General features: G+C 48.5%; 1 protein-coding gene across 1 annotated transcript; it reads right to left on the bottom strand.

Moving 5' to 3' along the window:
- Positions 1-29,752: 29,752 nt before the first annotated feature.
- KCNK5 (potassium two pore domain channel subfamily K member 5) lies at positions 29,753-58,719 on the bottom strand. The gene is made up of 5 exons (XM_040430769.1): positions 58,235-58,719; positions 38,348-38,459; positions 37,909-38,075; positions 34,201-34,369; positions 29,753-33,963 (listed from the first exon to the last, which is right to left on the bottom strand). Exons 1-5 carry the CDS (start codon positions 58,418-58,420, stop codon positions 33,155-33,157), a joined length of 1,443 nt encoding a protein of 480 aa, XP_040286703.1. The 5' UTR covers positions 58,421-58,719; the 3' UTR covers positions 29,753-33,154.
- Between the last annotated feature and the right edge of the window lie 13,370 nt (positions 58,720-72,089).

Raw genomic sequence — 72,089 nt, 5'->3', positions numbered from 1 at the left:
CCCTGTTATCAGCCATTTCAGGGGAGAGGACGACTGTAGGACAGGAGAATACAGTCTATTGCTCATTGTTATCAGCCATTTCAGGGGAGAGGACGACAGTAGGACAGGAGAATACAGTCTATTGCCCCCTGTTATGCGCCATTTCAGGGGAGAGGATGACTGTAGGACAGGAGAATACAATCTATTGCCCCCTGTTATCAGCCATTTCAGGGGAGAGGATGACTGTAGGACAGGAGAATACAGTATATTGCCCCCTGTTATCAGCCATTTCAGAGGAGAGGATGACTGTAGGACAGGAGAATACAGTCTATTGCCCCCTGTTATCAGCCATTTCAGGAGAGAGGATGACTGTAGGACAGGAGAATACAGTCTATTGCCCCCTGTTATCAGCCATTTCAGGGGAGAGGATGACTGTAGGACAGGAGAATACAGTCTATTGCCCCCTGTTATGCGCCATTTCAGGGGAGAGGATGACTGTAGGACACGAGAATACAGTCTATTGCTCCCTGTTATCAGTCATTTCAGGGGAGAGGATGACTGTAGGACAGGAGAATACATTCTATTGCCCCTGTTATCAGACATTTCAGAGGAGAGGATGACTGTAGGGCAGGAGAATACAGTCTATTGCTCCCTGTTATCAGCCATTTCAGGGGAGAGGATGACTGTAGGACAGGAGAATACAGTCTATTGCCCCCTGTTATCAGCCATTTCAGGGGGAGGATGACTGTATGACAGGAGAATACAATCTATTGCCCCCTGTTATCAGCCATTTCAGGGGAGAGGATGACTGTAGGACAGGAGTATACAGTCTATTGCCCCCTGTTATCAGCCATTTCAGGAGAGAGCATGACTGTAGGACAGGAGAATACAGTCTATTGCCCCCTGTTAACCGCCATTTCATGGGAGAGGATGACTGTAGGACAGGAGAATACAGTCTATTGCCCCCTGTTATGCGCCATTTCAGGGGAGAGGATGACTGTAGGACACGAGAATACAGTCTATTGCTCCCTGTTATCAGCCATTTCAGGGGAGAGGATGACTGTAGGACAGGAGAATACAGTCTATTGCCCCTGTTATCAGATATTTCAGAGGAGAGGATGACTGTAGGGCAGGAGAATACAGTCTATTGCTCCCTGTTATCAGCCATTTCAGGGGAGAGGATGACTGTAGGACAGGAGAATACAGTCTATTGCTCCCTGTTATCAGTAATTTCAGGGGAGAGGATGACTGTAGGACAGGAGAATACAGTCTATTGCCCCTGTTATCAGACATTTCAGAGGAGAGGATGACTGTAGGGCAGGAGAATACAGTCTATTGCTCCCTGTTATCAGCCATTTCAGGGGAGAGGATGACTGTAGGACAGGAGAATACAGTCTATTGCCCCCTGTTATCAGCCATTTCAGGGGGGAGGATGACTGTAGGACAGGAGAATACAGTCTATTGCACCCTGTTATGCGCCATTTCAGGGGAGAGGATGACTGTAGGACAGGAGAATACAATCTATTGCCCCCTGTTATCAGCCATTTCAGGGGAGAGGATGACTGTAGGACAGGAGAATACAGTCTATTGCTCCCTGTTATCAGCCATTTCAGGGGAGAGGATGACTGTAGGACAGGAGAATACAGTCTATTGCCCCCTGTTATCAGCCATTTCAGGGGAGAGGATGACTGTAGGACAGGAGAAGACAGTCTATTGCCCCCTGTTATCAGCCATTTCAGGAGAGAGGATGACTGTAGGACAGGAGAATACAGTCTATTGCCTCCTGTTATCAGCCATTTCGGGGGAGGATGACTGTAGGACAGGAGAATACAGTCTATTTCTCCCTGTTATCAGACATTTCAGGGGGAGAGGATGATTGTAGGACAGGAGAATACAATCTATTGCCCCCTGTTATCAGCCATTTCAGGGGAGAGGACGACTGTAGGACAGGAGAATACAATCTATTACCCTCTGTTATCAGCCATTTCAGGGGAGAGGATGACTGTAGGACAGGAGAATACAGTCTATTGCTCCCTGTTATCAGCCATTTCAGGGGAGAGGATGACTGTAGGACAGGAGAATACAGTCTATTGCCCCCTGTTATCAGCCATTTCAGGGGAGAGGATGACTGTAGGACAGGAGAATACAATCTATTGCCCCCTGTTATCAGCCATTTCAGGGGAGAGGATGACTGTAGGACAGGAGAATACAGTCTATTGCCCCCTGTTATCAGCCATTTCAGGGGAGAGGATGACTGTAGGACAGGAGAATACAATCTATTGCCCCCTGTTATCAGCCATTTCAGGGGAGAGGATGACTGTAGGGCAGGAGAATACAGTCTATTGCTCCCTGTTATCAGCCATTTCAGGGGAGAGGATGACTGTAGGACAGGAGAATACAGTCTATTGCCCCCTGTTATCAGCCATTTCAGGGGAGAGGATGACTGTAGGACAGGAGAATACAGTCTATTGCTCCCTGTTATCAGCCATTTCAGGGGGAATGATGACTGTAGGGCAGGAGAATACAGTATATTGCCCCCTGTTATCTGCCATTTCAGGGGGAGGATGACTGTAGGACAGGAGAATACAGTCTATTGCCCCCTGTTATCAGCCATTTCAGGGGAGAGGATGACTGTAGGACAGGAGAATACAGTCTGTTGCCCCCTGTTATCAGCCATTTCAGGGGAGAGGATGACTGTAGGACAGGAGAATACAGTCTATTGCTCCCTGTTATCAGCTATTTCAGGGGAGAGGATGACTGTAGGACAGGAGAATACAGTCTATTGCCCCCTGTTATCAGCCATTTCAGGGGAGAGGATGACTGTAGGACAGGAGAATACAGTCTATTGCTTCCTGTTATCAGCCATTTCAGGGGAGAGGATGACTGTAGGACAGGAGAATACAGTCTATTGCCCCCTGTTATCAGCCATTTCAGGGGAGAGGATGACTGTAGGACAGGAGAATACAGTCTATTGCCCCCTGTTATCAGCCATTTCAGGGGAGACGATGACTGTAGGACAGGAGAATACAGTCTATTGCCCCCTGTTATCAGCCATTTCAGGGGAGAGGATGACTGTAGGACAGGAGAATACAGTCTATTGCCCCCTGTTATCAGCCATTTCAGGGGAGAGGATGACTGTAGGACAGGAGAATACAGTCTATTGCTCTCTGTTATCAGACATTTCAGGGGAGAGGATGACTGTAGGACAGGAGAATACAGTCTATTGCTCCCTGTTATCAGCCATTTCAGGGGAGAGGATGACTGTAGGACAGGAGAATACAGTCTATTGCCCCCTGTTATCAGCCATTTCAGGGGAGAGGATGACTGTAGGACAGGAGAATACAGTCTATTGCCCCCTGTTATCAGCCATTTCAGGGGAGAGGATGACTGTAGGACAGGAGAATACAGTCTATTGCCCCCTGTTATCAGCCATTTCAGGGGAGAGGATGACTGTAGGACAGGAGAATACAGTCTATTGCCCCCTGTTATCAGCCATTTCAGGGGAGAGGATGACTGTAGGACAGGAGAATACAGTCTATTGCTCCCTGTTATCAGCCATTTCAGGGGGAAGGATGACTGTAGGGCAGGAGAATACAGTCTATTGCCCCCTGTTATCTGCCATTTCAGGGGGAGGATGACTGTAGGACAGGAGAATACAGTCTATTGCCCCCTGTTATCAGCCATTTCAGGGGAGAGGATGACTGTAGGACAGGAGAATACAGTCTGTTGCCCCCTGTTATCAGCCATTTCAGGGGAGAGGATGACTGTAGGACAGGAGAATACAGTCTATTGCTCCCTGTTATCAGCTATTTCAGGGGAGAGGATGACTGTAGGACAGGAGAATACAGTCTATTGCCCCCTGTTATCAGCCATTTCAGGGGAGAGGATGACTGTAGGACAGGAGAATACAGTCTATTGCTCCCTGTTATCAGCCATTTCAGGGGAGAGGATGACTGTAGGACAGGAGAATACAGTCTATTGCCCCCTGTTATCAGCCATTTCAGGGGAGAGGATGACTGTAGGACAGGAGAATACAGTCTATTGCCCCCTGTTATCAGCCATTTCAGGGGAGACGATGACTGTAGGACAGGAGAATACAGTCTATTGCCCCCTGTTATCAGCCATTTCAGGGGAGAGGATGACTGTAGGACAGGAGAATACAGTCTATTGCCCCCTGTCATCAGCCATTTCAGGGGAGAGGATGACTGTAGGACAGGAGAATACAGTCTATTGCTCTCTGTTATCAGACATTTCAGGGGAGAGGATGACTGTAGGACAGGAGAATACAGTCTATTGCTCCCTGTTATCAGCCATTTCAGGGGAGAGGATGACTGTAGGACAGGAGAATACAGTCTATTGCCCCCTGTTATCAGCCATTTCAGGGGAGAGGATGACTGTAGGACAGGAGAATACAGTCTATTGTCCTCTGTTATCAGCCATTTCAGGGGAGAGGATGACTGTAGGACAGGAGAATACAGTCTATTGCCTCCTGTTATCAGCCATTTCAGGGGAGAGGATGACTGTAGGACAGGAGAATACAGTCTATTGCTCCCTGTTATCAGCCATTTCAGGGGGGAGGATGACTGTAGGACAGGAGAATACAGTCTATTGCCCCCTGTTATCAGCCATTTCAGGGGGGGGGAGGATGATTGTAGGACAGGAGAATACAGTCTATTGCCCTCTGTTATCAGCCATTTCAGGGGAAAGGACGACTGTAGGACAGGAGAATACAGTCTATTGCCCCCTGTTATCAGCCATTTCAGGAGAGAGGATGACTGTAGGACAGGAGAATACAGTCTATTGCCCCCTGTTATCAGCCATTTCAGGGGAGAGGATGACTGTAGGACAGGAGAATACAGTCTATTGCTCCCTGTTATCAGCCATTTCAGGGGGGGGAGGATGACTGTAGGACAGGAGAATACAGTCTATTGCTCCCTGTTATCAGCCATTTCAGGGGGGGGAGGATGACTGTAGGACAGGAGAATACAGTCTATTGCTCCCTGTTATCAGCCATTTCAGAGGAGAGGATGACTGTAGGACAGGAGAATACAGTCTATTGCTCCCTGTTATCAGCCATTTCAGGGGAGAGGATGACTGTAGGACAGGAGAATACAATCTATTGCTCCCTGTTATCAGCCATTTCAGGGGAGAGGACGACTGTAGGACAGGAGAATACAGTCTATTGCTCATTGTTATCAGCCATTTCAGGGGAGAGGACGACAGTAGGACAGGAGAATACAGTCTGTTGCCCCCTGTTATGCGCCATTTCAGGGGAGAGGATGACTGTAGGACAGGAGAATACAATCTATTGCCCCCTGTTATCAGCCATTTCAGGGGAGAGGATGACTGTAGGACAGGAGAATACAGTATATTGCCCCCTGTTATCAGCCATTTCAGAGGAGAGGATGACTGTAGGACAGGAGAATACAGTCTATTGCCCCCTGTTATCAGCCATTTCAGGAGAGAGGATGACTGTAGGACAGGAGAATACAGTCTATTGCCCCCTGTTATCAGCCATTTCAGGGGAGAGGATGACTGTAGGACAGGAGAATACAGTCTATTGCCCCCTGTTATGCGCCATTTCAGGGGAGAGGATGACTGTAGGACACGAGAATACAGTCTATTGCTCCCTGTTATCAGTCATTTCAGGGGAGAGGATGACTGTAGGACAGGAGAATACAGTCTATTGCCCCTGTTATCAGACATTTCAGAGGAGAGGATGACTGTAGGGCAGGAGAATACAGTCTATTGCTCCCTGTTATCAGCCATTTCAGGGGAGAGGATGACTGTAGGACAGGAGAATACAGTCTATTGCCCCCTGTTATCAGCCATTTCAGGGGGGAGGATGACTGTATGACAGGAGAATACAATCTATTGCCCCCTGTTATCAGCCATTTCAGGGGAGAGGATGACTGTAGGACAGGAGTATACAGTCTATTGCCCCCTGTTATCAGCCATTTCAGGAGAGAGCATGACTGTAGGACAGGAGAATACAGTCTATTGCCCCCTGTTAACCGCCATTTCATGGGAGAGGATGACTGTAGGACAGGAGAATACAGTCTATTGCCCCCTGTTATGCGCCATTTCAGGGGAGAGGATGACTGTAGGACACGAGAATACAGTCTATTGCTCCCTGTTATCAGCCATTTCAGGGGAGAGGATGACTGTAGGACAGGAGAATACAGTCTATTGCCCCTGTTATCAGATATTTCAGAGGAGAGGATGACTGTAGGGCAGGAGAATACAGTCTATTGCTCCCTGTTATCAGCCATTTCAGGGGAGAGGATGACTGTAGGACAGGAGAATACAGTCTATTGCTCCCTGTTATCAGTAATTTCAGGGGAGAGGATGACTGTAGGACAGGAGAATACAGTCTATTGCCCCTGTTATCAGACATTTCAGAGGAGAGGATGACTGTAGGGCAGGAGAATACAGTCTATTGCTCCCTGTTATCAGCCATTTCAGGGGAGAGGATGACTGTAGGACAGGAGAATACAGTCTATTGCCCCCTGTTATCAGCCATTTCAGGGGGGAGGATGACTGTAGGACAGGAGAATACAGTCTATTGCACCCTGTTATGCGCCATTTCAGGGGAGAGGATGACTGTAGGACAGGAGAATACAATCTATTGCCCCCTGTTATCAGCCATTTCAGGGGAGAGGATGACTGTAGGACAGGAGAATACAGTCTATTGCTCCCTGTTATCAGCCATTTCAGGGGAGAGGATGACTGTAGGACAGGAGAATACAGTCTATTGCCCCCTGTTATCAGCCATTTCAGGGGAGAGGATGACTGTAGGACAGGAGAATACAGTCTATTGCTCCCTGTTATCAGACATTTCAGAGGAGAGGATGACTGTAGGACAGGAGAATACAGTCTATTGCCCCCTGTTATCAGCCATTTCAGGGGAGAGGATGACTGTAGGACAGGAGAATACAGTCTATTGCCCCCTGTTATCAGCCATTTCAGGGAAGAGGATGACTGTAGGACAGGAGAATACAGTCTATTGCTCCCTGTTATCAGCCATTTCAGGGGAGAGGACGACTGTAGGACAGGAGAATACAGTCTATTGCTTCCTGTTATCAGCCATTTCAGGGGAGAGGATGACTGTAGGACAGGAGAATACAGTCTATTGCCCCCTGTTATCAGCCATTTCAGGGGAGAGGATGACTGTAGGACAGGAGAAGACAGTCTATTGCCCCCTGTTATCAGCCATTTCAGGAGAGAGGATGACTGTAGGACAGGAGAATACAGTCTATTGCCTCCTGTTATCAGCCATTTCGGGGGAGGATGACTGTAGGACAGGAGAATACAGTCTATTGCTCCCTGTTATCAGACATTTCAGGGGGAGAGGATGATTGTAGGACAGGAGAATACAATCTATTGCCCCCTGTTATCAGCCATTTCAGGGGAGAGGACGACTGTAGGACAGGAGAATACAATCTATTGCTCCCTGTTATCAGCCATTTAAGGGGAGAGGATGACTGTAGGACAGGAGAATACAGTCTATTGCTCCCTGTTATCAGCCATTTAAGGGGAGAGGATGACTGTAGGACAGGAGAATACAGTCTATTGCCCCCTGTTATCAGCCATTTCAGGGGAGAGGATGACTGTAGGACAGGAGAATACAATCTATTGCCCCCTGTTATCAGCCATTTCAGGGGAGAGGATGACTGTAGGACAGGAGAATACAGTCTATTGCCTCCTGTTATCAGCCATTTCAGGGGAGAGGATGACTGTAGGACAGGAGAATACAGTCTATTACTCCCTGTTATCGGCCATTTCAGGGGAGAGGATGACTGTAGGACAGGAGAATACAGTCTATTGCCCCTGTTATCAGCCATTTCAGGGGAGAGGATGACTGTAGGACAGGAGAATACAGTCTATTGCCACCTGTTATCAGCCATTTCAGGGGAGAGGATGACTGTAGGACAGGAGAATACAGTCTATTGCTACCTGTTATCAGCCATTTCAAGGGAGAGGATGACTGTAGGACAGGAGAATACAGTCTATTGCCCCCTGTTATCAGCCATTTCAGGGGAGAGGATGACTGTAGGACAGGAGAATACAGTCTATTGCTCCCTGTTATCAGACATTTCAGAGGAGAGGATGACTGTAGGACAGGAGAATACAGTCTATTGCCCCCTGTTATCAGCCATTTCAGGGGAGAGGATGACTGTAGGACAGGAGAATACAGTCTATTACCCCCCTGTTATCAGCCATTTCAGGGGAGAGGATGACTGTAGGACAGGAGAATACAGTCTATTGCCCCCTGTTATCAGCCATTTCAGGGGAGAGGATGACTGTAGGACAGGAGAATACAGTCTATTGCCTCCTGTTATCAGCCATTTCAGGGGAGAGGATGACTGTAGGACAGGAGAATACAGTCTATTGCCCCCTGTTATCAGCCATTTCAGGGGAGAGGACGACTGTAGGACAGGAGAATACAATCTATTACCCTCTGTTATCAGCCATTTCAGGGGAGAGGATGACTGTAGGACAGGAGAATACAGTCTATTGCCCCCTGTTATCAGCCATTTCAGGGGAGAGGATGACTGTAGGACAGGAGAATACAATCTATTGCTCCCTGTTATCAGCCATTTAAGGGGAGAGGATGACTGTAGGACAGGAGAATACAGTCTATTGCTCCCTGTTATCAGCCATTTAAGGGGAGAGGATGACTGTAGGACAGGAGAATACAGTCTATTGCCCCCTGTTATCAGCCATTTCAGGGGAGAGGATGACTGTAGGACAGGAGAATACAATCTATTGCCCCCTGTTATCAGCCATTTCAGGGGAGAGGATGACTGTAGGACAGGAGAATACAGTCTATTGCCTCCTGTTATCAGCCATTTCAGGGGAGAGGATGACTGTAGGACAGGAGAATACAGTCTATTACTCCCTGTTATCGGCCATTTCAGGGGAGAGGATGACTGTAGGACAGGAGAATACAGTCTATTGCCCCTGTTATCAGCCATTTCAGGGGAGAGGATGACTGTAGGACAGGAGAATACAGTCTATTGCCCCTGTTATCAGCCATTTCAGGGGAGAGGATGACTGTAGGACAGGAGAATACAGTCTATTGCCACCTGTTATCAGCCATTTCAGGGGAGAGGATGACTGTAGGACAGGAGAATACAGTCTATTGCTACCTGTTATCAGCCATTTCAGGGGAGAGGATGACTGTAGGACAGGAGAATACAGTCTATTGCCCCCTGTTATCAGCCATTTCAGGGGAGAGGATGACTGTAGGACAGGAGAATACAGTCTGTTGCCCCCTGTTATCAGCCATTTCAGGGGAGAGGATGACTGTAGGACAGGAGAATACAGTCTATTGCTCCCTGTTATCAGCTATTTCAGGGGAGAGGATGACTGTAGGACAGGAGAATACAGTCTATTGCCCCCTGTTATCAGCCATTTCAGGGGAGAGGATGACTGTAGGACAGGAGAATACAGTCTATTGCTCCCTGTTATCAGCCATTTCAGGGGAGAGGATGACTGTAGGACAGGAGAATACAGTCTATTGCCCCCTGTTATCAGCCATTTCAGGGGAGAGGATGACTGTAGGACAGGAGAATACAGTCTATTGCCCCCTGTTATCAGCCATTTCAGGGGAGACGATGACTGTAGGACAGGAGAATACAGTCTATTGCCCCCTGTTATCAGCCATTTCAGGGGAGAGGATGACTGTAGGACAGGAGAATACAGTCTATTGCCCCCTGTTATCAGCCATTTCAGGGGAGAGGATGACTGTAGGACAGGAGAATACAGTCTATTGCTCTCTGTTATCAGACATTTCAGGGGAGAGGATGACTGTAGGACAGGAGAATACAGTCTATTGCTCCCTGTTATCAGCCATTTCAGGGGAGAGGATGACTGTAGGACAGGAGAATACAGTCTATTGCCCCCTGTTATCAGCCATTTCAGGGGAGAGGATGACTGTAGGACAGGAGAATACAGTCTATTGTCCTCTGTTATCAGCCATTTCAGGGGAGAGGATGACTGTAGGACAGGAGAATACAGTCTATTGCCTCCTGTTATCAGCCATTTCAGGGGAGAGGATGACTGTAGGACAGGAGAATACAGTCTATTGCTCCCTGTTATCAGCCATTTCAGGGGGGAGGATGACTGTAGGACAGGAGAATACAGTCTATTGCCCCCTGTTATCAGCCATTTCAGGGGGGGGAGGATGATTGTAGGACAGGAGAATACAGTCTATTGCCCTCTGTTATCAGCCATTTCAGGGGAAAGGACGACTGTAGGACAGGAGAATACAGTCTATTGCCCCCTGTTATCAGCCATTTCAGGAGAGAGGATGACTGTAGGACAGGAGAATACAGTCTATTGCCCCCTGTTATCAGCCATTTCAGGGGAGAGGATGACTGTAGGACAGGAGAATACAGTCTATTGCTCCCTGTTATCAGCCATTTCAGGGGGGGGAGGATGACTGTAGGACAGGAGAATACAGTCTATTGCTCCCTGTTATCAGCCATTTCAGGGGGGGAGGATGACTGTAGGACAGGAGAATACAGTCTATTGCTCCCTGTTATCAGCCATTTCAGAGGAGAGGATGACTGTAGGACAGGAGAATACAGTCTATTGCTCCCTGTTATCAGCCATTTCAGGGGAGAGGATGACTGTAGGACAGGAGAATACAATCTATTGCTCCCTGTTATCAGCAATTTCAGGGGAGAGGACGACTGTAGGACAGGAGAATACAGTCTATTGCTCATTGTTATCAGCCATTTCAGGGGAGAGGACGACAGTAGGACAGGAGAATACAGTCTATTGCCCCCTGTTATGCGCCATTTCAGGGGAGAGGATGACTGTAGGACAGGAGAATACAATCTATTGCCCCCTGTTATCAGCCATTTCAGGGGAGAGGATGACTGTAGGACAGGAGAATACAGTATATTGCCCCCTGTTATCAGCCATTTCAGAGGAGAGGATGACTGTAGGACAGGAGAATACAGTCTATTGCCCCCTGTTATCAGCCATTTCAGGAGAGAGGATGACTGTAGGACAGGAGAATACAGTCTATTGCCCCCTGTTATCAGCCATTTCAGGGGAGAGGATGACTGTAGGACAGGAGAATACAGTCTATTGCCCCCTGTTATGCGCCATTTCAGGGGAGAGGATGACTGTAGGACAGGAGAATACAATCTATTGCCCCCTGTTATCAGCCATTTCAGGGGAGAGGATGACTGTAGGACAGGAGAATACAGTCTATTGCCCCCTGTTATCAGCCATTTCAGGGGAGAGGATGACTGTAGGACAGGAGAATACAGTCTATTGCCCCTGTTATCAGACAATTCAGAGGAGAGGATGACTGTAGGGCAGGAGAATACAGTCTATTGCTCCCTGTTATCAGCCATTTCAGGGGAGAGGATGACTGTAGGACAGGAGAATACAGTCTATTGCCCCCTGTTATCAGCCCTTTCAGGGGGGAGGATGACTGTATGACAGGAGAATACAATCTATTGCCCCCTGTTATCAGCCATTTCAGGGGAGAGGATGACTGTAGGACAGGAGTATACAGTCTATTGCCCCCTGTTATCAGCCATTTCAGGAGAGAGCATGACTGTAGGACAGGAGAATACAGTCTATTGCCCCCTGTTAACCGCCATTTCATGGGAGAGGATGACTGTAGGACAGGAGAATACAGTCTATTGCCCCCTGTTATGCGCCATTTCAGGGGAGAGGATGACTGTAGGACACGAGAATACAGTCTATTGCTCCCTGTTATCAGCCATTTCAGGGGAGAGGATGACTGTAGGACAGGAGAATACAGTCTATTGCCCCTGTTATCAGATATTTCAGAGGAGAGGATGACTGTAGGGCAGGAGAATACAGTCTATTGCTCCCTGTTATCAGCCATTTCAGGGGAGAGGATGACTGTAGGACAGGAGAATACAGTCTATTGCTCCCTGTTATCAGTAATTTCAGGGGAGAGGATGACTGTAGGACAGGAGAATACAGTCTATTGCCCCTGTTATCAGACATTTCAGAGGAGAGGATGACTGTAGGGCAGGAGAATACAGTCTATTGCTCCCTGTTATCAGCCATTTCAGGGGAGAGGATGACTGTAGGACAGGAGAATACAGTCTATTGCCCCCTGTTATCAGCCATTTCAGGGGGGAGGATGACTGTAGGACAGGAGAATACAGTCTATTGCACCCTGTTATGCGCCATTTCAGGGGAGAGGATGACTGTAGGACAGGAGAATACAATCTATTGCCCCCTGTTATCAGCCATTTCAGGGGAGAGGATGACTGTAGGACAGGAGAATACAGTCTATTGCTCCCTGTTATCAGCCATTTCAGGGGAGAGGATGACTGTAGGACAGGAGAATACAGTCTATTGCCCCCTGTTATCAGCCATTTCAGGGGAGAGGATGACTGTAGGACAGGAGAATACAGTCTATTGCTCCCTGTTATCAGACATTTCAGAGGAGAGGATGACTGTAGGACAGGAGAATACAGTCTATTGCCCCCTGTTATCAGCCATTTCAGGGGAGAGGATGACTGTAGGACAGGAGAATACAGTCTATTGCCCCCTGTTATCAGCCATTTCAGGGAAGAGGATGACTGTAGGACAGGAGAATACAGTCTATTGCTCCCTGTTATCAGCCATTTCAGGGGAGAGGACGACTGTAGGACAGGAGAATACAGTCTATTGCTTCCTGTTATCAGCCATTTCAGGGGAGAGGATGACTGTAGGACAGGAGAATACAGTCTATTGCCCCCTGTTATCAGCCATTTCAGGGGAGAGGATGACTGTAGGACAGGAGAAGACAGTCTATTGCCCCCTGTTATCAGCCATTTCAGGAGAGAGGATGACTGTAGGACAGGAGAATACAGTCTATTGCCTCCTGTTATCAGCCATTTCGGGGGAGGATGACTGTAGGACAGGAGAATACAGTCTATTGCTCCCTGTTATCAGACATTTCAGGGGGAGAGGATGATTGTAGGACAGGAGAATACAATCTATTGCCCCCTGTTATCAGCCATTTCAGGGGAGAGGACGACTGTAGGACAGGAGAATACAATCTATTACCCTCTGTTATCAGCCATTTCAGGGGAGAGGATGACTGTAGGACAGGAGAATACAGTCTATTGCCCCCTGTTATCAGCCATTTCAGGGGAGAGGATGGCTGTAGGACAGGAGAATACAATCTATTGCTCCCTGTTATCAGCCATTTAAGGGGAGAGGATGACTGTAGGACAGGAGAATACAGTCTATTGCTCCCTGTTATCAGCCATTTAAGGGGAGAGGATGACTGTAGGACAGGAGAATACAGTCTATTGCCCCCTGTTATCAGCCATTTCAGGGGAGAGGATGACTGTAGGACAGGAGAATACAATCTATTGCCCCCTGTTATCAGCCATTTCAGGGGAGAGGATGACTGTAGGACAGGAGAATACAGTCTATTGCCTCCTGTTATCAGCCATTTCAGGGGAGAGGATGACTGTAGGACAGGAGAATACAGTCTATTACTCCCTGTTATCGGCCATTTCAGGGGAGAGGATGACTGTAGGACAGGAGAATACAGTCTATTGCCCCTGTTATCAGCCATTTCAGGGGAGAGGATGACTGTAGGACAGGAGAATACAGTCTATTGCCACCTGTTATCAGCCATTTCAGGGGAGAGGATGACTGTAGGACAGGAGAATACAGTCTATTGCTACCTGTTATCAGCCATTTCAGGGGAGAGGATGACTGTAGGACAGGAGAATACAGTCTATTGCCCCCTGTTATCAGCCATTTCAGGGGAGAGGATGACTGTAGGACAGGAGAATACAGTCTATTGCTCCCTGTTATCAGACATTTCAGAGGAGAGGATGACTGTAGGACAGGAGAATACAGTCTATTGCCCCCTGTTATCAGCCATTTCAGGGGAGAGGATGACTGTAGGACAGGAGAATACAGTCTATTGCCCCCTGTTATCAGCCATTTCAGGGGAGAGGATGACTGTAGGACAGGAGAATACAGTCTATTGCCCCCTGTTATCAGCCATTTCAGGGGAGAGGATGACTGTAGGACAGGAGAATACAGTCTATTGCCTCCTGTTATCAGCCATTTCAGGGGAGAGGATGACTGTAGGACAGGAGAATACAGTCTATTGCCCCCTGTTATCAGCGATTTCAGGGGAGAGGACGACTGTAGGACAGGAGAATACAATCTATTACCCTCTGTTATCAGCCATTTCAGGGGAGAGGATGACTGTAGGACAGGAGAATACAGTCTATTGCCCCCTGTTATCAGCCATTTCAGGGGAGAGGATGACTGTAGGACAGGAGAATACAATCTATTGCTCCCTGTTATCAGCCATTTAAGGGGAGAGGATGACTGTAGGACAGGAGAATACAGTCTATTGCTCCCTGTTATCAGCCATTTAAGGGGAGAGGATGACTGTAGGACAGGAGAATACAGTCTATTGCCCCCTGTTATCAGCCATTTCAGGGGAGAGGATGACTGTAGGACAGGAGAATACAATCTATTGCCCCCTGTTATCAGCCATTTCAGGGGAGAGGATGACTGTAGGACAGGAGAATACAGTCTATTGCCTCCTGTTATCAGCCATTTCAGGGGAGAGGATGACTGTAGGACAGGAGAATACAGTCTATTACTCCCTGTTATCGGCCATTTCAGGGGAGAGGATGACTGTAGGACAGGAGAATACAGTCTATTGCCCCTGTTATCAGCCATTTCAGGGGAGAGGATGACTGTAGGACAGGAGAATACAGTCTATTGCCACCTGTTATCAGCCATTTCAGGGGAGAGGATGACTGTAGGACAGGAGAATACAGTCTATTGCTACCTGTTATCAGCCATTTCAGGGGAGAGGATGACTGTAGGACAGGAGAATACAGTCTATTGCCCCCTGTTATCAGCCATTTCAGGGGAGAGGGTGACTGTAGGACAGGAGAATACAGTCTATTGCTCCCTGTTATCAGACATTTCAGAGGAGAGGATGACTGTAGGACAGGAGAATACAGTCTATTGCCCCCTGTTATCAGCCATTTCAGGGGAGAGGATGACTGTAGGACAGGAGAATACAGTCTATTGCCCCCTGTTATCAGCCATTTCAGGGAAGAGGATGACTGTAGGACAGGAGAATACAGTCTATTGCTCCCTGTTATCAGCCATTTCAGGGGAGAGGACGACTGTAGGACAGGAGAATACAGTCTATTGCTTCCTGTTATCAGCCATTTCAGGGGAGAGGATGACTGTAGGACAGGAGAATACAGTCTATTGCCCCCTGTTATCAGCCATTTCAGGAGAGAGGATGACTGTAGGACAGGAGAATACAGTCTATTGCCTCCTGTTATCAGCCATTTCGGGGGAGGATGACTGTAGGACAGGAGAATACAGTCTATTGCTCCCTGTTATCAGACATTTCAGGGGGAGAGGATGATTGTAGGACAGGAGAATACAATCTATTGCCCCCTGTTATCAGCCATTTCAGGGGAGAGGATGACTGTAGGACAGGAGAATACAGTCTATTGCTCCCTGTTATCAGCCATTTCAGGGGAGAGGATGACTGTAGGACAGGAGAATACAGTCTATTGCCCCCTGTTATCAGCCATTTCAGGGGAGAGGATGACTGTAGGACAGGAGAATACAGTCTATTGCCCCCTGTTATCAGCCATTTCAGGGGAGAGGATGACTGTAGGACAGGAGAATACAGTCTATTGCTCCCTGTTATCAGCCATTTCAGGGGAGAGGATGACTGTAGGACAGGAGAATACAATCTATTGCTCTCTGTTATCAGCCATTACAGGGGGAGAGGATGACTGTAGGACAGGAGAATACAGTCTATTGCTCCCTGTTATCGGCCATTTCAGGGGAGAGGATGACTGTAAGACAGGAGAATACAGTCTATTGCCCCCCTGTTATCAGCCATTTCAGGGGGAGAGGGTGACTATAGGACAGGAGAATACAGTCTATTGCTCCCTGTTATCAGCCATTTAAGGGGAGAGGATGACTGTAGGACAGGAGAATACAGTCTATTGCCCCCTGTTATCAGCCATTTCAGGGGAGAGGATGACTATAGGACAGGAGAATACAGTCTATTGCTCCCTGTTATCAGCCATTTAAGGGGAGAGGATGACTGTAGGACAGGAGAATACAGTCTATTGCCCATGTTATCAGCCATTTCAGGGGAGAGGATGACTGTAGGACAGGAGAATACAATCTATTGCCCCCTGTTATCAGCCATTTCAGGGGAGAGGATGACTGTAGGACAGGAGAATACAGTCTATTGCCTCCTGTTATCAGCCATTTCAAGGGAGAGGATGACTGTAGGACAGGAGAATACAGTCTATTGCCCCCTGTTATCAGCCATTTCAGGGGAGAGGACGACTGTAGGACAGGAGAATACAATCTATTACCCTCTGTTATCAGCCATTTCAGGGGAGAGGATGACTGTAGGACAGGAGAATACAGTCTATTGCCCCCTGTTATCAGCCATTTCAGGGGAGAGGATGACTGTAGGACAGGAGAATACAATCTATTGCTCCCTGTTATCAGCCATTTAAGGGGAGAGGATGACTGTAGGACAGGAGAATACAGTCTATTGCTCCCTGTTATCAGCCATTTAAGGGGAGAGGATGACTGTAGGACAGGAGAATACAGTCTATTGCCCCCTGTTATCAGCCATTTCAGGGGAGAGGATGACTGTAGGACAGGAGAATACAATCTATTGCCCCCTGTTATCAGCCATTTCAGGGGAGAGGATGACTGTAGGACAGGAGAATACAGTCTATTGCCTCCTGTTATCAGCCATTTCAGGGGAGAGGATGACTGTAGGACAGGAGAATACAGTCTATTACTCCCTGTTATCGGCCATTTCAGGGGAGAGGATGACTGTAGGACAGGAGAATACAGTCTATTGCCCCTGTTATCAGCCATTTCAGGGGAGAGGATGACTGTAGGACAGGAGAATACAGTCTATTGCCACCTGTTATTAGCCATTTCAGGGGAGAGGATGACTGTAGGACAGGAGAATACAGTCTATTGCTACCTGTTATCAGCCATTTCAGGGGAGAGGATGACTGTAGGACAGGAGAATACAGTCTATTGCCCCCTATTATCAGCCATTTCAGAGGAGAGAATGACTGTAGGACAGGAGAATACAGTCTATTGCTCCCTGTTATCAGCCATTTCAGGGGAGAGGATGACTGTAGGACAGGAGAATACAGTCTATTGCTCCCTGTTATCAGCCATTTCAGGGGGAGAGGATGACTGTAGGACAGGAGAATACAATCTATTGCCCCCTGTTATCAGCCATTTCAGGGGAGAGGATGACTGTAGGACAGGAGAATATAATCTATTGCTCCCTGCTATCAGCCATTTCAGGGGAGAGGACGACTGTAGGACAGGAGAATACAGTCTATTGCTCATTGTTATCAGCCATTTCAGGGGAGAGGATGACTGTAGGACAGGAGAATACAGTCTATTGCCCCCTGTTATGCGCCATTTCAGGGGAGAGGATGACTGTAGGACAGGAGAATACAATCTATTGCCCCCTGTTATCAGCCATTTCAGGGGAGAGGATGACTGTAGGACAGGAGAATACAGTATATTGCCCCCTGTTATCAGCCATTTCAGAGGAGAGGATGACTGTAGGACAGGAGAATACAGTCTATTGCCCCCTGTTATCAGCCATTTCAGGAGAGAGGATGACTGTAGGACAGGAGAATACAGTCTATTGCCCCCTGTTATCAGCCATTTTAGGGGAGAGGATGACTGTAGGACAGGAGAATACAGTCTATTGCCCCCTGTTATGCGCCATTTCAGGGGAGAGGATGACTGTAGGACACGAGAATACAGTCTATTGCTCCCTGTTATCAGTCATTTCAGGGGAGAGGATGACTGTAGGACAGGAGAATACAGTCTATTGCCCCTGTTATCAGACATTTCAGAGGAGAGGATGACTGTAGGGCAGGAGAATACAGTCTATTGCTCCCTGTTATCAGCCATTTCAGGGGAGAGGATGACTGTAGGACAGGAGAATACAGTCTATTGCCCCCTGTTATCAGCCATTTCAGGGGGGAGGATGACTGTAGGACAGGAGAATACAATCTATTGCCCCCTGTTATCAGCCATTTAAGGGGAGAGGATGACTGTAGGACAGGAGAATACAGTCTATTGCCCCCTGTTATCAGCCATTTCAGGAGAGAGCATGACTGTAGGACAGGAGAATACAGTCTATTGCCCCCTGTTAACCGCCATTTCAGGGGAGAGGATGACTGTAGGACAGGAGAATACAGTCTATTGCCCCCTGTTATGCGCCATTTCAGGGGAGAGGATGACTGTAGGACACGAGAATACAGTCTATTGCTCCCTGTTATCAGCCATTTCAGGGGAGAGGATGACTGTAGGACAGGAGAATACAGTCTATTGCCCCTGTTATCAGACATTTCAGAGGAGAGGATGACTGTAGGGCAGGAGAATACAGTCTATTGCTCCCTGTTATCAGCCATTTCAGGGGAGAGGATGACTGTAGGACAGGAGAATACAGTCTATTGCTCCCTGTTATCAGTCATTTCAGGGGAGAGGATGACTGTAGGACAGGAGAATACAGTCTATTGCCCCTGTTATCAGACATTTCAGAGGAGAGGATGACTGTAGGGCAGGAGAATACAGTCTATTGCTCCCTGTTATCAGCCATTTCAGGGGAGAGGATGACTGTAGGACAGGAGAATACAGTCTATTGCCCCCTGTTATCAGCCATTTCAGGGGGGAGGATGACTGTAGGACAGGAGAATACAGTCTATTGCCCCCTGTTATGCGCCATTTCAGAGTAGAGGATGTCTGTAGGACAGGAGAATACAATCTATTGCCCCCTGTTATCAGCCATTTCAGGGGAGAGGATGACTGTAGGACAGGAGAATACAGTCTATTGCTCCCTGTTATCAGCCATTTCAGGGGAGAGGATGACTGTAGGACAGGAGAATACAGTCTATTGCCCCCTGTTATCAGCCATTTCAGGGGAGAGGATGACTGTAGGACAGGAAAATACAGTCTATTGCTCCCTGTTATCAGACATTTCAGAGGAGAGGATGACTGTAGGACAGGAGAATACAGTCTATTGCTCCCTGTTATCAGCCATTTCAGGGGGGAGGATGACTGTAGGACAGGAGAATACAGTCTATTGCCCCCTGTTATGCGCCATTTCAGGGTAGAGGATGTCTGTAGGACAGGAGAATACAATCTATTGCTCCCTGTTATCAGCCATTTAAGGGGAGAGGATGACTGTAGGACAGGAGAATACAGTCTATTGCTCCCTGTTATCAGCCATTTAAGGGGAGAGGATGACTGTAGGACAGGAGAATACAGTCTATTGCCCCCTGTTATCAGCCATTTCAGGGGAGAGGATGACTGTAGGACAGGAGAATACAATCTATTGCCCCCTGTTATCAGCCATTTCAGGGGAGAGGATGACTGTAGGACAGGAGAATACAGTCTATTGCCTCCTGTTATCAGCCATTTCAGGGGAGAGGATGACTGTAGGACAGGAGAATACAGTCTATTACTCCCTGTTATCGGCCATTTCAGGGGAGAGGATGACTGTAGGACAGGAGAATACAGTCTATTGCCCCTGTTATCAGCCATTTCAGGGGAGAGGATGACTGTAGGACAGGAGAATACAGTCTATTGCCACCTGTTATTAGCCATTTCAGGGGAGAGGATGACTGTAGGACAGGAGAATACAGTCTATTGCTACCTGTTATCAGCCATTTCAGGGGAGAGGATGACTGTAGGACAGGAGAATACAGTCTATTGCCCCCTATTATCAGCCATTTCAGAGGAGAGAATGACTGTAGGACAGGAGAATACAGTCTATTGCTCCCTGTTATCAGCCATTTCAGGGGAGAGGATGACTGTAGGACAGGAGAATACAGTCTATTGCTCCCTGTTATCAGCCATTTCAGGGGGAGAGGATGACTGTAGGACAGGAGAATACAATCTATTGCCCCCTGTTATCAGCCATTTCAGGGGAGAGGATGACTGTAGGACAGGAGAATATAATCTATTGCTCCCTGCTATCAGCCATTTCAGGGGAGAGGACGACTGTAGGACAGGAGAATACAGTCTATTGCTCATTGTTATCAGCCATTTCAGGGGAGAGGATGACTGTAGGACAGGAGAATACAGTCTATTGCCCCCTGTTATGCGCCATTTCAGGGGAGAGGATGACTGTAGGACAGGAGAATACAATCTATTGCCCCCTGTTATCAGCCATTTCAGGGGAGAGGATGACTGTAGGACAGGAGAATACAGTATATTGCCCCCTGTTATCAGCCATTTCAGAGGAGAGGATGACTGTAGGACAGGAGAATACAGTCTATTGCCCCCTGTTATCAGCCATTTCAGGAGAGAGGATGACTGTAGGACAGGAGAATACAGTCTATTGCCCCCTGTTATCAGCCATTTTAGGGGAGAGGATGACTGTAGGACAGGAGAATACAGTCTATTGCCCCCTGTTATGCGCCATTTCAGGGGAGAGGATGACTGTAGGACACGAGAATACAGTCTATTGCTCCCTGTTATCAGTCATTTCAGGGGAGAGGATGACTGTAGGACAGGAGAATACAGTCTATTGCCCCTGTTATCAGACATTTCAGAGGAGAGGATGACTGTAGGGCAGGAGAATACAGTCTATTGCTCCCTGTTATCAGCCATTTCAGGGGAGAGGATGACTGTAGGACAGGAGAATACAGTCTATTGCCCCCTGTTATCAGCCATTTCAGGGGGGAGGATGACTGTAGGACAGGAGAATACAATCTATTGCCCCCTGTTATCAGCCATTTAAGGGGAGAGGATGACTGTAGGACAGGAGAATACAGTCTATTGCCCCCTGTTATCAGCCATTTCAGGAGAGAGCATGACTGTAGGACAGGAGAATACAGTCTATTGCCCCCTGTTAACCGCCATTTCAGGGGAGAGGATGACTGTAGGACAGGAGAATACAGTCTATTGCCCCCTGTTATGCGCCATTTCAGGGGAGAGGATGACTGTAGGACACGAGAATACAGTCTATTGCTCCCTGTTATCAGCCATTTCAGGGGAGAGGATGACTGTAGGACAGGAGAATACAGTCTATTGCCCCTGTTATCAGACATTTCAGAGGAGAGGATGACTGTAGGGCAGGAGAATACAGTCTATTGCTCCCTGTTATCAGCCATTTCAGGGGAGAGGATGACTGTAGGACAGGAGAATACAGTCTATTGCTCCCTGTTATCAGTCATTTCAGGGGAGAGGATGACTGTAGGACAGGAGAATACAGTCTATTGCCCCTGTTATCAGACATTTCAGAGGAGAGGATGACTGTAGGGCAGGAGAATACAGTCTATTGCTCCCTGTTATCAGCCATTTCAGGGGAGAGGATGACTGTAGGACAGGAGAATACAGTCTATTGCCCCCTGTTATCAGCCATTTCAGGGGGGAGGATGACTGTAGGACAGGAGAATACAGTCTATTGCCCCCTGTTATGCGCCATTTCAGGGTAGAGGATGTCTGTAGGACAGGAGAATACAATCTATTGCCCCCTGTTATCAGCCATTTCAGGGGAGAGGATGACTGTAGGACAGGAGAATACAGTCTATTGCTCCCTGTTATCAGCCATTTCAGGGGAGAGGATGACTGTAGGACAGGAGAATACAGTCTATTGCCCCCTGTTATCAGCCATTTCAGGGGAGAGGATGACTGTAGGACAGGAGAATACAGTCTATTGCTCCCTGTTATCAGACATTTCAGAGGAGAGGATGACTGTAGGACAGGAGAATACAGTCTATTGCCCCCTGTTATCAGCCATTTCAGGGGAGAGGATGACTGTAGGACAGGAGAATACAGTCTATTGCTCCCTGTTATCAGCCATTTCAGGGGAGATGATGAGTGTAGGACAGGAGAATACAGTCTATTGCTCCCTGTTATCAGCCATTTCAGGGGAGAGGATGACTGTAGGACAGGGGAATACAGTCTATTGCTCCCTGTTATCAGCCATTTCAGGGGAGAGGATGACTGTAGGACAGGAGAATACAGTCTATTGCCCCCTGTTATCAGCCATTTCAGGGAAGAGGATGACTGTAGGACAGGAGAATACAGTCTATTGCTCCCTGTTATCAGCCATTTCAGGGGAGAGGACGACTGTCGGACAGGAGAATACAGTCTATTGCTTCCTGTTATCAGCCATTTCAGGGGAGAGGATGACTGTAGGACAGGAGAATACAGTCTATTGCCCCCTGTTATCAGCCATTTCAGGGGAGAGGATGACTGTAGGACAGGAGAAGACAGTCTATTGCCCCCTGTTATCAGCCATTTCAGGAGAGAGGATGACTGTAGGACAGGAGAATACAGTCTATTGCCTCCTGTTATCAGCCATTTCGGGGGAGGATGACTGTAGGACAGGAGAATACAGTCTATTGCTCCCTGTTATCAGACATTTCAGGGGGAGAGGATGATTGTAGGACAGGAGAATACAATCTATTGCCCCCTGTTATCAGCCATTTCAGGGGAGAGGATGACTGTAGGACAGGAGAATACAGTCTATTGCTCCCTGTTATCAGCCATTTCAGGGGAGAGGATGACTGTAGGACAGGAGAATACAGTCTATTGCCCCCTGTTATCAGCCATTTCAGGGGAGAGGATGACTGTAGGACAGGAGAATACAGTCTATTGCCCCCTGTTATCAGCCATTTCAGGGGAGAGGATGACTGTAGGACAGGAGAATACAGTCTATTGCTCCCTGTTATCAGCCATTTCAGGGGAGAGGATGACTGTAGGACAGGAGAATACAATCTATTGCTCTCTGTTATCAGCCATTACAGGGGGAGAGGATGACTGTAGGACAGGAGAATACAGTCTATTGCTCCCTGTTATCAGCCATTTCAGGGGAGAGGATGACTGTAAGACAGGAGAATACAGTCTATTGCCCCCCTGTTATCAGCCATTTTAGGGGGAGAGGATGACTATAGGACAGGAGAATACAGTCTATTGCTCCCTGTTATCAGCCATTTAAGGGGAGAGGATGACTGTAGGACAGGAGAATACAGTCTATTGCCCCCTGTTATCAGCCATTTCAGGGGAGAGGATGACTATAGGACAGGAGAATACAGTCTATTGCTCCCTGTTATCAGCCATTTAAGGGGAGAGGATGACTGTAGGACAGGAGAATACAGTCTATTGCCCCCTGTTATCAGCCATTTCAGGGGAGAGGATGACTGTAGGACAGGAGAATACAATCTATTGCCCCCTGTTATCAGCCATTTCAGGGGAGAGGATGACTGTAGGACAGGAGAATACAGTCTATTGCCTCCTGTTATCAGCCATTTCAGGGGAGAGGATGACTGTAGGACAGGAGAATACAGTCTATTACTCCCTGTTATCGGCCATTTCATGGGAGAGGATGACTGTAGGACAGGAGAATACAGTCTATTGCCCCTGTTATCAGCCATTTCAGGGGAGAGGATGACTGTAGGACAGGAGAATACAGTCTATTGCCACCTGTTATCAGCCATTTCAGGGGAGAGGATGACTGTAGGACAGGAGAATACAGTCTATTGCTACCTGTTATCAGCCATTTCAGGGGAGAGGATGACTGTAGGACAGGAGAATACAGTCTATTGCCCCCTGTTATCAGCCATTTCAGAGGAGAGTATGACTGTAGGACAGGAGAATACAGTCTATTGCTCCCTGTTATCAGCCATTTCAGGGGAGAGGATGACTGTAGGACAGGAGAATACAGTCTATTGCTCCCTGTTATCAGCCATTTCAGGGGGAGAGGATGACTGTAGGACAGGAGAATACAATCTATTGCCCCCTGTTATCAGCCATTTCAGGGGAGAGGATGACTGTAGGACAGGAGAATATAATCTATTGCTCCCTGCTATCAGCCATTTCAGGGGAGAGGATGACTGTAGGACAGGAGAATACAGTCTATTGCTCCCTGTTATCAGCCATTTCAGGGGAGAGGATGACTGTAGGACAGGAGAATACAATCTATTGCTCTCTGTTATCAGCCATTACAGGGGGAGAGGATGACTGTAGGACAGGAGAATACAGTCTATTGCTCCCTGTTATCAGCCATTTCAGGGGGAGAGGATGACTGTAGGACAGGTTAATACAGTCTATTGCTCCCTGTTATCAGCCATTTCAGGGGAGAGGATGACTGTAGGACAGGAGAATACAATCTATTGCCCCCTGTTATCAGCCATTTCAGGGGAGAGGATGACTGTAGGACAGGAGAATACAGTCTATTGCCTCCTGTTATCAGCCATTTCAGGGGAGAGGATGACTGTAGGACAGGAGAATACAGTCTATTGCCTCCTGTTATCAGCCATTTCAGGGGAGAGGATGACTGTAGGACAGGAGAATACAGTCTATTGCCCCTGTTATCAGCCATTTCAGGGGAGAGGATGACTGTAGGACAGGAGAATACAGTCTATTGCCCCCTGTTATCAGCCATTTCAGGGGAGAGGATGACTGTAGGACAGGAGAATACAGTCTATTGCCCCCTGTTATCAGCCATTTCAGGGGAGAGGATGACTGTAGGACAGGAGAATACAGTCTATTGCCCCCTGTTATCAGCCATTTCAGAGGAGAGGATGACTGTACGACAGGAGAATACAGTCTATTGCTCCCTGTTATCAGACATTTCAGGGGAGAGGATAACTGTAGGACAGGAGAATACAGTCTATTGCCCCCTGTTATCAGCCATTTCAGGGGAGAGGATGACTGTAGGACAGGAGAATACAATCTATTGCCCCCTGTTATCAGCCATTTCAGGGGAGAGGATGACTGTAGGACAGGAGAATACAGTCTATTGCTCCCTGTTATCAGCCATTTCAGGGGAGAGGATGACTGTAGGACAGGAGAATACAATCTATTGCCCCCTGTTATCAGCCATTTCAGAGGAGTGGATGACTGTAGGACAGGAGAATACAATCTATTGCCCCCTGTTATCAGCCATTTCAGGGGAGAGGATGACTGTAGGACAGGAGAATACAGTCTATTTCCCCCTGTTATCAGCCATTTCAGGGGAGAGGATGACTGTAGGACAGGAGAATACAGTCTATTGCCCCCTGTTATCAGCCATTTCAGGGGAGAGGATGACTGTAGGACAGGAGAATACAGTCTATTGCCCCCTGTTATCAGCCATTTAAGGGGAGAGGATGACTGTAAGACAGAAGAATACAATCTATTGCCTCCTGTTATCAGCCATTTCAGGGAAGAGGATGACTGTAGGACAGGAGAATACAGTCTATTGCTCACTGTTATCAGCCATTTCAGGGGAGAGGATGACTGTAGGACAGGAGAATACAGTCTATTGCCCCCTGTTATCAGCCATTTAAGGGGAGAGGATGACTGTAGGACAGGAGAATACAGTCTATTGCCTCCTGTTATCAGCCATTTCAGGGGGGAGGATGACTGTAGGACAGGAGAATACAGTCTATTGCCCCCTGTTATCAGCCATTTCAGGGGAGAGGGTGACTGTAGGACAGGAGAATACAATCTATTACCCCCTGTTATCAGCCATTTCAGGGGGGAGGATGACTGAAGGACAGGAGAATACAGTCTATTGCCCCCTGTTATCAGCCATTTCAGGGGAGAGGATGACTGTAGGACAGGAGAATACAGTCTATTGCCCCCTGTTATCAGCCATTTCAGGGGAGAGGATGACTGTAGGATAGGAGAATACAGTCTATTGCCCCCTGTTATCAGCCATTTCAGGGGAGAGGATGACTGTAGGACAGGAGAATAAAATCTATTGCCCCCTGTTATCAGCCATTTCAGGGGAGAGGATGACTGTAGGACAGGAGAATACAGTCTATTGCTCCCTGTTATCAGCCATTTCAGGGGAGAGGATGACTGTAGGACAGGAGAATACAGTCTATCGCTCCCTGTTATCAGCCATTTCAGGGGAGAGGATGACTGTAGGACAAGAGAATACAGTCTATTGCCCCCTGTTATCAGCCATTTCAGGGGAGAGGATGACTGTAGGACAGGAGAATACAATCTATTGCTCCCTGTTATCAGCCATTTCAGGGGAGAGGATGACTGTAGGACAGGAGAATACAGTCTATTGCCCCCTGTTATCAGCCATTTCAGAGGAGAGGATGACTGTAGGACAGGAGAATACAGTCTATTGCCCCCTGTTATCAGCCATTTCAGGGGAGAGGATGACTGTAGGACAGGAGAATACAGTCTATTGCCCCCTGTTATCAGCCATTTCAGGGGAGAGGATGACTGTAGGACAGGAGAATACAGTCTATTGCTCCCTGTTATCAGCCATTTCAGGGGAGAGGATGACTGTAGGACAGGAGAATACAGTCTATTGCTCCCTGTTATCAGCCATTTCAGGGGAGAGGATGACTGTAGGACAGGAGAATACAGTCTATTGCCCCCTGTTATCTGCCATTTCAGGGGAGAGGATGACTGTAGGACAGGAGAATACAGTCTATTGCCCCTGTTATCAGCCATTTCAGGGGAGAAGATGACTGTAGGACAGGAGAATACAGTCTATTGCCTCCTGTTATCAGCCATTTCAGGGGAGAGGATGACTGTAGGACAGGAGAATACAGTCTATTGCTCCCTGTTATCAGCCATGTCAGGGGAGAGGATGACTGTAGGACAGGAGAATACAGTCTATTGCCCCCTGTTATCGGCCATTTCAGAGGAGAGGATGACTGTAGGACTGGAGAATACAGTCTATTGCCTCCTGTTATCAGCCATTTCAGGGGAGAGGATGACTGTAGGACAGGAGAATACAGTCTATTGCTCCCTGTTATCAGCCATTTCAGGGGAGAGGATGACTATAGGACAGGAGAATACAATCTATTGCCCCCTGTTATCAGCCATTTCAGGGGTGAGGACGACTGTAGGACAGGAGAATACAATCTATTGCCCCCTGTTATCAGCCATTTCAGGGGAGAGGATCAATGTAGGACAGGAGAATACAGTCTATTGCCCCTGTTATCAGCCATTTCAGGGGAGAGGATGACTGTAGGACAGGAGAATACAATCTATTGCCCCCTGTTATCAGCCATTTCAGGGGAGAGGATGACTGTAGGACAGGAGAATACAATCTATTGCTCCCTGTTATCAGCCATTTCAGGGGAGAGGATGACTGTAGGACAGGAGAATACAGTCTATTGCTCCCTGTTATCAGCCATTTCAGGGGAGAGGATGACTGTAGGACAGGAGAATACAATCTATTGCCCCCTGTTATCAGCCATTTCAGGGGGGAGAGGATGACTGTAGGACAGGACAATACAGTCTATTGCTCCCTGTTATCAGCCATTTCAGGGGAGAGGATGGCTGTAGGACAGGAGAATACAGTCTATTGCTCCCTGTTATCGGCCATTTCAGGGGAGAGGATGACTGTAGGACAGGAGAATACAGTCTATTGCCCCCTGTTATCGGCCATTTCAGGGGAGAGGATGACTGTAGGACAGGAGAATACAGTCTATTGCTCCCTGTTATCAGCCATTTCAGGGGAGAGGATGACTGTAGGACAGGAGAATACAATCTATTGCCCCCTGTTATCAGCCATTTCAGGGGGGAGAGGATGACTGTAGGACAGGACAATACAGTCTATTGCTCCCTGTTATCAGCCATTTCAGGGGAGAGGATGGCTGTAGGACAGGAGAATACAGTCTATTGCTCCCTGTTATCAGCCATTTCAGGGGAGAGGATGACTGTAGGACAGGAGAATACAGTCTATTGCCCCCTGTTATCAGCCATTTCAGGGGAGAGGATGACTGTAGGACAGGAGAATACAGTCTATTGTTCCCTGTTATCAGCCATTTCAGAGGAGATAATGACTGTAGGACAGGAGAATACAGTCTATTGCCCCCTGTTATCAGCCATTTCAGGGGAGAGGATGACTGTAGGACAGGAGAATACAGTCTATTGCCCCCTGTTATCAGCCATTTCAGGGGAGAGGATGACTGTAGGACAGGAGAATACAGTCTATTGCTCCCTGTTATCAGCCATTTCTGGGGAGATAATGACTGTAGGACAGGAGAATACAGTCTATTGCTCCCTGTTATCAGCCGCTCCTCTTATAACGCTCCAGTACTAATATATCAGCCAGTTATACTATTACAATGAACTTAAAAAATAATAATTAGAGCAAGAAAAGGGAACCAGGTACCTATAGTGTGGAAGAATCAGATGTGGGTGAGGAACCAAAACCTTTAGCTGAAGTTCAGCATTGACTCCTGTTATATGAGACAGAATATTTTGCTTCGGTCTGGTCTCTTGGATGGAATGTTAACATGTAGGATTTCTGGTCACGCAGGAATTAGCTCAGATTAACAAAATCTAATAATGTAGTTATTTTTAAATAAATACAGTCATGTATGCAATAGTCTTAAACGGTGTCTCCCCTGCAACATGCTAATCCACCAACACTTAAAGGCTAAGGTAAACTGTTATGGGAAACATATTGTTATACAGGTTAATGGTTACTTTCAGTAAAAAAATAAAATTAAAAATATATTTCGTTTTAGTCTGCAAGCCCCAACGATCTGCAATTTACAATCTCCTCCTGATTTTAGACCTTTCTCCTGTGGTCATATACCTCCCAGTAAGGGTACATGCACACATTCAGGATTCATGTGCGGAGCATTCGCACTGAAATCCGCAGGTGTTCGCAGGCAAATCTGTGCGGTCAATCCGCATCAATTGGTGCAGTATAGCATGCGGATTTTACTAAGTGAATGAAGAAAATCCGGTCAGGAAAAATAAAATAAATTGACATGCTGCCGATTTTAAAATCCGCACCGCAGGTCAAAATCCGCGTGGAAAAAAAAGCTGCATCGTGTGCACTGAGGATTTCAAATTCTCGTAGAATAAAATGTACATGACCTACAGTGCGGATTTTCCACACGCAAATCTGATAGTGTGCTTTTAGCCTAATACCTGCTGGATGTGAGGTGTGTGTCCAGGATGCCACCCTCTTCACTAGCTTCATTTCTGGATTGATTTCTACTGCTACAGCTCAAAAGGGATCGCCTCTCACTTGTGCCAAAAAACAGCGAGACTGAAGAATGTGTAATTTTTAGAGTCTGTCTTGGGTGTTCAGATTTTTTTTCTATATTTACAAAAACCACCTGCAAACTGCCTTGTGTCCTGTTCTTTTCCAACATCCTGTGCCATCATCCTTGTATACTACTTGCTACCCCCCCCCCCCCCCCCCCATTGATCTGGAATTACATCCTGTATTATACTCCAGAGCTGCACTCACTATTCTGCTGGTGCAGTCACTGTGTACATACATTACTTATCCTGTACTGATCCTGAGTTACATCCTGTATTATACTCCAGAGCTGCACTCACTATTCTGCTGGTGCAGTCACTGTGTACATACATTACTTATCCTGTACTGATCCTGAGTTACATCCTGTATTATACTCCAGAGCTGCACTCACTATTCTGCTGGTGCAGGCACTGTGTACATACATTACTTAACTGATCCTGAGTTACATCCTGTATTATACTCCAGAGCTGCACTCACTATTCTGCAGGTGCAGTCACTGTGTACATACATTACTTATCCTGTACTGATCCTGAGTTACATCCTGTATTATACTCCAGAGCTGCACTCACTATTCTGCTGGTGCAGTCACTGTGTACATACATTACTGATCCTGAGTTACATCCTGTATTTTATTCCTCTATTATGAGCACTACAAATGGCCAAATACAAAACATCCAGCGATAATGACACCACAAAAAAAAAAAAAAAAAAAAAAACAAACTATTTAGGTTTTCATTTTTTATTGAAAAATATTAAAATAAATTACATTATCTTACACAAGGAGTAGCGGGATATTTACACACAGTGACACACAAGACGTAGGTTGAGGCATCAGGACATTCAAAGACTACAAAGAATATCGGCAGCTGGGAGAGATCACAGAAGACAAGAGGAAGAGAGTGGACATTGCGCACAGTCTACAAGGCACGGCTTTCAGGACCCAATGACTACTAAAAATTACATAAAGTGCCCCTTCTGTAAAGCAGTGTGCTGCTACTTGTAGTCCTTCTTTGCCTTTAAATTGCAGCCATGGTAGCTTGCAGATGAACCTCACTTTGGAGGTCCTGAACTTTTTTTTGCCCCCCCCCCCCCTTCTTTGACACCATAACAGGGTATGAAGTTGGTCACCTTCAAAAACTTTTGGCTCAAACACATGAGAGTTTGTGATTAATATCCATTATCCCAATATTACAGAAGGTCGGGATGCCAGGAGAACCTCTTAGGACCCTGCAGCCTGGAATATCTCACACTATACGCAGGAGACAGTTCTTTGTAATACATTCACATCATTGACCAGCTTTGGTCCAGGTCCCCTGACTGCGCCAAGTTCCTTGTTCATAAGGCAGTTCTTGACGGGTGGAGAGAGCGCTGGAGTGTTTTCAAGTCTAGGATAAGAAGTTCACAACAAATGGATTTGGTTTATAAAAGTGCAGAATCCTCCCGAAACAATGTGGAGTAACAGAGACTCGATCACCTGCACCTTCTAGGAACCTTATTATACACAGCAGATGACCTCACTGACCATTACAAGATGGTTAGATGTATGGTATTACAGCCAGAGTGATCCCAGTCCTAGGAACCATCCATGGTCCATAATCCAATCTATCTGAACTGAGCAGCCATGACTTGTGTGCAATACCCAGCCAGGGAGTGTTGTGGATCAGGCTGGGACGCCCGCCCCCCCCCCCCCCCCCAATCACATAAACCACAATTTCCTAAAGTTGTCAGGTCAGCACAAGGCATTTGGAGTGTACAGTTTATCCACCATGAATTAGAGGAGGAAGAGAGACTTCCAACTTCTGTTACTCGCTACAAGGTGTAGAAAATGTAGAAGTGTTAGAAAAAGCAGAAACGTTCCGACACCACTTCTGGATTAAGTAGTCCCTGAATGGCAGGGCACTTCACATTTAGCTAATCTCTTTGCAGTTTGCACTGGGATTAGGTCAAACAATTAGAAAACAAATACACCAAAGAGGAAGAGATAAAGGGGGACGTAGGGGAGCCATTAGCAGCAGGTGGTTCATGGATGAAAGGGGTTCTGTGTTACAGTGTTTTTCATTTTGCTGCATTATTTCCATGGCTCAGCACCGCTGTTTCCTTAGTTCCAACCATTTTCCCTGCGCAAGGTTGGGGAGGGGGTCATCCCAAGATGGGAATACCATACTCCTTTAACAGTGTGCAGGTCAGGAGGACACAAAGCCCATCACGTAGTTTGGCCCCTCATGGTTTTGTGCCTTTAGACCTATGGTTACAAGGTTTCCCCATAAATCGTGTTGAGTGAACTTGTGTTTTAAGTTCGGGTTATCGAAGAACCGCATTATGAATTCTAAATTTCGTTATGGTCCATGGTAGCAGAATCCATAACGTGATTCTTCGATAATCCGAACTTTAAATGCCGAACTTAAAACACAAGTTCGCTCAACACTACCCATAAACATAACAGAAAAGTCAGCTGAATCCACCAGTTGACCATCTTATGTGACGTCAGGGAAACGAAGATCAGGCATGTTGGACTTCCAACACCTAATCTTTTTGTTCCAGGAGTTTGGTAGAGGCTTACTTCCCACTACCCATTGAGAATATACATGCATGCTTAAACAAGCCCAGCGTGCAGAAGTATGGCGGAAGATCAGGAGGAAACCGGGCGGCTGAACGAGTTTTCTGCAAACAGTTTTTGGAGGAGTACGTGGAGGATATCTTTTGAGACACTGAAGACTTAGGCAGATGTAGCCCTCAAAAGAAGATCCGAGTCTCCTAGTATAATATTTACAGATACAGACCCAACTATGCTGTCCAACTCATCACCTAACAATTAATTCAAAAGTTCTAATTTTTAACAATATGGGTAATTAGAATGTATTACGTGGCCATGTTCCACCAGGACGTCAAGACCCCAAGTGCTCCTAATGATTAGGCATTGAATACTTTGATCAAATAGGATGCCATTCATCTTCTCAGCTAGATCAATCAATTCTGATCCCAGCAGCAGAGGGTTTTACATGACCTCCCCATTATTGGTCTCTAGCCCCCAGCTTAAGAATTTGTCAGGAGTGCAGAACAAAGTCCTATATGAGACGTTCTACCAATTGGAATGCCTAGGAGCCAAGGGCGTACAGATCACCCTTGGGTTATCAGAAACTTACGGGGTGTAGATTACAATTAGAATGAACGATTCCAAATGGTTGCAGTGTTGGGAGCGTCTGAACGTTAATTTCAAGTTTAAGATACAGTACCGAATGTGCATGACACAAAATATACATATAATAAAATAAAAATATAAAAAGACATGGTCCATTAACAAAAAGTTTGGCCAGTCGGAGAAATCATGAAACATTACAGTTCCAGTTCAAGCTATATTTAGGCAGTCTATGGAGGAGAGGTGGAAGCTAAGGTTTTCCACTAAACATTGAGTGGAGTGATGGTTAATGAACCTACAACAACTTGAATTTTGGGTTATTCTTCCTATGAAAGATGGGACCTTATGTAAAATATTTCCTTGGGAAAGAGCACGATCCCACCAGCTAAGGAGCAATTACTATTGAAGCATCTACTAGGAGAGGGTCAATATATGTGGTCACATTATAAGTAACTGGTGCAATTCCTTCTAAGAACATAAAATACTTCTAAAACCTTCATTTCTCTATGAAAGCGGCTTCTCAAATAAATAACGGCGGCCAGTCATTTTCTCCGTACATAAATACAGTACACGCCAATACATTAGGAGACAGTGAGACTAAAATACTGAATTTACATATATACAAAAAGTCCATGGCTCTATTAAATTCAAGTATCTTCAGAGAGGAAGTAAAATGGACCAGAAGGCAGGAGAAATTCGGAAACTGACAGGGTTGGACTTGCCAAACCCAGATCTTCAGAGAAGACGACTTGCCTTGAGTTTTCCTACATGATGCTAGAAAAAGTCCAGTGTAAGAATGAGACAACACTCAATACACCAACAGTTTCAAACCGGACTCGTCAACGGAACAATCTACGGGTTTAGACCTAGTGCAGAGAACCTACGCTCTTTATCATTCTAGTGATCAGCCAGATCTGTCCAACTAGACAAAAAGAACAATCATAGATGATCGTTTTCCAGAACGATCACCAGTCTGCTCGGCCTTCGGCTCACGTCTCTCCCTTGCTATTAATTTTATTGTACTCGTTCACAAGTTCTTCGTATGGAACATAAACCTCTGTGTCGTTACTGGAAAGAGAAGACTCGTCTAGACATGTGAACGTATCCAGTCTAGTGGGAGTCTCTGGGTTCTCGATATTTTCCTCGATAGAAGATTTAGACTTTTCCTCATCTTCAGAGTTATCACATTCATCCTCCTCTTCTTCCTCCTCCTCATGAACAAAGTTAATGTTGTTCTGAAAAATCAAGGGTTTATAATCTTTTGACTCCCACAGTTCTCCTTCCTCTTCGCTGATCCGGTCTAACTGGTTGATGAAAATGGTGGCTTCCTTGTCCTGCAGGGGCCTCATTCCATTTTCTTTCTGAAGACCACTGGAGAAGGTCACAGCATCATAGCCAAATCCATTGCGTTTAGTGTAGACCACCATCATCTCCTTGCCTTTACTTGGCATGTTGCCGGGAAGATCCCCATTCAGGATTCTATCCCCGCCAGTCTTTAAACCATTTTTGCCAATCTGTTTAATCAGATCGTTGTAGGTTTCCTCCTTTTTAGACAGGAAGCTCAGGATGTTGACGTCCTTTGAATTAGCCATGGGGATCTGCTTGCTCTTTTTTGTCCGTGGGTCATTTTCAAAGGACTCTTTTCTTTTTTTACGTCTCTTTTTAATGGCCTTGTGGACCTCCACGAACATGCTGACCTTCCAGTTCACGAACAAGGACAGCCAGGCCAAGCCAAGATAAATCCAAATTTCCACAAAATATCTGTAGAGGACACCGTAAGACACCTTTGGATCGACACCTGCCCAAAAAACACAACAAAAAGTTTAGTTTTTCCATCGCCTTATAGTATCTAGAGATTCTAGTTATATACAAGTTTTCAATTTTTCCTCACATTTATAGAGCATGTACACATTGGCACTCGTATCACCTAGTAGCTTTTTACCCCTCAGGTCACAACAATTTTATAGATCTTCATAAAACTGCTTCTCACCATCCTGTGTACTAAAATATGCTACAAAAACAACATAAGACAAACCTGCTACGTAGTCTCCAAAACCAATGGTGGTGATGGTGATGAAAGAGAAGTAGAGACCCTCGATGTAGTTCCAGCCTTCAGTCCTCATGAAGATTAATGGAGGGATCACTAGGTGGACCAGGACGCCCCACAAGAGGAAGATGGCAGTGCAGGTGATCTGGGCTTTCCTCTGCAGGAAAAGAAAAGGGAAATTACATGTTTGATGTTCATAGAACCAAAACCTGCCATGTTGTGGACTAAACCAAATACAAGTGACAGGGGTCCGTCATACAGCGATTGGACGCGTCCGGTGTATCACTAACACAGTTAAATGTCCCTTATGTCACATTTGCCCGAGTAGTGACCTTGTACAATGACTGGGAATTGCCTTTATATACATTTTTGCAGGATCAGCCACTTTCAAAAAGCCCTTTTCCAGATGGCTGCAACTAAATTCTACAGTCAGCAAGATTTAGGCATAAACAATGTATATTCACACTATACTGCTGAAGAAAGAGGAAGAGAACGTCACATGTTTAACTACATACTGCTGACCGCCCCTAAGAACCCGAGATCACAGCCACAGAGCCAGACAGGATTCAGACTTTACTGTCCAAAATTTATTTACTGGACCCAAGTTACATCATGTATTATACTCCAGAGCTGCACTCACTATTCTGCTGGTGGAGTCACTGTGTACATACATTACTTATCCTGTACTGATCCTGAGTTACATCCTGTATTATACTTCAGAGCTGCACTCACTATTCTGCTGGTGCAGTCACTGTGTACATACATTACTTATCCTGTACTGATCCTGAGTTACATCCTGTATTATACTCCAGAGCTGCACTCACTATTCTGCTGGTGCAGTCACTGTGTACATACATTACTTATCCTGTACTGATCCTGAGTTACATCCTGTATTATCCTCCAGAGCTGCACTCACTATTCTGCTGGTGGAGTCACTGTGTACATACATTACTTATCCTGTACTGATCCTGACTTACATCCTGTATTATACTCCAGAGCTGCACTCACTATTCTGCTGGTGCAGTCACTGTGTACATACATTACTTATCCTGTACTGATCCTGAGTTACATCCTGTATTATACTCCAGAGCTGCACTCACTATTCTGCTGGTGCAGTCACTGTGTACATACATTACTTATCCTGTACTGATCCTGAGTTACATCCTGTAATATACTCCAGAGCTGCACTCACTATTCTGCTGGTGCAGTCACTGTGTACATACATTACTTATCCTCTACTGATCCTGAGTTACATCCTGTATTATACTCCAGAGCTGCACTCACTATTCTGCTGGTGCAGTCACTGTGTACATACATTACTTATCCTGTACTGATCCTGAGTTACATCCTGTATTATACTCCAGAGCTGCACTCACTATTCTGCTGGTGCAGTCACTGTGTACATACATTACTTATCCTGTACTGATCCTGAGTTACATCCTGTATTATACTCCAGAGCTGCACTCACTATTCTGCTGGTGCAGTCACTGTGTACATACATTACTTATCCTTTACTGATCCTGAGTTACATCCTGTATTATACTCCAGAGCTGCACTCACTATTCTGCTGGTGCAGTCACTGTGTACATACATTACTTATCCTGTACTGATCCTGAGTTACATCCTGTATTATACTCCAGAGCTGCACTCACTATTCTGCTGGTGCAGTCACTGTGTACATACATTACTTATCCTGTAGTGATCCTGAGCTACATCCTGTATTATACTCCAGAGCTGCACTCACTATTCTGCTGGTGCAGTCACTGTGTATATACATTACTGATCCTGAGTTACATCCTGTATTACACCCCAGAGCTGCACTCACTATTCTGCTGGTGCATTCGGATTGACTTGGGCACGTCACACGTGCGCTGCCTCGTGGTGGCGCATGTGATGACGTATGCAGACATGCGCACTGCCGACCATGGGACGCTGGAGGGACGGAGGAGCTCTATATGTGATGGCCCTATATAGGTACGTTCTGTTACAGCTGGCTAATCTATTTCAGCATATTGGTTCCCATTGCTTTCATACACAGGTGTGTTATACATAAATTTGTATCTTATTGGCTGCTTAGCGGTGTGGGTGGACCTATCATGTGCTACTTATAGGCTGTGATTTTAACTTGTTAACATGCTTGACAAAGGCTACTTGTAGCCGAAACGTTGCTGCTGTAAACTACTTTTTATATGCCTTGTGGAAAGGAGTGTTCCTGAATAAAGAAGTTTTCTGGCGAGACGCTGCTGTGGCCCTCCATTCTTTCTACATGCCATTGGACCGCTTTGGATCTGCGTTCCCCTGCCCAGCTGTTGCGTATTCACCACTTTTGCTCTTCATAAGCCGTCTGTGTTGCTGCTCCTGAAACAATTTACTTTCTCTATTCTGCTGGTGCAGTCACTGTGTACATACATTACTTATCCTGTACTGATCCTGAGTTACATCCTGTATTATACTCCAGAGCTGCACTCACTATTCTGCTGGTGCAGTCACTGTGTACATACATTACTTATCCTGTATTGATCCTGAGTTACATCCTGTATTATACTCCAGAGCTGCACTCACTATTCTGCTGGTGCAGTCACTGTGTACATACATTACTTATCCTGTACTGATCCTGAGTCACATCCTGTATTATACTCCAGAGCTGCACTCACTATTCTGCTGGTGCAGTCACTGTGTACATACATTACTTATCCTGTACTGACCCTGAGTTACATCCTGTATTATACTCCAGAGCTGCACTCACTATTCTGTTGGTGCAGTCACTGTGTACATACATTACTTATCCTGTATTGATCCTGAGTTACATCCTGTATTATACTCCAGAGCTGCACTCACTATTCTGCTGGTGCAGTCACTGTGTACATACATTACTTATCCTGTACTGATCCTGAGTTACATCCTGTATTATACTCCAGAGCTGCACTCACTATTCTGCTGGTGCAGTCACTGTGTACATTACTTAGGATCCATTCACACACATTTCTGGGTTTATATCCGTTCCGGACCCATTGATTTCAATGGGGCCGCAAAAAAAATGCAGCGTGTGCTGTCTGTATCTGTACTTCAGTTCTGGGGTCCTGCAAAAAAGATAGGAGCATATCCGCAATCGCAGACAAGAATAGGCATTTCTATCATAGGGCTGGCCGTGTGTGTTCCACAAAACGCTGAATGCACAGGGCCAGTATCCGTGTTTTGCGGATGCGCAATCTGCGGACTGCAAAACACATTCGGAGGTGTGAATGTAGCCTTATGCTGTACTGATCCTGAGTGGGACAGGTGATGCAGAGTAGTCAAACTGCAGCTCCAATAATGAACACTAGAGGCAGCGCAGCTACATACATTGTAAGGACTCAAGTAGATGAATAACAGATGAAAATACTGAGCGCTCGGCCAGTGACGTGGACGTCTCCGATAAAGTCCGCCACCTGCTCTGCTTCCACTACATTTGCCAGACCTTGTCCACACTTTAGAGAACAGAACTTCTTAGAAGCCTCATGTTATCGCTCTATCATCATTTACACTGGGTACGTCCCATACAGCTGTATCCCATCCACATGCCATCAGCCTCTCCGCTTTACACTCCTGGTATAGTCTGCCTCAGGGAAAAACACCCCTTTAAGAAAGTAAACAGCGCTCCAAATGGCCAAATGAGGCGCTGCAGGGAAAAACCTTCTAGACTTTGGTTCCTCTTACCGGAGTGACTCCTCTTTTAGTGAGAAACTGGCCCAATCTTTTAGCTCGTCCTGCAAAGAACTTTCCTAAGGCGCTGATCCAAGTCAGGCAAAGCGGCACTCCGAACAAGCCATAGAATATACAGAACAGCCGCCCAGCAGACGTCTTCGGGGCTATATTACCATAACCTGGGGGAGAGAAAAAAAATATTCAATTAGTATTAGTAGCACTTAATGTCTTGGTAATTTATAAATGGAGGCGTCTTATTCTCTACTGGACAGGCTCACTGATCACCAGGGGCCACTGCTATGGGGACCATGAGGGTAACAGCCTATTGCCTCAAAGGGGGGGGGGGGGGGGCAGAGAACCTTCTAGTCCCAGCATGGAGGGGTGCGTTATCATGAGCCAAGGGCCCCCTCCTCCCATTTAGATTTTTTTACTATACGCCCCCACATCTCACCAATTGTAGTGATGACCGTGGCTGCAAAGATAACCGCGTTAGGCCAGTTCCAGTTGTTGAAGGTAGTGTTCCCGGTGATCGTCACACCTTGACCAGCAGCATTAGAAACCGTCTGTGGACAGAAACAGAAGAGGTCAAGCCATTAATCTCTGCCATCAGCCACCCAGAGATCATCAGACGAGAAGGAAATATAAAAATTAGGCGTGTCCGAGAAACGTTGGCAGCCGCTAATCTCTGGTTGGACTGTGATGAACATGTCCTCATGTGCATCAATGGACATAAGAGCAGCGGCCATCCTCCTGTCACTCTCCAGCTAAACCAGTAGTTCTAGGATGCTAGGAATTGTTGTAATTTGAAGACCACTGAGAAAACCCAGAATCTGAGTTCGGAGAGCTGGAGGAGAACAGTGGACATTTAGATGGATGGTAACATGTGCGGGCTTCATGTATTATGTAAATAATGGACGCGCAGATACAAAGTGATACAATGTAACTCTACTGTGAGGAGGTAACTTCAAGGATAACCTAGGAGTGAAGGGCGATTTCTGCCAGGTGTAAATATATGTAAGGCAGGAAAAAATATTTTTAAAAAGAAAATATACAGAAAATGAACAACAATAACACATGACTAACAGATTACCCCGCTGTCGACTTTGTACCGCTCTGTATCTGACTCCTTTATGTGGGGGTGTGATCCTCTCTCCTTATCTCTATCAGGAGGGAGGATTAACTGGTTCTTTAGTTCTAAAAAAGGTGCCAAAACTGAGTGCCGATCTCCTCCCACCTCCATCCCGGGGATCTCCTCTGCTCATCACATTACCCAGAGCAAAATTTACTCTTCACAGCATCTCGTTACTCATCTCAATAGGTCGACCCTGATGAAAAAAGACTCTGTGGGTGGTGGAGCTGCCGCAACACAAGATTTGCAGATTCAGAGGCTTTCATCTTACAGCAGGTGTTCCTTTTGAGGGATGACCCTCTACGGGCCTGTTTTCTACAAATCGATCATAGTAGCTCCCCCAGAGAGACTGGTAGACGTTTTCTACCTTCTCCAGATTTGGGCAACAATCTCTGGTCTACAAGGTCTCATTGGCAATGCTTATCTTCAGGGATGATTAGTAAGCAGAACTGGACTATACCAATAAAACATCAATGCCTTACAAGTTTGCCACTGGTTCTCATTGAAAAGGCCCACAGTTGTATGAAGACTAATTTTCAAGGCAATGCTCCATAAGGAAAAATATGCATATTAGCTTAGGTCAGGTAAACTGTAGACTCTTCTAAAAAGAAGACTAACCTATCTGTAGACAGCAGTTTTGGGGGTTCTTGCCCCTCGTCCAAACAAAGTGGACCGATTATGTGTCTAAGGCATTTCAGCCACCTAATGTGGTGGTTTTCATTGAAGAGAACCAGCAGAATGAGAAGAAACCTCCACTGCGGGCTTCACATCTGATCTTACGTCTTCCATACAGTTTGCATCTGCCGAGGTAAAGGCTCTAAAAGGGGTGTTAATTGGGTTATTTCCCCAAATGGCACTAGTGTGACCTACAGGTGCTCTGCTCTGGATGAGGGGCAAAAACCTCAAAACAGCTCTCAGATGGAAACATTTGAGAAGTCTATGGTTTGGTTGAGATGAGCCAATTTGTATTCTTGAAAAATATTGTAACTTTTTTTTACTTTAAGAAAAAAAAAAATAAGAATTCTAGGGAGAGTTTGGCACAGGAGACAACATATGGAGAGCACTGACCCAACCACCTGCTGCCGGCCTTGATATCCTCGTGCCACAAGGCCAAAGACAACATGTGTGGTCAAATAAGTTGACCTCCAGGCATCTCCAAGCACTTGACCCACAGCCTCCAAGGGCCTCTGGATATGTACAGGCAGGCCATTCATTTCCTCTTTATTCGGAGACTGGAAAATCAATTTAGGACTTGTGTTTTTTCCATAAGTCCAGATGTGGAAGAAAAGTCTCTTGGGTTTTAGACAAAAACTAAAAATGTTCTTGCCATCTGCCCTATCTATGGTGAATGCTCTTCTCTCCCACAGCACAAGCCTGAGGGACTGCAGAGCTAAACAAGAAACCCAAGGAGGACGTGTATTCTGCACCATGGAGCTTAACCCCACTTACTTAGATTTAGAACCGATTTCCATCTCTAAAATTATTTGGATGTTTCTAAAAGTATTGTAAACAACTGGATCATGGGAAGAACAAAGAAACCCACAAGCAACAGATCTATCCTGGGTCAAAGCACTTCTACAGACAGGCCACATCCACTGTTGTGTCCTTGATAACATCCAAGGACCACATGAAATGAGATCCAATCAAGTTGTCTACCATAGAAGACACCACCGCTAAAGGGTTAAAATGGGGAGGAGAGGGGCAAAGAAAAACAAACAAAGTCCCTACCTTGATGACACCATTTCTTCTTTGTCAGCCATCACAACTCTCCAGTTGTCAGAAAACTCACATGGCCAATAAGCAGCCAGTCCATTTTGAATCTGTCTTTTCCAGGGGTTGCTATGGACATCATTACGGTCCCTCTTATTAGGTTAATGATTCTTCTTCACCTTATCCACAGTCTACAACAGGTCAAAGAACTGGAAGAAGGGCAGAGGATTTTTTTTCTGGTTCGCAGACCTGTCATTTACATCTACACCAAAGCCTTCTGCCCACATCCATTGTGACATATGCACAACAGGTGGAGGTCTGCACAGCGGTTGCAGTCTTAAGTTTAATGGTAAGTAACAGCAGTCTGTAAACCTCATTTTATAGGAACGCTGGTGGTTTGTCTTCGTGCGCATCCCATAAAACTAAGGAGAGTCATGAGAACCTGCAGGGGGACCTTCAGGAGGCACAGCCCTGTTAGAACGCTCTTCAAGTGCACAATAAAAAAGGGTTATTATACAGAAGGTAAAAGTCCAATCAACAGATTCTCCAGAAGAGGAAGCCTTTCGATGAATGAACATCTATTCTTCACACATGTTTCATCCACACCATGAACAAAGTCCACATTGTTTGACTCCCCATCGGAGAGCTTGGACGCTTTCATTCATTCAGTTATCGTAAAGTGGAGCTAGAATTGATAATCAGAAAGATACAAAGTCTTAAAGCCCCCCTTTATCAACACCAGGACCTGAAAGTCCCAAACACTAAAGCCCCCCAAAACAGCACCAGGTCTATATTAAGCATCATCCCTGGAACGTCCCCAAAACTTTTGGGTCACATTTGCATAAAACTACTCTCATGACCAGGTACAGGATTCAAGGGGGTGCAAATGAGCTCTTAACAAGCTCTGCCTCTAAGGCAGCCATCCTATAAGTCAATGTTCGACCCTTGGCCTTGAGACCAGAGGAGCATGTATGGCCTTCCTCACACCGATTAAGGAGCTCTCTCCCCAAGGAGAGTCAGGAACAGGATTGTACCCGACTCTGACATGTATGCAAGCCCCATAAACTCTGCCCCCTCCTCCAATGTTAGCAGCAGGCCCTGCAGAGTTCCAACCCCCAACATCAGCATCGGGCCCCACAGTGTTTCACCCCCATCGACAGCACTTGACCCACAACGCGTTCTCCTTCCTTTACACCAGGCCCCTGTGGAGTCGCCCCTGACAGCTCCATGAAAGCACATGTATCCCCCTACCCCAAGATGGTACATGACATGGTGCCCTCTGTGCAAAGCAGCGTCGTAACATTTCTTCTCACCCAGTTAGTTTACAGATGACGACGGCTACAGAACCCCTCATTATGGGCAACGTACCCCCGTAGGTCATCTGATAAGTGGTGATGTAACGGCTATTCAAAGGCTCCCACAAGGACACAGTGAAGGCCGCCACGTTCCTGACGCAACGCTTGTTCAGTGCAGCTTCTTCTACATTCAGGAGCTTGTAGCCTGCGGCTCCACGTGGTGCTCCGAGAGCAGCGCAGGCCACGTCTGAGATCCCAGGCACGCAAGCAGCTGGCTGCCTGTCTTCAGGCTTCTCGTTATGTAACCGAGCAAATTCCTCTTGTAAAAAGCCCTTTCGGGGCCAGAAATGGAAGGGTGATAAAATAAGGAGAAAAATGGAGGAAATAGTCTTATCTGCAGCTGCAAGAAGCCGACGCCACAAGATGGACATGAATAGACCATTGATAAAGGAATAGAGCAAGCGAGGAGTCAGAAGAAAGGTCGCACGGCCCTCAAGTGTCAGGAAGCAAAGCGAGGACAGCGGGGAGAGTAACCCCATAAATGTTCCCATATAGACCCTATAAAAGAGGCAGCAGGGGAACATCTACTCCAGTCACAGTTCTGTAAATTAACCCCTTGGCTGACCCCAGTTTGACCGGCTGGCGTTACAAAGTGTTTCATGTGTGTCCTATAAGATTTCACATGTGATACCTTAAGACACATCCCTAGACTAAAAACAAAACCAGCAGACGCTATACACACCTGTGTGAACACGACCCCCCACAAGGTGCAAAATACCCTCCCCATTGGGATTGTTCACACGCGTTTCAGGTCAGGATTGCAGGAATGTGCGCGCTCAGCTCCATCCCCTGAAGTCGCAGGTGGCCGTCCAACAGGAGGCGATTAATAGCGCGCCGTGATGTGCATCAGGTTAATGAATGACCCATCAGCCTTGAATGCCATCACCCGGTCTGATAAAAAAAAAAAAAAAACACCCCAAAAATTCCAAACATGACGCAAGTGCGATAAGGACGCGAGTCACGCAGAATACGCTATATGGCCGATGACGGGGAGCAGCACATCTATTCTACAGGCAGCCCCTCTATATGGCCGATTGAGAGCAAGAGCAATTACCCTGGACTAAAAGGACTGCAGAAGGACTACAAAGCCATTAGTGCCACAGGACGCCAGGCTGAAAGCGAGAAGAGGGTGACGTGACAGTCAACGGAATTACCTACATTTTCAACCTCTGGATGTCATTTTGGAATTTCCCATTCACTGACAGCAAGCAAAGATCGGGTCACTAATAAAATTTAAAAACAAAAAAACTGAAATAAAATCTATTCGAAAGTCGCAGGACTTTTTCTTACACGATGATCAGGCCTGAGCACCAAACACGTCTGGCGTTTTTTTTTTTCTTTCAGATGCACAGGGGGGGGGGGGGGGGGGGGCGTTATCAGATTTTAACGCAGTTTTTTCTGCCGTCTTTCCTTCTGTGCCAAATATAATTGGTGCTGGAAGGAGAATAAAAACTAAAATTAAAATAAATGCGCCACCGGGCAGTGCGAGATTGTGCAAAAAAAATGTACCAACTTGCTACAGAGTTGCAAATGGTAGGCATGCACACACACACACACACACTCGCCAAGCAAGCCCCGCCCCCCAAGTGGGAAAATGACGAGTACGGCACAAAATGCATGAAAAACAGCACAGCTGCAAACGTGTGATAAAGAGTGAAAAATAAATAAAAGCAAAACTAAACCAAAAAGGCTCCGGCCTCCATCTAAGGGGAAAGCGGGCGCTTTAGGCTGGGTTCAGACCTGAGCGTATTTGATATGCGCGCTTAACGCGTGTTTTTGTCACGCGTTTTTTGCAATAGTAACCGCGCATTTGTGTGATTGACTGCAGTGTCCTATGGCCACAAACGCGCGTCAAAACGCCCCAAAGAAGCTCAAGAACTTGTTTGAGCGTAGGGCGTTTTTCAGCGCGTTCAAACGCGCTGTAAAGCGCTCAAGTGAGAACCAGGGCCATAGGGAAGCATTGGTTTTCATGTGTTGAGCGTTTTACAGCGCGTTTGAACGCGCTGTAAAACGCTCAAGTGTGAACCCAGCCTTAGAGAGTGCGTCCTGTGTGGCATCCAGAACAAAGGCCCCATTGTCTCATATTAGACTCTGGAACGGTTATAAACGACCCAAGAGCGACGCACCGAGACGGAAACTGCGGCTGAAGATCCTCCGGGCGCAAAGGAGATGAAAAATACCCTAAAGAAATAATAAAATAAAAAATGTCCATTAAAAACGGACATTTTTAAAGAGACTTTTTCACAGATGCCTTTCTGAGAAACGGACGTTAAAAAAATGGACCCATTCAATTGTAATCAGTCAAAAATGTACGAGATAGAACAGGTTCTACCGTATATTTATTTTTTAGGTCTGTTTTTCACAGACCGTCAAAAAAACTGCCGCGTGAATGACCCCACAGACGACCATTGGTCTTAAAAATAGACGTCGTGTGCAGCCTAAGACATCAGATCCGGAGCCAGGACATAATCCACACCAGGATGAGGACTTGTCGGGACTTGCATGTCCTCGGCACCCCTCCCCCCCCCTATTTGTTTGGCAGGGGCCCCTCCAACTCTTGGATAAAACAAAAGACGTTTATTAAGAAGTTGTTGCAGCTGCTGCTACTCCCAACATCAACACAAATGCAAGAGGGGGACGCCGATAGCGCTATGGGGTGCCCCCGAAACAGAGCGGGTCATTGAAGGAGGGGGGGGGGGGGTAAAGATGTATAATCTCTGGCCGAGCTCCCGACCCGTCACTTGTTGTACTGGACTTACAGTATGGGGCGCAGGAAACTTTGGCACACCTTGTGCTCTGGACCCCTCGCCGAACGCGACCACGACCCGAGTACCAGCACAACCTCAGTTACTTCCATCCACCTGAATGGGCTCGTCTCTGCACCAAGTGCATAGATTTCTGCAAGTCCTATACACCGATAAGTGCGACATTTGCCGAAATCTGCCGCGTGTGAACGTAACCCAAGACTCCGATGAAACGTTAAAGTGTTAAATTGCTCACAGCCGTGTAATGTGTGGGGGAGGGGCAATGACTTCGGAGATCGGAATGATGCATCACGATGAGACAAGAGAAGATCCAACACCTGGGGGGGGAATCTCACGAGGCCCAGCCCGATGCCAGGAGCAGGTGATTCTGCACATTCCTGCGTCTCAAGACGTCAGACTTTCCTTCAAGGATTACATCAAGACGGTAGAAGTTGCATTGTACGGTCAGGAGCAGCTTGTTAAAAAGGAGTCACTGAGTGTCGGTGATCACTGTAGTGCTTGCATTCTATTCATTAAACGCTTAGTGACGTTCTGTATCAGATTTATGGGATCTCAGAAGGAAAAGGCATTGTCAGTGCTCCTTCTGTGTCAGTCTTTAAAGCAGTTCTGACAATTCTGTTCCTGAACCAGGAAGCTCAGGATGATCCGTGCTACATATCCCCCTCAGATCGGGGAGAGCATGAAACTGTAGGAATGGCGAGAGGTTATATAGTAAATCCGGTGGCTGGGAAGCGCCGTCGTGTGGACTGATCTGCAATTATCAAAATCTGTGTATAATTAGCGCCCACCGCAGAGGACGAGCAGATGCAGGACAGTGCGGCTCTGGGGGGTTGGGAGATACAGAGAAACCCAAAAAATTCCATCTTCCATAAACGACAAGCACCACAAAAATGCAGCGTCTTCACCGCAGAGCGAACAGCTGCAGGTCCATCCGCGAGCGGCCATGACGAGTCTTCCAGCAACACCCCAGAGCGAGCAGATGACGCTCCTCCCTGCTGGCTCCACAGGAGGAAGACGTGACCCCGGTACTAATTCTACTCCAGTCACATCCAGAGCTGCATTCAAAGTTCTGCTGGCTTCCTACTACCAGAGCGCTATACCTTGTGCAGATTAGTTAGTAGAAGGTTTTTGCTGCCACGACTCCGAGACGTGCAGACCACCAGTGGGCAGTTTTCCTTCACCTCTTTCTGACCACTGTCCCACCTGAGTAAAATCATAGGCATGACCCTCGGGTAACTCCTCCGGTCACTGCCCCACCTGAGTAAAATCATAGGCATGGCCCTCGGGTAACTCCTCCGGTCACTGTGCCACGCTTTCGATCCAGCGCTTGTCTCACTTCTGTTCAATGTGGAAACTTATCTAAAAGCTGAGAGCAAACAGCGCGGGGCACGGGATAGCAAAAAAAGTCAAAAAGGTCAAAAATAATGTGTCGTGTACACGAGACAACATCTACCATCCCCTGTGATGTGGAATGTCGTATGAGCAAACACAGGAAGCGATTGAACGCCCATGGTCACCGTCACCAAGTCAATACACTGCTCCTGCTGAGTGAGGGGCCCAGGAAGGGGCCACAAAGGGAGGACGGACACCTGGCCTAGAAGGTTCATAATGGAAGCCAAATAAAAAGTAGCCGTTCCGTTTGACAAAGTATCCATCCTGCCTGATCATCCTCGGAGTCATCAGGGGGACATTACGGGATGACCTAGAGTGCTCCTTCAAGGATCTGACCATACACTGAAACCTCCTAAGCCGAACCCTCCTGTGACCCCCTGAGGGTTTCCAAACCCAACAGATGCACATGAAGCCAATGGACGTATACGCCGACGTCATCTACAATCAGGTCTATATAGTGTCCCGCGATCACAGGAGAAACAATGGAAGGGATTTACATCAGGAGATGACGCAGATCACAAAAGAAGCTCAGAAGCCCCCAGACCACGGGCACTTTCCATCAGCACCCAGAGCAGGACTGAAGGAATGGAACATCCCACTAACAAAGGAGCTTTTCAGCCTGACCACTGCCACCCCCGCTCCGAGACCTCACCCACCATGGGAACCGACAGGTCAAAGCCAAGAAACTGCAACGCAAGTCATTCATCAAGTATGGACCCTGAAGAGCGTATTGTCAGAGGTGGCACCATGTGTGATCGGCTGAGGAAGCCCCCCCCAAACATGTATAACATAGAACTACAGGACGACAAACTGAACAGTGTAACAGTATAAGAGAATCGCCAGGTGGTAGATACTTCTAATATGGAGGAAGAGGACGTCAGTCCTGACAAAGGTCAAACGATGACAGAGTCTACTCCCTGCTCACGGCTAGGCCTCCTTCACACGAGCGCGGCGGATCGGCTCCGGATGCCTTCAGTGAAACTCGCACCATTTTGCAAGCAAGTTCAGTCAGTTTTGTCTGCGATCACGTTCAGTTTTTCCCGTGTGTTTTGATGAGTTTTTCACGCGCGTGATAAAAAAAACTGAAGGTTTACAAATAACATCTCCTAGCAACCGTCAGTGAAAAATGCATTGTATTCGCACTTGTTTCTGGATGCGATGCGTTTTTTCACTGCAGCCCCAGTCAATTCTATGGGGCCAGGGCTGCGCGAGAAAACAACGCTCATTTACACAGACCCATTGAAATGAATGGGTCAGGATTCAGTGCGGGTGCTAGGCGTTCACGTCACACATTGCGCCCGCGCGGAAAACTCACTCGTGTAAAAGGGGCCTTATAGTAGTTATATCCCTGTACATAGGAGGCAGTATTATAGTAGTTATATTCTTGTATATAGGAGCAGTATTATAGTAGTTATATTCTTGTACATAGGAGCAGTATTATAGTAGTTATATTCCTGTACATAGGAGTAGTATAATAGTAGTTATATTCTTGTACATAGGAGGCAGTATTATAGTAGTTATATTCTTGTACATAGGAGGCAGTATTATAGTAGTTATATTCCTGTACATAGGAGTAGTATAATAGTAGTTATATTCTTGTACATAGGAGGCAGTATTATAGTAGTTATATTCTTGTACATAGGAGGCAGTATTATACTAGTTATATCCTTGTATATAGGAGCAGTATTATAGTAGTTATATTCCTGTACATAGGAGCAGTATTATAGTAGTTATATTCTTGTACATAGGAGTAGTATAATAGTAGTTATATTCTTGTACATAGGAGGCAGTATTATAGTAGTTATATTCCTGTACATAGGAGTAGTATAATAGTAGTTATATTCTTGTACATAGGAGGCAGTATTATAGTAGTTATATTCTTGTACATAGGAGGCAGTATTATACTAGTTATATCCTTGTATATAGGAGCAGTATTATAGTAGTTATATTCCTGTACATAGGAGCAGTATAATAGTAGTTATATTCTTGTACATAGGAGGCAGTATTATAGTAGTTATATTCTTGTACATAGGAGGCAGTATTATAGTAGATATATTCTTGTACATAGGAGGCAGTATTATAGTAGTTATATTCTTGTACATAGGAGGCAGTATTATAGTAGATATATTCTTGTACATAGGAGGCAGTATTATAGTAGTTATATTCTTGTACATAGGAGGCAGTATTATAGTAGTTATATTCTTGTACATATGAGGCAGTATTATAGTAGATATATTCTTGTACATAGGAGGCAGTATTATAGTAGTTATATTCTTGTACATAGGAGCAGTATTATAGTAGATATATTCTTGTACATAGGAGGCAGTATTATAGTAGTTATATTCTTGTACATAGGAGGCAGTATTATAGCAGTTATATTCTTGTACATAGGAGCAGTATTATAGCAGTTATATTGTTGTACATAGGAGGCAGTATTATAGTAGATATATTCTTGTACATAGGAGCAGTATTATAGTAGTTATATTCTTGTACATAGGAGCAGTATTATAGTAGTTATATTCTTGTACATTGAGCAGTATTATAGTAGCTATATTCTTGTACATAGGAGGCAGTATTATAGTAGTTATATTCCTGTACATAGGAGGCAGTATTATAGTAGATATATTCTTGTACATAGGAGCAGTATTATAGTAGTTATATTCATGTACATAGGAGCAGTATTATAGTAGTTATATTCATGTACATAGGAGCAGTATTATAGTAGTTATATTATTGTACATAGGAGGCAGTATTATAGTAGTTATAATCTTATACATAGGAGCAGTATTATAGTAGTTATATTCTTGTACATAGGAGGCAGTATTATAGTAGTTATATTCTTGTACATAGGAGCAGTATTATAGTAGTTATATTCTTGTACATAGGAGCAGTATTATAGTAGTTATATTCTTGTACATAGGAGGTAGTATTATAGTAGTTATATTCTTGTACATAGGAGGCAGTATTATAGTAGTTATATTCCTGTACATAGGAGCAGTATTATAGTAGTTATATTCTTGTACATAGGAGCAGTATTATAGTAGTTATGTTCTTGTACATAGGAGCAGTATTATAGTAGTTATATTCCTATACATAGGAGCAGTATTATAGTAGTTATATTATTGTACATAGGAGGCAGTATTATAGTAGTTATATTATTGTACATAGGAGCAGTATTATAGTAGTTATATTATTGTACATAGGAGCAGTATTATAGTAGTTATATTCTTTGTCACAAGTTCTACTCCTTCTATATTATGTCTGCGGAGTCTATTAGTAGTCATGTCTGGCGGTGTAGACACCTGCTATGGATTAGAATTCGAGAGGCCGGAGACCTGGGATCAGACATATATATTACACAAGATAAGGGGTAGAGAAAAAACAAGAACACATTACCAGACTAATGGGCCACATGTTGAGCAGTGGAGTATACAGACAGATGTGGATTTCAGACACTGGGCAGGAAGTTGAACTCAGTTTTTCCATTCCAGATAGAGGTGACTCGAGTAGTCAGATATTAGAAAGGCTTCATGTGGTGACCCCATAGATAGGCACCTGCAATTAATCATCAAGGATGAAGAAAGCCGCTGCAAATACAAGTTATCGGCTTGTGCTCTTCTTACTGTATTGTACATGTGAGGAACAGTGACATCAGGGATATGGGAAAGCTGGGCGAGGACCCCATACAGTGGAGTTGTGGCTCCCACAGGGGCCGTCACCCAACGTTGCCAAAACACTTGATAGAACAACAATTTAGCAGATTGGATGAGTGAAAGATGAATATTTTTGGGGGAATTTGTATTTGGGGAGGAAGTTTTACATTTCTTTGAAGATTTTCTTGAGGTATGTAAAGCTGCACGAGATGATCATCTAACCAGTAAGTGGCTGCAGGACTCATTCTTACTGGTCTTGTCTGACCGGACAAACCCAAAAGGAATTACTCAACTTAATGCAATGCCCTTGAGAGTCTTATAGTCCAAGGAGGTGGCGCATTTCGAGCACAATATTCTTCTGTAGGAATCACCTGGAGGAACCATGTCCATGACAGGGTGAGCCTTAAGAAGACCTCAGTTCTTCGCTCTTAGTTGGGAAGAGGAAGCGACCATGATATTGGACACCAAGCAGTAGCCTAGACCAGGGATGGCCAACCTGAGGCTCTCCAGCTCTTGCAAAACTACAACTCCCAGCAGGCCCAGACTGCCTACAGCAGGGCATGGTGGGAGTTGTAGTTTTACAACAGCAGGAGATCCACAGATTGGCCATCCCTGCCTTAGACCATTAATTACTCCCAGGACTGGATGGGGTCTACAGACAGTTCCCAGAACATTATTCTACACTAGGGTGTGCACAGGTGGAGACATCACGAAGGCAGCCGTGCCGTGTCACATGACCACGCCAATTTACAGGTCCATGGAACCTTGAGAATGGAGCGTTCACCGCATGGGAATAGGATGTCGATGTGTAAGTCAGGAAATCCTGGACTCGTGTGCGAGAGACCTACAAAAAATAGACACCCAGCTCCGGGCGGCGAACACACCAGTTACCTAACGTGCGAAGAATGCGACTCTGAGAAACTGGCATCAGCCTGGCAAAGCTTTATACAAAGTAGGGGGAAAAAGAAAAATATCACACAGCGGTCCAAAAGGAAAAAACCGGGGCAGAGGAGCCTCGAAGGATGGTGACCCCACCCAAAGAAAACAAGGGCTCTGGGTGAACATGGGCGACCGCAGGGTAATAACCGATATTACTCACTTCCATTCCTGTAATCTCCGGCTCCGGTGCCAAAAGGTGGGAGATAAATTATAGGCGCTGTTCACCATAGAAGGATAAAAGTCACTTCACGATATGTGCCGGTACCACGGGTGGGGCCACGACTACCCGATACTGTGTGCAAGCCATAGGGCGCACTGCGAGGCCTCCTGCACACGAGCGCGACGGATCTGCTCCGGATGCGTTCAGTGAAACGCGCACCATTTTGCAAGCAAGTTCAGTCCGTTTTGTCTGCGATTGCGTTTACAAAATACAACAACTCTTCGTGATCATCAGTGAAAAGCACATAGCATTCGCACTTGCTTCCGGATACAGTGCGTTTTTCACTAAAGCCCCATTGACTTCTACGGGGCCAGGGCTGCGTGAAAAACTCAGACTATAGAACATGCTGCGATTTTCACGAAACGAACAAGTGATGCGTGAAAAACAGGTCATGTGCACAACCCCATAGAAATTATGGTTTAGAATTCAGTGCGGGTGCTAGGCGTTCACTTCACGCATTGCACCCGCGCGGGAAAGCTCGCTCGTGTGAAAGGGACCTAAGCGCCGTCATCTCTAAAAAGAAACATTTTCACTTTTAGTTGACCTTTTTCTCTCTCCACTCGCTGTCTGGAAACCATCAACAGGCTGCAGTTGGTGGATCTGTTATTTTTGTTGTGTCTCTATGGGCTCATGCACACGACCGTATGCATTTTGCGGTGCACAAAACACGGATGACGTACGCGTGCATTCCGTATTTTGCGGAACGGAGCAGCCGGCCCCTAATAGAACAGTCCTATCCTTGTCCATAATGCGGACAATAATAAGACATGTTCTATTCTTTTGCAGAACGGAAATACGGAAATGGAATGCACACGGAGTAACTTCTGTTTTTTTTTTTTGGGGGGGGGGGGGATTGAAACAAATGGTTCCACAAAAAATATAAATAATTTATTTTTTATGACAGTTCTGAGAAGAGCATACTGGGAGTTGTAGTTTCACAACAGCGGCCTACCTCTGCTCTAGAAGAAAGCCACAATCGGGGCAGATCGCCTGCTTGTTTATGGTTTCCATATTTTCCCTACGCAGCAAAAAATGAGCGTTAATAAAGGTAATGAAGATATTAGCGATAACGCAGATTTTATATTAACTCACATTCCTCTGTATATGGATGATACCTACAGGTACGTGAAACTTCAAGTCTCCCCAGTGACCTTTGCCCTCTATGATAACGCCGCCGCCAACAGAAACCGTGAACTTTTGAATCAAAAGATTAAAAAATGCGTCGTCCTCCGCGTATCAATCTGTTTACAAGACGAGTGACACAATGTAACACGGCACGGCACTCTAAGGCAAAATGACCCAATTTGTCAAGCGATTTGGAGAATATGAACAGAGCAGAGGCCTCTAAGATCTCTCTACTAGCCTTTGTGGGTAAATGTCAGTCTTTACTGCAGCTCTAGCATTCTATTCAAGAGGCTCAGGATGAGCAGAGCTGTTGCAGTGCATGGAATCGCAGTGGAGATGAAGGCACATGAACGGTCAGAAGGCTCCTGCACATGTGGTGCTGGGGAAAGGGGGGGGGGGGGGCGCAAGGATTTTTGCAATTCAACCTGCTGGAGAGAGACCTTTATAATTTGACCCGGCCACGTTGCCGAGTGTCACTTTCACTCTTGCAGACTCATCCTTTCCTCAGCAGATCAGAGGCAGCAGGAAACCCCAGGCTGGTGTCAGCAGGACGCACTTCCCCCTTCGTGTGTGCAGGTGCAGAGGGGCCTCGCCCCCACAAGTGCATCTCCCCAACGCCTAGAACTTTCTGCCGACAGATCTACTGGTTTTCTACGAAGCCCCACAGAATTTTCTACTCCCCCCCCCCCCCCCCACACCATGCGTTGCAGATATAGGTCAGTGAACAGAATCCCTGAACGACAGTGTAGACTGACACTTTACACTACAGAATTATGAAGATCTATATAAATTCGCAATATCAATGGCAGCCCCCTAAGGGGCAGTTTGATGGTGGCCATTACATGTCTGACACCTTAAAGACAGGGTGACAACGCGGAGATGGACATTTCATGTTTGTGACGCTGTCCCTTTAATTGATTATTCTACACTGCAGATTACACAACGGAGGGCATCGGGGGGGCACATACTTTCTGCTGTGAAAGGGAGGAGAATTGTGCCATTTACAGACTTGGAAATATCTAGAGGTCCCTGGTGGACTCTGGACAGAAGACTCATTCAGAAGCTCCTCGGGGCCCCGGAATCTGAATAGACAGCTGAACGATTCACGGGACACTGCACTTTTTTACAATTTCCTGCAGTTAAAGGGGTCCTCCACAACGTATCAGTTTGCACTAGAGGTGAAACAACTCACTGGAGGCACCATGTGCCTCGTGGCTCCCAGTTTTATTACTACTCGAGACTGGCAAGCCTCCCGTTAGCGCAGGGACCATTGTAAGCGAGGTCGCCTTGTCGGGGCCATTAGGATGTTCAGCGTTTGCGTATATATTAGCGCCCGCACAGTACTGCTGCATCCTCATGGATTCCATGTTCACGGTGGAGGAGACTTCAGATATTCGCTCTTGGAAAGCGCACAGGACAAGAAGTAGGTCAAACACGCACTCCTGCCGCTCCCAGCTCTGAAGAGCATGCCGACCTCCCTGGCAGCTCCGCAGAGCAAGACGAGCTGCTAAGACTGAAGACAAGAGCCAAGAACAACAATGGAAGGAAGAAATCGCTCCACGCTATTAGCCGGCCGCGCCGTCAGCGGAGGAAGGGGTTAGGTTCTGTCCGGCGAGGGGTTAACGCCGACCACCTGAGAAGGTTAAATAGCGGATCCTCGTTCCATCCCAGGTGCTTTCCTATTCAGTCATAAGAGCAGAAAACTGAAAATAACAGCGAGATGGAATCACATGATTGATCCCCACGGCGCCCAGGGACCCTCTCGAATTCTAATGGGGTCTGTCAGGGTCCATCATTTCACCAGAAAGCACGAGGGAGGTAGAGAACGGCATCCCCAAGCCTCTGATGAGACAAGAGGTGGATTTCAGACTACCATAGACTCCAACAGACAAGGCAAAAAACGTTGACGCCTTTTCCATCCGCCTTCTAAGGTCTTAGATTGGACGTAACATTAAGGGCCGATGACCTCAGAATAATCTATCCCTTGTATGTGACAAAGGAGAACCTGATGGTCTTCCCGGTCAGTGGATCATAAGACAAGGGCCATCAAGCCCAGGCGTACAGAGACCCTCTAGGGCTACATTGAGTCCGCAGCCAACACCGACTGTCCTATTCAGACATAGGTCACTGCAGAAACCCAGGTGGTCTAGAACTCTGGCCCTGGTGCCTAATGTTTTGGGTTTTCTGTAGGCATCTATGAAGGTTTTTTTAGCTGGGGCCAATAGAAGTAGTTAGACTGACACCTGTGTGGTCACCAGTACTTAGTGCCACCCTCTTCCACCTCATGGACACTGGCAGTTTGCCCTGTTGTCACAGTAATAACACAAGTTGAAAATGTTGCCCAATGATGACTCCAGAGCATTGCTCAACAAGAAGCCACCGTCACATCACAGGCCCCCATCCGCCACTTAGGAAACCAGACACTGAATAAACTTCTGGAGTCGGGGAACCAGTTTTTCCAGTCCAGGATCTAAGGACTGAACAGGTGTACAAAGCTCCGATGCCGAATTCCCACAGTGCCGACTCCAGGGGTGTACACAAAAGTCCTCAAGGCAAGAAAGTCCACGAGGAACTTTGAAGAGAACATCATTTTGACCCAACATGTTTGGCTTGTTTCCGTCATACTCCACCCAACACCTTCAATGCATTCTCCTGGTTTGTAATTAAGAGCATTGGCAAATGAAGACATCTAGGGCCACCACCACACCGCCCCCCCTGCCTCAATACCGGCCAGATGCCGCCACCACCACACCGGCCCCCCTGCCCCAACACCGGCCTGCTGCCACCACACCAGACCCCCTGCCCCAACACACCGGCCCCAACACAAGCCTGCTGCCGCCACCACCACACCGGCCGCCACCACCACACCGGCCCCCCTGCCCCAACACCGGCCTACTGCCACCACCACACTGGCCCCTTGCCCCAACACACCGGCCCCAACACCGGCCTGCTGCCACCACCACCACACCGGCCCCCCTGCCCCAACACCGTCCTGCTGCCACCACAACACTGGCCCCTTGCCCCAACACGCCGGCCCCTTGCCCCAACACGCCGGCCCCTTGCCCCAACACGCCGGCCCCTTGCCCCAACACGCCGGCCCCTTGCCCCAACACGCCGGCCCCTTGCCCCAACACGCCGGCCCCTTGCCCCAACACGCCGGCCCCTTGCCCCAACACGCCGGCCCCTTGCCCCAACACGCCGGCCCCTTGCCCCAACACGCCGGCCTGCTGCCGCCACCACCACCACACTGGCCCCCCTGCCCCAACACCGTCCTGCTGCCACCACAACACTGGGCCCTTGCCCCAACACACCGGCCCCCTGCCGCAGTACCAGCCCCCTTCCCCAACACACCGGCCCACCGCTGTACAGTTGCCCATTGACAGAATTTTGTTGATGGATTTTGCCAAAACATATCCAGAGGTCAATAACTTCCAGCACTCCAGCTGTTGTCAGACTACAACTCTCAGCCTCCCCACTTGCTTGGCTGTTCTCTGAACTCCTATAAAAAGTGAATGGAGCATGCTGAGAGTTGTAGTAGTGCCAGAGGTTGCTGCTGACCCCCTATGGAGGCTGCATAGCAGCTGGATATTTACCCGTCTCATCCTTGGCGTCGCAGGAGATAAGTGGGAACAGAGGGGTCCGACAGCTGCTTATCTCCAGCCCTTCTGAATAGTAACGTGTGTACAAATCACAGGGGCGGTAGAAAGTACTGCAAAGTGGCCGCACGCGACTTTAATATGCGTCACCCAACAAGTTCAGCCAAGTTCTAATGACAGACTAATCCGACACAAAGAAGAGGGCGACCAACGAGGCGCATAAAGGAGCGCAAGAGAAAGCAAACAGAAGGAGGGCGAATGTATTGTCACTTCCCAATAACACCTGACGTCACCTCCACAACACCTAAAACAGCTGCACAGGTGGAGAGGACTTCAGTGCCCGGCACGCCCTGCCCATGTGACAGAAGGGAGAACAGTTTGTTTGTTTTTGAAAACGGTTGTAATTTTTTTTCATAGTTTTTGTATTCTGCAGGCGACAGACCCCGGGGGCACGACCTGCGCGCCTTTTTTGTCCTTCCACCACATTATCTGCACTTCACTTGCTGCTCGGCTTCTGACCGCAGGAAACACTGACATCTGGCAGCTTTAACCCCATTATCTCACGGACCACACCTTCACAGCGAGTCGCTGGAGAGACCTTAGAGATCCTGGTTCGCGGCCGGCATCCTAGATCGCCCTGCTCCTCCAAGACAGACACTGTAGCCCCCAAATGTAAAGCCAGTGGGCAGTGCGCAAGCCCGGGCATTTAACCCCTTCACTACAGGCAGCTACACAGACTTTCCTTAGGGAATAAATAAATAAAAAAAACTTTCCAGAATGTTGCAAAAAAATTTATAAAATTCATTCAGACTTTTCCATAAAAACTAGCAGAATACTCCAACAACTACAACCCTCAGCATGCTGGGAGCACTAGTTACAACGTTTGGAGACCACTGCCCTTTAGAGACCGGGAGAATAAAAGCCGAGCAAATGGTGCAAGATAGGACAGGAGGACGACGTGCTGCGTCCACGTCCGCACCATGCTGTAAACCAGACTGGCCAATCAGAGCGCTAAAAGACTAAATCCTGACCCTGGCAGCCCCATTATGTGAGGCCCAACCTCCGTCTGCACCCCCTCCGCGCGCCAAACTGATATTTACGTGATCAAAACGAACAGACGTCTCCCACCCCGGGGGCGCCAAACGCTAAGGTTGCCCACCCGGGGTCAATAGATGAGGCAATGCATAGCTTTCACCAGGACAACCGCGGACCACCAGAAACGTGAAGCCGCTTGGATCGCTAGGTTATGGGCATGTTCAGACACAGCATTTTTTGGCGCAGGTTCCAGCGCAGATTCGGTGCCAAAAACCGAGACGAATCTGCGCTGAGATCGTTTTATTGTTTTCAGTTCACACAGTCGAGGATTTTTGCAGTGCGCTTTTCCGCAGAACTCTCGCAGCGGGAACGTGGTTGTGGTTTAGCCCCACTTAATGCGCAAGTCCGCACCATAATTTTTTATTTATTTTTTTTAATCCCGCAGTGGTTTCTACCACGGGATAGGTTCGTAGACAAAACCCTCAGTGTGAACCTGCACACGGGGTGCGCGGATTGTCACGCAGATTTCCGTGCGTTTCCTCACCAAATCTACGTGTTACTTGCGGGTTTTTGTCGACGATTTGCCGCAGATCTCACCCACTGTACTGCAAAGGGTGAAATTCGGGCAAAAAAAAAATTTTAAAAAATCTGCAAAAACAGTAGACACGGTGCGGATCCGCACGGAAAGAGTACACGAGATCTGTCCTGTCTCGCTCACTGTATTATGCGGCATTTTTTCGCACACGGAAAACCACACGTTATCCGCGTGCAGGTAGCCGTACGGCGGGCTTAGGGCGTCTTCACACGCGGCAGAAAATTCCGCAACTTACAAAGCAAGCGAAGGGATGTAGCTGAGCTGGGACGGCGCAGGGTGGAATGATGCAACTTGAGAACATTACGTTTCTGTTTATTTTGCCCACAGAGCGCCAATCCTGCCCAACCGGAGGACGCAAAGTAACAATTCCAACGACCATAAACCATTATTACGGGAGGATAGTCCTTGAGCTCTACAGCGTGGGGGAGGGGGAAGACTTCAGCACTTTCACTTGAAGACACTTTGGACTCGTTATCAGTTTACCAAACAAAAAAAAAAAAAAGGCGTAAATATGGCGCCCAGAATGACCGCCTCCATCATGTTGGGGGGTGGCAGCGCAGAGACAACAATCCTATTGTCCAATTATGTAAAAAACATCAAATTGCCACAAAATATAAAGCAAATGCCACCCAGGCTTGTCGGGCAGGCTTCAAATTGCGCCAGATTTGAGCGGTAAGTCGCAGAAGGCACCAGGTCCATCGCAGACCACTTTATAAAGCCCAGTGCAGACACAAAGCCTGGGCACAGGGATTCCAATACAAACTGGACACACAGCAGCACAGAGCATTAAAGCAGCAAGTGCCTGTAACCTGGCAGACTCTTACCTCCAGGATCTCCTCCAGGTCCTTGGTGCTCAGGCAGGTGAACCTGGTCAGGATCTTGGCTTTGCTCTCGTCATACTCCTTGGTCGCTTGCTTCCAGTTGGGCTCCTCCAAGACTTGGAAGATAGCTGCCCCTATGGACAGGTAGAAGATGATGGCAGAGGTCAGGAGGGGCCCTCTGTCCACCATGGCGGCTGCTGCTACACTTACTCTAGGCTTGTGCCCCTGTTGGAGCCTGGCATGGGTCGGCCGGAGATGCCAGCTGGACTGGAGGGGAGCCCTTTGCACCAGCTGTTTGAATCTGGTGCACCCCCCCGCGCATGCGCGCTGCCGCTCTAACAACTTCTCTTTGCTACAATGTAACGAAAGTTTCTTTCCCGAGTTTGTGGCCGCGCGGGGAGTGTGCGGGACGGAGCGGGGCACCGGGGGCTGCCAGCATGGAGGGGGCTGCGGGGAGCAGCACTGCGGCCAGACACGTCTCTTGTGCGGCTCTGACTCACGGGGGTTCATATTTGTAGACGGTGAAGTGGGGAGGAGATTGGGGCAGAGACCGCCCCGGGACACTGCGGTACCGCACCGGGGGAGGGGACGGGGCTCCGGCACTGTGCGGGAAACCTGCGGAGAGAGAGAAGGGGCCCGAGCCAGAGGGCCCCCCGAGATAGAGGAGACCCCACTGATAGAGGGCCCCCCAGATAGAGGAGACCCCCCTCTAATACAGGGCCCCCAGAGATAGAGGAGACCCCACTGATAGAGGGCCCCCCCGAGATAGAGGAGACCCCACTGATAGAGGACCCCCCCAAGATAGAGGAGACCCCACTGATAGAGGGCCCCCCGAGATAGAGGAGACCCCACTGATAGAGGGGCCCCCCGAGATAGAGGAGACCCCACTGATAGAGGGCCCCCCGAGATAGAGGAGACCCCACTGATAGAGGGCCCCCCGAGATAGAGGAGACCCCACTGATAGAGGGCCCCCCGAGATAGAGGAGACCCCACTGATAGAGGGCCCCCCGAGATAGAGGAGACCCCACTGATAGAGGGCCCCCCGAGATAGAGACCCCACTGATAGAGGGCACCCCGAGATAGGAGACCCCACTGATAGAGGAGACCCCGAGATAGAGGAGACCCCACTGATAGAGGAGACCCCGAGATAGAGGAGACCCCACTGATAGAGGGCCCCCTGAGATAGAGGAGACCCCACTGATAGAGGGCCCCCGAGATAGAGACCCCACTGATAGAGGAGACCCCACTGATAGAGGGGCCCCCCCGAGATAGAGGAGACCCCACTGATAGAGGGCCCCCCGAGATAGAGGAGACCCCACTGATAGAGGGCCCCCCGAGATAGAGGAGACCCCACTGATAGAGGGCACCCCGAGATAGGAGACCCCACTGATAGAGGAGACCCCGAGATAGAGGAGACCCCACTGATAGAGGAGACCCCGAGATAGAGGAGACCCCACTGATAGAGGGCCCCCCGAGATAGAGGAGACCCCACTGATAGAGGGCCCCCGAGATAGAGACCCCACTGATAGAGGAGACCCCACTGATAGAGGGCCCCCCGAGATAGAGGAGACCCCCTAATACAGGGCACCCCGAGATGGAGGAGACCCCCTAATACAGGGCACCCCGAGATAGAGGAGACCCCACTGATAGAGGGCACCCCGAGATAGAGGAGACCCCACTGATAGAGGGCACCCCGAGATAGAGGAGACCCCCCTCTAATACAGGGCCCCCAGAGATAGAGGAGACCCCACTGATAGAGGGCCCCCCCCGAGATAGAGGAGACCCCACTGATAGAGGACCCCCCCAAGATAGAGGAGACCCCACTGATAGAGGGCCCCCCGAGATAGAGGAGACCCCACTGATAGAGGGCCCCCCGAGATAGAGGAGACCCCACTGATAGAGGGGCCCCCCGAGATAGAGGAGACCCCACTGATAGAGGGCCCCCCGAGATAGAGGAGACCCCACTGATAGAGGGCCCCCCGAGATAGAGGAGACCCCACTGATAGAGGGCCCCCCGAGATAGAGGAGACCCCACTGATAGAGGGCCCCCCGAGATAGAGGAGACCCCACTGATAGAGGGCCCCCCGAGATAGAGGAGACCCCACTGATAGAGGGCACCCCGAGATAGGAGACCCCACTGATAGAGGAGACCCCGAGATAGAGGAGACCCCACTGATAGAGGAGACCCCGAGATAGAGGAGACCCCACTGATAGAGGGCCCCCTGAGATAGAGGAGACCCCACTGATAGAGGGCCCCCGAGATAGAGACCCCACTGATAGAGGAGACCCCACTGATAGAGGGGCCCCCCGAGATAGAGGAGACCCCACTGATAGAGGGCCCCCCGAGATAGAGGAGACCCCACTGATAGAGGGCCCCCCGAGATAGAGGAGACCCCACTGATAGAGGGCACCCCGAGATAGGAGACCCCACTGATAGAGGAGACCCCGAGATAGAGGAGACCCCACTGATAGAGGAGACCCCGAGATAGAGGAGACCCCACTGATAGAGGGCCCCCCGAGATAGAGGAGACCCCACTGATAGAGGGCCCCCGAGATAGAGACCCCACTGATAGAGGAGACCCCACTGATAGAGGGCCCCCCGAGATAGAGGAGACCCCACTGATAGAGGGCACCCCGAGATAGAGGAGACCCCACTGATAGAGAAGACCCCACTGATAGAGGGCACCCCGAGATAGAGACCCCCCTAATACAGGGCACCCCAAGATAGAGGAGACCCCACTGATAGAGGGCACCCCGAGATAGAGACCCCCCTAATACAGGGCACCCTGAGATAGAGGAGACCCCACTGATAGAGGAGACCCCACTGATAGAGGAGACCCCACTGATAGAGGGCACCCCGAGATAGAGGAGACCCCACTGATAGAGGGCACCCCGAGATAGAGGAGACCCTACTGATAGAGGGCACCCCGAGATAGGAGACCCCACTGATAGAGGGCACCCCGAGAAAGAGGAGACCCCACTGATAGAGGGCACCCCAAGATAGAGGAGACCCCACTGATAGAGGGCACCCCGAGATAGAGGAGACCCCCTAATACAGGGCACCCCGAGATAGAGAAGACCCCACTGATAGAGGGCACCCCGAGAAAGAGGAGACCCCACTGATAGAGGGCACCCCAAGATAAAGGAGACCCCACTGATAGAGGGCACCCCGAGATAGAGGAGACCCCCTAATACAGGGCACCCCGAGATAGAGGAGACCCCCTTATACAGGGCACCCCGAGATAGAGGAGACCCCCCTAATACAGGGCACCCGGAGATAGAGGAGACCCCACTGATAAAGGGCACCCCGAGATAGAGGAGACCCCACTGATAGAGGGCACCCCGAGATAGAGGAGACCCCACTGATAGAGGGCACCCGAAGATAGAGGAGACCCCCTAATACAGGGCACCCCGAGATAGAGACCCCACTGATAGAGGGCCCCCTGAGATAGAGGAGACCCCCTAATACAGGGCACCCCGAGATAGAGGAGACCCCACTGATAGAGGGCACCCCGAGATAGAGGAGACCCCGCTGATAGAGGGCACCCCGAGATAGAGGAGACCCCACTGATAGAGGGCACCCCGAGATAGAGGAGACCCCCTAATACAGGGCACGCCGAGATAGAGGAGACCCCCTAATACAGGGCACCCCGAGATAGAGGAGACCCCCTAATACAGGGCACCCTGAGATAGAGGAGACCCCCCTAATACAGGGCACCCCGAGATAGGGGAGACCCCACTGATAGAGGGCCCCCCGAGATAGAGGAGACCCCACTGATAGAGGGCACCCCGAGATAGAGGAGACCCCCTAATACAGGGCACCCCGAGATAGAGGAGACCCCACTGATAGAGGGCCCCCCGAGATAGAGGAGACCCCACTGATAGAGGAGACCCCCTAATACAGGGCACCCCGAGATGGAGGAGACCCCCTAATACAGGGCACCCCGAGATAGAGGAGACCCCACTGATAGAGGGCACCCTGAGATAGAGGAGACCCCACTGATAGAGGGCACCCCGAGATAGAGGAGACCCCACTGATAGAGGGCACCCCGAGATAGAGGAGACCCCATTGATAGAGGGCACCCGAAGATTGAGGAGACCCCCTAATACAGGGCACCCCGAGATAGAGGAGACTCCACTGATAGAGGGCCCCCCAAGATAGAGGGGACCCCACTGATAGAGGGCACCCCGAGATAGGAGACCCCACTGATAGAGGGCACCCCGAGAAAGAGGAGACCCCACTGATAGAGGGCACCCCAAGATAGAGGAGACCCCACTGATAGAGGGCACCCCGAGATAGAGGAGACCCCCTAATACAGGGCACCCCGAGATAGAGGAGACCCCACTGATAGAGGGCACCCCGAGATAGAGGAGACCCCCTAATACAGGGCACCCCGAGATAGAGGAGACCCCCCTAATACAGGGCACCCCGAGATAGGGGAGACCCCACTGATAGACGGCACCCCGAGATAGAGGAGACCCCCTAATACAGGGCACCCCGAGATAGAGGAGACCCCCTAATACAGTGCACCCCGAGATAGAGGAGACCCCCCTAATACAGGGCACCCGGAGATAGAGGAGACCCCACTGATAAAGGGCACCCCGAGATAGAGGAGACCCCACTGATAGAGGGCACCCCGAGATAGAGGAGACCCCACTGATAGAGGGCACCCCGAGATAGAGGAGACCCCCTAATACAGGGCACCCCGAGATAGAGGAGACCCCACTGATAGAGGGCCCCCTGAGATAGAGGAGACCCCCCTAATACAGGGCACCCCGAGATAGAGGAGACCCCACTGATAGAGGGCACCCCGAGATAGAGGAGACCCCGCTGATAGAGGGTACCCCGAGATAGAGGAGACCCCACTGATAGAGGGCACCCGAGATAGAGGAGACCCCCTAATACAGGGCACGCCGAGATAGAGGAGACCCCCTAATACAGGGCACCCCGAGATAGAGGAGACCCCCTAATACAAGGCACCCCGAGATAGAGGAGACCCCCTAATACAGGGCACCCCGAGATAGGGGAGACCCCACTGATAGAGGAGACCCCCTAATACAGGGCACCCCGAGATAGAGGAGACCCCACTGATACAGGGCACCCCGAGATAGAGGAGACCCCCTAATACAGGGCACCCCGAGATAGAGGAGACCCCACTGATAGAGGGCACCCCGAGATAGAGGAGACCCCACTGATAGAGGGCACCCCGAGATAGAGGAGACCCCACTGATAGAGGGCACCCCGAGATAGAGGAGACCCCCTAATACAGGGCACCCCGAGATGGAGGAGACCCCCTAATACAGGGCACCCCGAGATAGAGGAGACCCCACTGATAGAGGGCACCCGAAGATAGAGGAGAACCCCTAATACAGGGCACCCCGAGATAGAGGAGACCCCACTGATAGAGGGCACCCCGAGATAGAGGAGACCCCACTGATAGCACCCCGAGATAGAGGAGACCCCACTGATAGAGGAGACCCCCTAATACAGGGCACCCCGAGATGGAGGAGACCCCCTAATACAGGGCACCCCGAGATAGAGAAGACCCCTCTCTAATACAGGGCACCCTGAGATAGGAGACCCCCCTAATACAGTGCACCCTGAGATAGAGGAGACAACCCCTAATACAGGGCACCCTTAGATAGAGGAGACCCCCCCTAATACAGGGCACCCCGAGATAGAGACCCCCTAATACAGGGCACCCCGAGATAGAGTAGACCCCCCCCCCTAATACAGGGCACCCTTAGATAGAGGAGACCCCCCTAATACAGGGCACCCCGAGATAGAGACCCTCCTAATACAGGGCACCCCGAGATGGAGGAGACCCCCCTAATACAGGGCACCCCGAGATAGAGGAGACCCCCCTCTAATACAGGGCACCCAGATATAGAGGAGACCCCCCCTAATACAGGGCATCCTGAGATAGGGGAGACCCCCCCTAATACAGGGCACCCCGAAAGAAAGGGACCCCACTGATAGAGGGCACCCCGAGATAGAGGAGACCCCACTGATAGAGGGCACCCTGAGATAGAGGAGACCCCACTGATAGAGGAGACCCCCTAATACAGGGCACCCCGAGATGGAGGAGACCCCCTAATACAGGGCACCCCGAGATAGAGGAGACCCCACTGATAGAGGGCACCCCGAGATAGAGGAGACCCCACTGATAGAGGGCACCCCGAGATAGAGGAGACCCCACTGATAGAGAGCACCCCGAGATAGAGGAGACCCCACTGATAGAGGAGACCCCCTAATACAGGGCACCCCGAGATGGAGGAGACCCCCTAATACAGGGCACCCCGAGATAGAGAAGACCCCTCTCTAATACAGGGCACCCTGAGATAGGAGACCCCCCTAATACAGGGCACCCTGAGATAGAGGAGACCCCCCCTAATACAGGGCACCCCGAAAGAAAGGGACCCCACTGATAGAGGGCACCCCGAGATAGAGGAGACCCCACTGATAGAGAGCACCCCGAGATAGAGGAGACCCCACTGATAGAGGAGACCCCCTAATACAGGGCACCCCGAGATGGAGGAGACCCGCTAATACAGGGCACCCCGAGATAGAGAAGACCCCTCTCTAATACAGGGCACCCTGAGATAGGAGACCCCCTTAATACAGGGCATCCTGAGATAGAGGAGACCCCCCCCTAATACAGGGCACCCTTAGATAGAGGAGACCCCCCCTAATACAGGGCACCCTTAGATATAGGAGACCCCCCCTAATACAGGGCACCCCGAGATAGAGAAGACCCCTCTCTAATACAGGGCACCCTGAGATAGGAGACCCCCTTAATACAGGGCACCCTGAGATAGAGGAGACCCCCCTAATACAGGGCACCCTTAGATAGAGGAGACCCCCCCTAATACAGGGCACCCTTAGATATAGGAGACCCCCCCTAATACAGGGCACCCCGAGATAGAGACCCCCCCTAATACAGGGCACCCCGAGATGGAGGAGACCCCCCTAATACAGGGCACCCCGAGATACAGGAGACCCCCCTCTAATACAGGGCACCCCGATATAGAGGAGACCCCCCCTAATACAGAGCATCCCGAGATAGAGGAGACACCCCCTAATACAGGGCACCCCGAAAGAAAGGGACCCCACTGATAGAGGGCACCCCGAGAGAGAGAGAAGGGACCCACAAATGGAGGAGATCTCCCCCCAATACAAGGGACCGCGAGATAGAAGGGACCCTGCAAATAGAGGACCCCTCGAGATAGAGGAGACCCCCCCCAATACAGGGCACCCCTAGACACAGGAGACCCCGAGAGAGAGAAAGGGATCCCACTGATAGAGGGCACCCCGAGACAAAGGAGACCCCTCTAATAAAGGGCACCTCCAGATAGAAGGGACCCCTCTAATAGAGCACTGGGGGGGGGGGGGTTGTAGTGCCCCAGCAGCTGGAGGACTAGAGATTTAATTCCACTAGTATTGAAATCATTATAAAAGGAGCATAAATAAGTGACCCCTCCCCCCATAAGTATATGGGATTTATTATTTAATGCGGTTTTCTTCTTTGTGGTGTTTTTTGCCGCAGTTTTTTTTCCTTTTTTTTGGGACCTATGTTTTACATTTTTAATGGTGTCATATTGTTTTTTTTTTTTTATTAGGGCTTATTTTTCAGACTGATCTACAGAGGAGGTGACATCAGAAGGGGGCACATACTTTCCTGTAGAAAAATGCATGACTTGCAAAAAAACAAACAAAAAAACAACAAAACACACAAAAAGCTTAGCAGAGCGCTGTATTGTATTTTATTTTTTTGCAGCCTTGGCCTGGTTTCTTGGTTTCTCCATGTTTGTTTTTTTGTTTTGTTGAATGTAATGTCTATGTACTGAGCCCCCACCAGCGCCCTAGGCGGCCGCCTACTCTGCCTTCCCCTCTGCACTGCCAGTGTATAACGCCACAGTCCTTTCATGCAGTGGATAGAACATTGGGGGGCTGGGCACTGGGGGCGGGAGGGGGGCACTGGGCACTAAGGGTCCTGTGCACTGAGGGGCTCGGGCACTGGGGGGCCTGAGCACTGAGGGTCCTGGGCACTGGGGGGCTCGGGCACTGGTGGTCCTGGGCACTAAGGGTCCTGTGCCCTGGGGGGCCTGAGCACTGAGGATCCTGGGCACGGGGGGCCTGAGCACGGAGCGTCCTGTGCACTAGGGGGGCCTGAGCACTGAGGGTCCTGTGCACTGGGGGGCTCGGGCACTGGTGGTCATGGGCACTGAGGGTCCTGTGCACTGGGGGGCCTGAGCACTGAGGGTCCTGGGCACTGGGGGGCCTGAGCACGGAGCGTCCTGTGCACTAGGGGGGCCTGAGCAGTGAGGGTCCTGTGCTCTGGGGGGCCTGAGCACTGAGGGTCCTGTGCACTGGGGGGCTCGGGCACTGGTGGTCATGGGCACTGAGGGTCCTGTGCACTGGGGGGCCTGAGCACTGAGGGTCCTGGGCACTGGGGGGCCTGAGCACTGAGGGTCCTGGGCACTGGGGGGCCTGAGCACTGAGGATCCTGTGCACTGGGGGGCCTGAGCACTGAGGGTCCTGGGCACTGGGGGGCCTGAGCACTGAGGATCCTGGGCACGGGGGGCCTGAGCACTGAGGATCCTGGGCATGGGGGGCCTGAGCACTGAGCGTCCTGTGCACTAGGGGGGCCTGAGCACTGAGGGTCCTGTGCACTGGGGGGGGCTCGGGCACTGGGGGGCCTGAGCAGTGAGGATCCTGGGCACTGAGGGTCCTGTGCACTGGGGGGGCTCGGGCACTGGGGGGCCTGAGCAGTGAGGATCCTGGGCACTGGGGGACTGGGCACTGAGGGTCCTGTGCTCTGGGGGGCCTAAGTACTGAGGATCCTGTGCTCTGGGGGGCCTAAGCACTGAGGGTCCTGTGCTCTGGGGGGCCTAAGCACTGAGGGTTCTGGGCACTGGGGGTCCTGTGCACTAGGGGGGCTCGGGCACTGGTGGTCCTGGGCACTGAGGGTCCTGGGGGCTGGGCACTGAGGGTCCTGTGCTCTGGGGGGCCTTAGCACTGGGGGGCCTTAGCACTGAGGGTCTTGTGCTCAGGGGGGCCTTAGCACTGAGGGTCCTGTGCTCTGGGGGACCTAAGCACTGAGGGTTCTGGGCACTGGGGGGCTAGTAGTGACCTCTGCAGACCTGTTACTGGCACACATCCGTACTCCCCCACGTTTTGGGGATGAGGTCTCCTCTCTTGGACTTGGTCTCCACCTTTCCACTTGGTGTCACTGTTGCTGTTCTCGTCTGTTTTTACGTTTAGATCTAATTAACCCCGTGCAGTAATGTCATTATGTTTTTCCTGTGGTGAACCACAATGCATTGTATGTGAGGGGGTCCTTCAGCCACAGTCTGGTGATTGGGGGGGAAATTTACTGGGAATACAATGTAAGAGCGGCCGTGATGCGTACAGGGCCGATCCCCCGAACAGTAATAGACCCTCGTCTCCAGAGTCTCCTCCAAACAGGATCGTCTAGGATATGCCCCCATTGTCTGATAGGTGCGGGTCCCACCTCTGGGACCTGCACCTACAAGGAGAACGGAGCCGGGGAGAGCTGTGGCTGGAGGACCCCGGGTTTCCCGGGGTCCGTCCACCACCAAGCGCTGCTCCCATACAAGTGAATGGGAGCGCACTGTGCTCACGCGGCCCCTGCTCCCATTCATTTGTATGGGGCTCCCATTCATCTGGCTCGGCTATTTTCGACGCGCAGTGCGCCCTGCATTCATTTCCCCGCTCTGTTCTTGTTGTAGAGGTGGGACCGGCACCTATCCTAGCGTTATGCCCCCATTGTATGTGATGGTAAAACCCCTTTAACGTCCTCTACATAATAAATGCCATTTGCTGAAGTGAGAGGACCCCTTTAAGTGATTGGTTTGGAGCCACGGCCCCTGGTTTCTTGTGGTCTGGTGCCCGGGGGTCTCCCTCTTCTGGTTATATGAAGCCTTCTGTCTGATCAGTGAGTGCAGAGGCCGGAGCCGCTCTCATCCAACAGCCGTTCCGAAAAATAATACCGCTCTATGTATCTTGTATCTTCCTTGCCGGCTGTCCTGGGCCCGTTCGTCCCCCAGAACCAGAGATTTTGGGCCGTGGGTTATGGAACAAGTTAATGGCAAGCTCTTGGGGTCGGGTTTTTGCAGATTCTGTGTGCGTTGTGTATGTGGCGGCCCCACGTCCCTTTAACTGCAGGCCCCCGAGCTGTGTTTACACCTGAAACTGTTGGATCTCTGCACAATTATTGCTTTGTGATTGTCTATGGGGAAGTAACGAGCCGTCTTGTGCCTCAGGCGCTAAAAAAAACAACAACTGCCATCCGCCTCCTGTGAACATCCTCAAATGTCAGCCGTACGTGAACCCGAAGAATCCGCCGTCCTCTTGTGTTTTTCCATGATTGGATGGTTTACATTGGAGAGATGAAGTATTATCATCATAGCTGGGATCCGGGATGGGGAAATTACTGACATTCCCCCGACCTCTGCGTCCTGCAGAGCTTACACTCTAAATGTCCATTGCCTTCTCCTGTCCTGTAAGGTGCGCTCACAGGCTATGGACTCTACCCTGTAATATTACTCGATTTCTTATCTTGGCCTGGCTGATAACCACCAATGGCCGCCATCCAGATTCCTAAAGTCCCCCATACACATAGGACTATCGTCTGCTGAACCCATCAATTTCAGTGGCCGACTGGGGTCTCCTGACCAATGACGTTGGGGGAGGGAAGGATAAAGCTTTCATTTGGTAGAGACTTTCTCTTCTCATGCCATTGAAAACACATGCATGCTCAACCGAACCAAGTGTGCATGTGTGTGGAGGAAATAGGCGGAAGCCATGGATTGTGTATGGGCACCTTACGTGTCGTGCAGGATTCTATCCCCCCTCACTGTCTACCATGGTGGCTCATGTACATCACTATTCCCTCAACATAAGAAGTCGTCTCCTGTATGCACTCCTTGTGCCGCCAAACCGTGCATTATATTCTCTCCTCAAGGCAATGGAAGGTACCTCCATATGGGTCCATAATAGGATATCATGGACGTGGATAGGTCATACAGCCATGTGCATGAACCAGAAAGCTCTGAATTAGGGGCCGCGCCCATTGAGGTGTCGCTCCAGAAGGGTTGGAGCTGTGTAGGTCCAGCACCAGAGCTTCTGAAGAAGAGCTGATTGGCAAGGGTTGGACTCCTGATGGCCTGTCCTGAGGATAGACCATCAATACATAAGAAACGGAAAACCTCTAATTGGAGACTTGTCTGGCTGGAGATGAGCTTGTGATGACCTGGAAAGTATCACTATCTGGACCATTGATTTCCAAAATCAGACAGTTGGCTCCTTGGATTACTGAAATTTTCTCTATAACTAGTGGCACATAGCAAACATCTAGGTGTCCCCTCCCAATGCTGATTCATGTATCCAAAACTGCATTCCAGGACAGGAACTTGTCCACCTAACCTGCTTCCCATCCCATGTAGAAGGTGAAGGTGGAAAGACCTTTAGATGGTGTCCTCCTTTGATTGCTAATGTTGAGGTGTCTGAGTGCAGGTTACTATCTGGGGATTGGGTCCCCTTCCCCCCAGTACTTGGGCCCTACAGCAGACCCTATGCTCCTCATATAGAGCCTTGTGTACAGCTTGATACTTTGTGACCAGAACACGAGTTGTCTCTTCTTGAAGATCCCAGCACATGGAATATCCTTGAAGCCTTTGAGACTCTTCGCCCCCTTTTCATCTTGGAAATTGTTGAAGACATCTTAATCAAGCTTCTCCGAGCTCTGCGGATCTCTCCTTGCCAAATCCATCTCCGTCACCTGAGACCAAACACATTGATTGGACACGTGGACGAGGACGATGGTTCCTGCCAGAGAGATCATCTTCTGAATTCTAGTCCATCGCTCCAAGCGACCACTCCCCGAGCTGCTTACGAATGTGCAGGACGACTATGAAGCCAAAAGTGACATCGGCCAGGGAGCCGCCTCGCCCAGCGCTCATTCAGCTGCCACGAGGCGATTCCAGCGAGTCGTCTACAATGACCTGGCTTATTTATTATGCAGATTGATTTAGGCGATGCTTTCGTAACGTTGGTCATCTGCAGAATGTTATCAGTCCGGCTTTTTGGGTCAATGATAAGGAATGAAAATCCCAGGAGGACGGAGGAGAAGGAACGCAAACCTTTAAAGTACATGTATTGAAGGACACAAATCTCTAAGATGGACCCTTTATAGGAAGGGGTCTAGGTGGGTGACCCAGTAGATGACCTGAGGTGTCAATCAAGAGGCCATAATCTTGCACTTGTATGCAGAGGGTGCCATCTCGACCACAGTGCTTGAACGTGGAGACACCTTCCTGCCCAACAGACTCATGTTTCAAACCAATGTATGGAGCATCACAGATGAACCCAAAATCCATTAGGACTATTGGATCCGCTAGTTAACCGATGCCTATAGGGTCAGCTCATGGTCCTCCGATATCTGTAGCTGGGGAAACGGGATTACCAAATACTATTGTCTCCCTTGATATAAGCGGCAAAAGTTGTTTCTGATGCTTATCTCCCCCCCCCCCCCCAATAGACATGATCTGACTTCTAGAAGAGGGCATATATCTGATGGAGGGGGGGGGGGGGAGATGTCTGGTCTGGTGGCTTTTTTAGATCTATGGTCAGATTAAAGGGGGTCTCCACTTCTACTTTATTGAAAAAAAATATGCAATTTTGTAATAGATTGTGTTTAAAATCATCAATATTTTCAAGATCTGCTTGCTGTCAGTGAACAGGAACAGTCTTCTCAAAGCCAGAGGCTGACACAGACCTAGATACTTCTTACATTTGAAGGTTTGTTACAATTGTATCAAGTGTAGACAACCCTCTGTGGAGTAAATACATACAGCACAAACCTCTCTTGTTACAATGTATCAGTCTAGAGAACAGAGGATTGTCCAGACTGGATGACTGAGACGGGACAGTGGCCTGTGAGCTGCACCCCGGGGGATTCACGGCAACGACCTGCACAATTCGGGAAGCAGGAAATGGTTGTGTCATGATGAAGCAGCGCAGAACAGGTTAATGTGTCACTGATAAAATCAGGAAGCTCATTACATCCAAAGTGAAACTCAGGTGACATGTCCTGAAGGATACTGAGGACTCCGGGACCTACAGTATCTCACAGTCCGTCCACCCCTGAGATTTCTGTAAATATTGTATTCTATCTTTTCATGGGACAACACTGAAGATCTTATACAGTGTACAGTAGTCAGTGTACGGCTTGTATGACAGTGTAAATTGGGTGTGCTGGAAACCGCCCCATAGACTACAATCCATACTGCACACTGCTATTGTAGGGGAAATGAGGGATTCCACCTCTAATCGCCATTTACAGCTTCCATTGAATCTCTATAACCTCTAAGCTGCACTCACTATTCTGCTGGTGCAGTCACTGTGTACATACATTACTTATCCTGTACTGATCCTGAGTTACATCCTGTATTATACTCCAGAGCTGCACTCACTATTCTGCTGGTGCAGTCACTGTGTACATACATTACTTATCCTGTACTGATCCTGAGTTACATCCTGTATTATACTCCAGAGCTGCACTCACTATTCTGCTGGTGCAGTCACTGTGTACATACATTACTTATCCTGTACTGATCCTGAGTTACATCCTGTATTATACTCCAGAGCTGCACTCACTATTCTGCTGGTACAGTCACTGTGTACATACATTACTTATCCTGTACTGATCCTGAGTTACATCCTGTATTATACTCCAGAGCTGCACTCGCTATTCTGCTGGTGCAGTCACTGTGTACATACATTACTTATCCTGTACTGATCCTGAGTTACATCCTGTATTATACTCCAGAGCTG

The sequence above is a fragment of the Bufo bufo genome, chromosome 4 (genome assembly GCF_905171765.1).
Source record: "Bufo bufo chromosome 4, aBufBuf1.1, whole genome shotgun sequence".
Lineage (NCBI taxonomy): Eukaryota > Metazoa > Chordata > Amphibia > Anura > Bufonidae > Bufo > Bufo bufo.
The sequence above is the reverse complement of the archived record's forward strand: the minus strand, read 5'-3'. Positions and strand labels throughout refer to the sequence as shown.

Coding starts and splice junctions, on each gene's coding strand:
- KCNK5 (XM_040430769.1), bottom strand. CDS start 58,420: ATGGTGGACAGAGGGCCCCTCCTGACCTCTGCCATCATCTTCTACCTG. Junction 38,076..38,347: donor CACGGTCATCACTACAATTG/GTGAGATGTGGG, acceptor TCTCTCCCCCAG/GTTATGGTAATATAGCCCCG. Junction 34,370..37,908: donor CTAAAAGAGGAGTCACTCCG/GTAAGAGGAACC, acceptor CTTTTCCTGCAG/AGGAAAGCCCAGATCACCTG.